At 40.5% G+C, this 72,089-nt stretch overlaps 1 protein-coding gene across 3 annotated transcripts; it reads right to left on the bottom strand.

Moving 5' to 3' along the window:
* Positions 1-12,294: 12,294 nt before the first annotated feature.
* LOC100663034 (mitochondrial adenyl nucleotide antiporter SLC25A24) lies at positions 12,295-71,409 on the bottom strand. 3 transcript variants are annotated; one of them, XM_003409532.4, is made up of 10 exons: positions 71,075-71,409; positions 47,930-48,056; positions 43,729-43,816; positions 33,625-33,736; positions 30,461-30,619; positions 27,760-27,912; positions 21,649-21,756; positions 19,952-20,119; positions 16,818-16,968; positions 12,295-14,441 (listed from the first exon to the last, which is right to left on the bottom strand). In XM_003409532.4, exons 1-10 carry the CDS (start codon positions 71,255-71,257, stop codon positions 14,257-14,259), a joined length of 1,434 nt encoding a protein of 477 aa, XP_003409580.1. In that variant the 5' UTR covers positions 71,258-71,409; the 3' UTR covers positions 12,295-14,256. The 3 variants fall into 3 exon arrangements, with proteins under 3 accessions (XP_003409580.1, XP_064138543.1, XP_064138544.1); XM_064282473.1 differs by lacking the exon at positions 71,075-71,409 and adding an exon at positions 69,596-71,024; XM_064282474.1 differs by lacking the exon at positions 71,075-71,409 and adding an exon at positions 55,946-56,086.
* Between the last annotated feature and the right edge of the window lie 680 nt (positions 71,410-72,089).

Here is a 72,089-nt window from a genome sequence, read left to right as displayed (position 1 = left end):
CTTTCCCTCCTGGTCTCCTTTCTCTAGGAAGGGGCTGGAAAACACTGCCCTTTATTTAAAAACCCACAAAAACAGTCCTTTAATTCCAACCATTGGGAACCCTGGTGGCACAGTGGTTAAGAGCTTGGGTGGTAACCAAAAGATCAGCAGTTTGAATCCACCGGATGCTCCTTGGAAACCCTGTGGGGACAGTTCTAGTCTGTCCTATAGAGTTGCTATGAGTCCAAATTGACTTGACAGCAATGTGTTTTGTTTTGTTTTTTGACCCCAACCATTAACAATTATCAAAAATGAGGTGGTCAGAACAAAACTAGTTTGCAGTGGTCTTCAACCTCGGTTGCACACTGGAATCCCTTGTGGCGTTTTAAAGAATACAGATGCCTTTGTCCCTCTCCCCCAAATCCTGATTTAATTGCTATGCATTTTACAAAACACTCCTCTCCCAGGTAGTGCTAACATGTAGCCAAATTTGTGAACAACTTTATTAGAGATGAAGCCCTGGTGGTGCAGTGGTTAACAGCTCAGCTGCTAACCAAAAGGTCAGCAGTTCAAATCCACCAGCCGCTCCTTGGAAACCCTATGGGGCAGTTCTACTCTGTCCTATAGGATCCCTATGAGTTGGAATCGGCTCGACAGCAACGGGCTTGGTCTTTTGTTTTTGGTTTTTGGTATTAAACAACAAAAAAAGACCTGGTGAAAATCATTAGTTTTAATCAGCGTTTAAATGCCAAGTAGATTTCAGTATATCCAAACAATTAAAATAAACAATAATAATTAAAACTGGGAAGCTATGTAAATACACTTTATTCTCTTTGAATAAGCTTTATCATTTCAATCCTTACTTTCATAATTTTTTTTTATCTCTCTGTCCTTTACAAAAATCTCTTCTCCTTGTTAGCATTAAATATTGGCCATTTGGCAGAACGTCCTATCACCTATCACTGGCTAAACACTGACCAGACTATCACTAGATCTCAGCCCTAGGTTCTCACCATGGTTTCTTTTCAGGCACAGTGATTTTTTTCCTGTACATTTTGAAGGAACTGAACTGAAACACTCATCTCAATTTTTGGCAGGGTTGAAGGTGTTTAGCAATCTAATGAGGCCAGTTTCATCACCTTGATTTTCTTTTTCAATTTTCTAACATTTTTCCTCCAAAGGCATTCGGGCTGTTGTATTTCATGGGTTGAACAGTTTACAGGGTTTTTTGATGATAAACTAACAAGAGGAAAGAGTCAATTGGGAAGATAGCGAAAAACAGCACCGGGGAGGTGAGGGGAAAGGAGGGAAGGAGGGCAGAGGTGAATGTCTGAGGACTCAGTTCCCGCCACTGGGAGTGAGTTAGTAAAACAGACAAAAAAAAACAGATGAGCGGCTGGCGAATCATGTGTGTAGATCGCCCACACGATCACCACACCAAAAACTACGATTTCTTTTCTGTTTCTCTCTGATCAGAATGTTGAAATATTTCTACCTAGTTACTGGAATTAAAGGATATTCCAAAAAAACAAAAAAATCCCCTTTGCCTTCGAGTCGATTCTGACTCATAGTGACCCTAAAGGACAGAGTAGAACTGCCCCATAGGGCTTCCAAGGCTGTAAATCTTTACAGAAGCAGACTGCCTCATCGTTCTTCCACGGAGCAGCTACTTGGTTCAAACCGCCGGCCTTTTGGTTAGCAGCCCACTGCGCCACCAGGGGCCCTAAGGATATTCCAGAGTAGCCCAAAATTCCAGATTGAGTTGCTGGTTTTCCTATTAAAGTCTTCATCTGATGCTTATTGTTCCAGGAATATACCAAAGCAAGCTTGTGTTAATTTGAAACCCAAAGTTTATTTTAAAACGAGTCAACCGGAGCACCACCCAAATCAATAAAAAAATAACTCATTTTAAAAACCCTGAAAGAGAATGGAATAAACTAAATTTTGTGGTGCGTTTTGCTTGTTTGTTTCTTACTTTATTTTAGCTCTTATTTTACTACTACCCTTGCACTTCGAAGCTTGAATTATGACTACACCTCTGAAAATATTTTAAGCAAAATTGATCATCACACTATGAAAACAAATATCCCAAAATACCTCCTATGGTCACAGTTTTCATAAACTGAATATTTACTTATTACTCTGTATATGGCCAGCAATATTTGTTTTTTCAATCATTTTTAATTTGACTTGTAAACCATGGAATTTTTCTATTTAAAAAAAGAAAAAATTGTCTACAAAAATAAGAACAAGCCCTTCTCTTCAGTACTACACAAAAGACCTTCTTTGTCACCTTCTGTCCTGGAATGGTAACAAGCCAACCCCAGCTTCGCTCCTCTAAACAACGTAATGATGGTTTGTGCAGGAAATCTAAATCTGGTCCCAAGAAGCCCAGTGATTTTTGAGGTCAAAGCAAAGGAAGAAAGCAGAGCTGAGCAGCTTTGTATTGCTCTCCGCGGTACCTGCAGGTCACAGAGCTGGGAGAAGACTGCCACCTAGTGGAAAATTGAGGCATTGACGGTTATTTGTAATGGCAACTTGGTACCAGGGTGCCTCATCGGGCATGAAGAACTGTTCCTACAAACTGAGAGTTTCTGGTCACTGACTATAGCTTCCTTTTGAGACACTGTGGACTATCAGGGGAATACACACACATGCGCATGCACACACACACACACACAAACGAGCATCCAAACCCAAGACACAAAATGCTTCCTGTCTATAAATGAAAACCACACAGTAGTAGTCTATATTCAGTGTCTCTTTATAAAGTAGTGCCATCCAAAATGTTAAGTATTTCACTTAAAAAATTCCACCTCATTTGTAAAGTCCTTATCAATGTATTCTGTGTGCCTTTTCCTATGTAATGGCAGAAACACAAAGTGCAAAGTATACTGATCCCTTGCCACAATTAATAAAGTTGTATTTTTTAAAAAATAGACTGTTACAGAGCAGTTTCTGGTTTACAGAAAAATTGTGTGGAAAGTACAGGGAGTTTGCATATACCCTCTCTCCCTCCTAGACACCAAAACCAAAACCAAACCTGTTGCCATCAAGTCAATTCCGACTTATGATGATCCCCCATGTTAACAGTGGAAGTGAGCCCCATAGAATTTTCTTGGCTATAAACTTTACAGAAGCAGATTGCCAAGTCTTTCTTCCACAGTGCTACTGGGTGGGTTCGAACCACCAACCTTTTGATTAGTAGCCAAGCACAGTTTGCACAACCCAGGATGGTTCCCCTGCATAGTTTCCCTTATTATTAACATCATGCATTAGTATGATATATTTGTTATAACTGATGAACCCATAAAAAAAAAAAACCCCACTGCATACTGATACACTATTATTACTTTGGAGTCCCTGGGTGGAGTAAATGGTTAAGCACTCAAATACTAGCTGGCATTTTGAACCCACTCAGAGGCACCTCAGAAGACAGCTCTGCTTCTGAAATGTCACATCCTTGAAAACCCTATGGGGCAGTTCTACTCTGTACAAAGGGGGTCGGTATGAGTAGGAATTGACTGTACAGCAACTAAAAACGACAACAAAGCTATCAGGATCCCTGTTGGGAGCACAACCAACAAGGTACAGTGATCTCCAATATGAAGCATCGTTCTACTGCCTGAAGAAAAGTGATGCCCCTCAGAAGAAGTGTATAGCGTTTGGATTTAAATTTACAAAGGTCAGGGGTATAAACTGGAACCCAACAGGCTGAGGTGAACTTGATCTTACCTCAGTTTCTAGATTATCTTGACCTGGATCAATGAAATCCAACACGCTTATCTGGCATTATATGAAAAGATAATACAAGGCCATGGTGTTGAAAATTAAAAACTAGGTAAATATTGTACAAATTAGTAACAGCTTACATTTTTTGGCTGGAGGTCACTGGACTGCTGTGTAAAAGTGCCCAGGACCAGCACCTTCCAGGCCTTGTTGTTCCTGGGCTGGGGTCATTTTACTGGTTCTATGCTATTGCCATGCACAGTAAAATTTTGGCCCTATTTCACTTTGCCTTGAACAATAGCCCAAATATAAGGATCTACCTAAAGAGTTTTATAACTCCTCTATTTCCAATCAGGAAGACAAAGGGTAGAACGTAGCAAGACACTCCTGAAAACTCTTGTACTTATAAGTTGAGGCTCCTGGCTCACTTGCCATGTGTGATGGTTAAGATCGTGTGTCAACTTGGTGGGGCCATGATTCTCAGTGTTTGGCACCCATATAATGTTGTGATCACTTCCCTGTTGAGATTTGATATGTGATCACCCCATGATGGGATCTGCTGTGAGTAGCCAATCAGCTCAAGGGGGGGTTTCCTGGGTGAGTGACCTGCACCAAGTGTGCATGCACGTTCAGGCAGGGCTCAGGGGCTTTTGCTCATTCTGGATCCTGCAGCTGGATCCTGTTCTTCTGACCTCCGGTTCTTGGGACTTGAGCTAGCAGCTTACCTGAGGTCTTGCCTGCTGATCTTGGGATTCATTGATCTTCACAGCCTGTGAGCAACAGCCCTGTTCTCCAGCCTGCTGATCTTTGGTTCGCCAGCCCCTGCGCCTACATGAATCAGGAGAAGCCTCTTTTCTGACCCACAGACTTGGGACGTTATAGCCTCTACAACTGCGTGAGCCATTTCCTTGATATAAAGCTATTTCCTTGATGCATATTTATATACTTTACTGGTTTTGCTTCTCTAGAGAGCCCAGCCTAACATACCATATGACCATGCATCCACCCAGGAAGGGATGAGCTTGTCTGTCACTCATACTCCAGGACCTGTGCTGTTCATTTCCAAAGAGATAATTTATCCAAGTTCAACAAGGAAAGGCATGCAACAGGCTACAAATTCATAAACTGATCCCTCCTCCCCTTGCCCTCCACTGAGAAACTGTGCATGCCTGCTACTTTGAATTCTGTATTAGTGAACTGTTGTTATTAGCTGCCCACCACTCATGGCAACCCCATGCACAACTGAAGATCACCTGTCCTTTCTTCCCACTTGGTCTTAGTCTGGAAGCTCCCCTGACACCTGCTCAGAGTCACAGCAACTCGCAAGCTTCCACTGACAGAAGGTAGTGGCTGTACATGAGGTGCATTAGCCGAGAATAGAAAAAGAAGACCAAATTTATGGTCCTTGGTGCCCCAAATGAGAAAAGCTGTAATTGGACGACATCATGTGCAATTACCATCGTTACAGATGAGGGTGTCCGTTCATCTCTCACCTTAAAGGCATGTCTGCAGAGCTAAACCCCCTCTCTTGGTCTTCGGCCCACCCCTCCTGAGTAAGGGAAATGCCACTGTTGGGGAACTCTGAAAAGGAGAAAAAACGCCTCACCAGCAAGGGGCTAAAAAATCACTGGGTACCATCTTATCCTTAGTTAACAGTACTGTAAAGAAAGCCAGAAAAGACTTCGCTGAATTACCTTCTTGGGTCAATTTGTTTCTTGATGTTCTGATTTTTTTTTTTTTTTTCTTTTCCTTACTGCCTTATAAAAAGAAGAATTATTAGATCTTGGCAAAGAAAAGACAGTCTCCCATAATCTCAGGTCAGAATTCCCTAGAACAATAGTCATACATTTTTGTTTCTCAAAGAAAAATGTAAGAGAGCAAAAACTCCAAACTATAGCAAACATTCCTTGAGTGTCTACTCACTTTTTTCCTCCCCTCAATATAGCTTTATTATCTTATGGAAGGTTTTACCATCTCTCATGAGGGTAAATCTTAACAAAGAATAAAGCAGGAAGGGAACAAAACCAGAGAAAGAACAAAGATCACAAATGAATAGACTTTAAAACTTCTTCCTCTTCCTCACCTTTGATTTTCTTCCAGAGTCATCTACTGTAAGAGTCTCACGCACCCTACCCATTAATTTCTATGTTTCTATACCGTATGAGATTCAAAACCAAAGCGAGATTTAGAATGTCTACACTCTGAGCTATCTTATTCTTTTCACATTGCAACTGATTCTATCCTATCCTCTACTTCCCCATCTCATCCCCAAACCCTGAAAAAATTGTCAACTTCCAATTATATTGTGGAATCTTTACGCTGGATAGACAGTGGCTATTTTTTTTATTAAGTTGTCCTGTGATACTCCCTTCAGAGGAGTTAGAGCTGGCCCCAAACCATATTTTTACACAGATAGCACATATCTTCTGTGTTTGCCGGGCTCGTCCTTCCCCTGCCCCCACCCCAGCAAGGTATTTTTGTAAGATCTGTTATGCAAAAAAAAAACCATAGTGGCACTTATGAAAATACCTCGAGGGAGGAGGACTCGGCTGGCAACAAATGTAGAAGGCATGCATTATTTGCATAAAAACCCAGTAAAAACATACCTGGGGATTTGGAGACTCAGTAGGGTGGAACAATCTGTTGTTTATGTTAAAACACACAAGCAAAGAACCTTCTACATGTGCAGAGCCCACTGCGCTGTGGCACAGTAAGACTTACTCCTAGGATACAGAGTAACAGGAGATGGTTTGAGAGCTTATGGCCAGATAATTTAGTGAAATAATAATCTGCATTTATTCTGCCTATAGTTTTCCTTTCATTTCAGGCAAGGATCCAGGCCATTGGCATTTCCTTCCTTCAGCGATTTTTAAAAGTGGAAAACAGAAGTCACTTTGAATCAAAAGCTCTTCCGCCTTTTGCAAACATCTAAGTTACCGGCAGTGAGGATGCCAGGGGTCCCAGAGGGAGAAGGAGAGGAGTACCTTTAGGAGCAAAGAGAAAAAGGGCTGAGCCTGGAGGCTGGGAAGGAGACAAAGGTTATTGGGTCCAAGAGGTTCACTTTACATTCCTTGTCAGCACCATTTCAGAGTGGAAAGCCCTGACCTTAGGCACAGATGCTCCGTGGCTTTCCAACTATTCCCATTCCTACACAGAGCACAGCCGCTGGAACCAAGGGGTCATGCAGGCTGGAAGGGCCCTTTAGCAGTAACTGGTGTGGACCAGTGATTACACTGTCAAACAGTGCCCAAAGGGGCCCAGGCTCCCAGATCAAACCACAACAGTGAGTGGCATCAGAGCTTCCAGCTGGATTTAAGTTGACTTTGTACATCCTAGCTGGTGCACTAAGGTTCATGTGGGGACCTGCCATGGGAGCTGGCAGACTGGCAGAGTGATGGATATCTGCAACGGACGCTGACTATACGTGATGGAATTTAAGCTAATTCATCCAAACCCGTGGTCGTAATTCTGTTGGAGAACAGGTCTAAAAGAGACAAATGTAAACTCTTGGAAGACATGTGTTATGGATTAAATTGTGCCCCCCTCCAAGATATGTGTTGGAATCCTAACCCCTATACCTGCAGATGTGATCCTGTTTAGAAATAGTTTTCTCTGTAATGTTAGATCATAGCCTGATAGGGTGGGTTCTAAATCTATTCACTTCTGAGTTATAAGCAGAGCAGATTAGACATAGGGACACACCCACAGGGGAAGATGGACACCATGTGAGGAACGCCAAGGAATCAAGGAATGTTTGGAGCTAATGATAAGGAAGGAATCAACATGGCTGAAACCCTGGTTTGGACTTTCAGCCTCCAGAACTGTTAGAAAATAAACTTCTGTTCTTTAAAGCCACTCACTTGTCATATTTCTGTCACTGCAGCACTAGGAAATTAAAACATGGTTGATAAGTTTGGATTTGAAAAAGTACGTTAGAAAGCTTTAAAATTCTCAGGTAGTCACAAGGGGTCAGAGAAGAATGTAAGGAGAAATGTAGCCTTGTTAGTTTGCTAAGGTTAATTTCTCTGTAATTCTTAGGAAAACATCTAGAAAGAAAAAGAAATGAGTGATTTTTAAGGACTCCGAGTCCTTTTTTTATATACATTTATTTTCTGGAGCACTTTCAGATTTACAGAAAAATCACACAGCATCTGTTTCAAACATTAAAATTGTTCCTACAGAGAGGATGATATAGAGTAGCCAATATACATGCTACTGGGGAACGGGCTAACATGGTGAGACAGCCAGTAGGGAAAATGATTCCACCTGTGATGGAAATGACAGTCACCAGAAACGGTGGTGTTTTCCAATCATGAAACTTCTACCCCCACCCCCACCCCCTGCCCCAGAAAAGAGACATTTGAATCTTGGTTATGGAGCATCACCAGGATACGACTGCTATTGCAGAACCAGGGCCTGAGAAACGCATGGCTGACGTGACTGGCCTCCCTGGTGTCCTCCCAGCTTCATCCCTCACTGCTCTTCAATTGCTCACTCGGCTTCGGCCATGCTGGCTTCCTTGATGTTCCTCCACCTGCAGCCTTTGCACCTGTATTCCTTCTGCCTCGAAGTTTCTTCTCCAGGCACCGTAGGGCCAGTTCCTTCACCTTCTCCAGGTCTCTATTCAAAATGCACGTCCTCAGTGAGACCTGCTCTGACTACCTGCTGCTGTCAAGTTGGTCCTAACTCATAGTGACCCTGTAAGACAAGCTGAACCGCCCCCATAGGGTTTCCAAGGAGTGGCTGGTGGATTTGAATTGCCAACCTTTTGGTTAGCAGCTGAGCTCTTAACCACTGCACCACTAGAGCTCCCTGCTCTACTCCTCTTTTTAAATTGCACACCCCCACCCCATCCCAGCACTGCCTTCTTCACTTAACATCATCTGACATACTGCACATTTTACTTAGCTCGTTTATGATAATTCCACTAGATCATCCCCATGAATAAAGGTATTGAGTCCTTCATTCAGTGCTGTGTTATCAGCCTCTAAAACTGTCTGGCACACAGCCAGTGCTCACTACTCACTGCAAGAACTAGCGAGTCAGTCGATGCCGAAGGAATGAATGCCCAAGTGGTCTGGCCTTGGAGGTACCTCCCCTTCAGAGCAAAGACAGCTGTAGTGGCTGCGGCCGAGTATCTGAGAACAAGGCCGACTGAGAACCAGAGAACACGCACATCTGATGAGCCTCCTCAACACCCACAGAGGCTGTGAACAGGTGTCTTCGTTTACACTGTGGTCAATGAGGAGCAGCAGCCCAACACCCTCGACTTCAGCACAGCTCCAGCCTGCATGGAAGAGCGCAGGTGGATGTGGGGTGTGTGCTCCCCAAGACCAGCCTGACTTTGCACCCCTCCACACTTCTCCCAACCAGGGAAGGTGGCAAAAAGGAGCAAGGAGGGATTGCTGGTTGCTCCCCTCCACCAATATCGTCACTCCTTCAGCACTTTTTCCAAATTAAATAGTTCATGAGAAAAAAGAAAAACAAAAACAACAAGCCCACTGCCACTGAGTCGATTCCAATTCATGACAACCCCACGGGTTAAGGGTCGAACTGTGCTTCGCAACATTTTCTTGGTTGTAATCTTTATGGAAGCAGATCACCAGGCCTTTCTTCCGTGGCACCACTGGGTGGGTTCAAAAAGCCAACCTTTAGGTTAGATGAGCACTAACTATTTGTGCCACCCAGGAACCTATGAGAACAAAAGGGCTGGCAAAATTCCCGTTTAGGGATGAGGAAACCACACCATGACGCTCGACGAACAAAATCGTGTAAAACACGCATGAGGCTTATTATCTTGCTGGGGTGATAAGACTAACAGACAAGAAATAAATCTGGCAGCACTGTTCTAACAAAGGGCCCTGGGAGCAGGAAGGCTGGTGCATTACTACTGGAGTCTGGGTGATACTTGTGTTGCAGCGCAGAATTTCTTTGCAGTCTTATGTTTTATTTTATTTAAATAAAATCAAGTTTTCCGGTTACTCTGTAATCTGCGTTTATTATAAACTTCAAAAATTACTTACCAGTAAACTTACTTAGCTTTTGTTTCCCACATCTTCAAGATAAACTGAGTCTCCATCAAGATGTGCCAACTTTATCCTGTGGCTTTGGATTCTCCTTGGCACTTTGAAGCCAGGAGTGTGACCCTATTTGGTGAGTGTGAAACTTGGATATCCCATAAACATCATCTTAGGCCAAAATGTGTGATACCAACAACAACCAGTGTGGCTGCCTAATTAGGAAGGACCAAAATATTTGGAAAGGCTACATGGAGCCAGCTGTGAAAAGCATTATTCAAACTGCTGCCAACGATATAAGCTGTATGACATAGCTATATTACAACATTTTTTTAAAAAAAGCAAGAAACAAGAACAAAGTGGGAGGCCTTACTTTACCTGATTTTAGAACCTATTATACCACTACAGTAGTCAAAACAGCCTGGTACTGGTACAACAACAGATACACGGACCAGTGGAACAGAATTGAGAATCCAGACATAAATCCATCCACGTATGAGCAGTTGCTATTTGACAAAGGTCCCAAAACAGTTAAATGGGGAAAAGACAGTCTTTTTAACAAATGGTGCTGGCATAACTGGATATCCATCTGCAAAAAAATGAAACAAGACCCATACCTCACACCATTCACAAAAACGAGCTCAAAATGGATCAAAGACCTAAATATAAAATCTAAAATGATAAAGATCATGGAAGAAGAAACAGGGACAATGTTAAGAGCCCTCATAGATGGCATAAGCAGTATACAAAACATTATAAAGAATGTAGAAGAAAAACTGGATAACTGGGAGCTCCTAAAAATCAAACACCTATGCTCATCCAAAGACTTCGCCAAAAGAGTAAAAAGACTACCCACAGACTGGGAAAAGGTTTTTAGCTATGACATTTCTGATCGGCGCCTGATCTCTTAAAATCTACATGATACTGCAAAAACTCAACTGCAAAAAGACAAATAACCCAATTAAAAAATGGGCAAAGGATAGACACTTCACTAAAGAAGACATTCAGGTACCTAACAGATACATGAGGAAATGTTCACGATCATTAGCCACTATAGAAATGCAGATCAAAACGACAATGAGATTTCATCTCACTCCAACAAGGCTGGCATTAATCCAAAAAATACAAAATAATAAATGTTGGGGAGGCTGTGGAGAGATTGGAACACTTTTACACTGCTGGTGGGAATGTAAAATGGTACAACCACTTTGGAAATCAATTTGGCGCTTCCTTAAACAGCTACCATACGATCCAGCAATCCCACTCCTTGGAATTTAGCCTAGAGAAATAAGAGCCTTTACACGAACAGATATATGCACACCCATGTTTACTGCAGCACTGTTTACAATAGCAAAAAGATGGAAGCAACCAAGGTGCCCATCAACGGATGAATGGATAAATTATGGTATATTCACACAATGGAATACTATGCATCGATAAAGAACAGTGAGGAATCTGTGACATTTCATAACATGGAGGAACCTGGAAGGCATAATGCTCACTGAAATTAGTTGCAAAAGGACAAATATTGTATAAGACCACTATTATAAGAACTTGAGAAATAGTTTAAACTGAGGAAAAAACATTCTTTTGTGGTTACGAGAGGGGGGAGGGGGGAGGGTGAGAGAGGGGCATTCACTAATTAGATAGTAGATAAGAACTACTTTAGGTGAAGGGAAAGACAGCACACAATACAGGGGAGGTCAGCACAATTGGACTAAACCAAAAGCAAAGAAGTTTCTTTAATAAACTGAATGCTTCAAAGGCCAGCGTAGCAGGGGCAGGGGCCTGGGGACCATGGTTTCAGGGGACATCTAAGTCAATTGGCATAATAAAATCCATTAAGAAAACATTCTGCATCCCACTTTGAAGAGTGTGTCTGGGGTCTTAAACTTAGCAAGTAGCCATCTAAGATGCATCAATTGATCTCAACCCACCTGGATCAAAGGAGAATGAACACAAGGACACAAGGCAATTACAAGGCCAAGAGACAGAAAGGGCCACATGAACCAGAGACTACATCATCCTGAGACCAGAAGAACTAGATGGTCCCTGGCTACAACCGATGAGTGTCCTGACAGGGAACACAACAGAGAACCCCTGAGGGTGCAGGAGAGCAGTGGGACGCAGACCCCAAATTCTGTAAGACCAGACTTAATGGTCTGACTGAGACTGGAAGGACTCCGGTGGTCATGGCCCCCAGACCTTCTGTTGGCCCAGGACAGGAACCATTTCCAAAGCCAACTCTTCAGACATGGATTAGACTGGACAATGGGTTCGAGAGGGATGCTGGTGAGGAGTGAGCTTCCTGGATCAGGTGGACACTTGAGACTATGGTGGTATCTCCTGCCTGGAGGGGAGATGAGAGAGTGGAGGGGGTTAGAAGCTGGTGAAATGGACACGAAGAGAGAGAGTGGAGGGAGAGAGCAGGCTGTCTCATTAGGGGGAGAGTAACTGGGAGTGTGTAGCAAGGTGTATATGGGTTTTTGTGTGAGAGACTGACTTGATTTGTAAACTTACACTTAAAGCACAATAAAAATTATATTAAAAAAACACAAGAAACAAGATGTTTAAAAACAAATGTTGTTGTTGTTTTAATACAAATGAAGCATAAATATGGAGGAGTAACACCAGAAACTATCTTCAACTTGGGGCTTTTTTTCAAAAGACACAAGATCATTTTTTTCCCAAAAATACAAGATGCACAGATAAATCACAGGTACACCTTACAAATTTTAAATAGCAAACAATATAATTCATAATGAACAAGGAAGAGTTTCGCATGTTTCAGCAGCTTGAAATTTCAAAAACGTTAGCAGAATTATTCATTTCCATCATTTTTATGAGTAAAAAAAGAAACACCTAATCACGTATCTTCTATTGACATACATGTATTACTCACAAGGACAAAGCAACCCTGAAGACAGTAAAGTCCCACGCTTATTTTATGTATTATATAAAAATACTCAGACATTTATCAGGAAAAACTAACACAGATGAAAACTATTTCAGAATATGCTTCACAAACACAAGTCCAACATTTCTCTTTGGTTCAGAAAATATAAGAGGTAGGTTCAAATAAAGTAAATGCCTGTGTGTCTCTGGATTTTCAATAAAATGTGGATAATGTATAACAGAAATAATTAGAAACCAAACTTGTCTGAGTTTTAGGGACTAAATTAAAAAGTGATAGGAATACCTTCAACTAACAAATATTTTTCTAAGTCTTAATCACACAAACTTCAGAAAAGGTAGCTGACTACAAAAATTGCTTTAGTAAAATAAAAAATGCTATCACTATTATAAATGAAGTTTTCTCTATCATAGCATGTTCCTAAGACTTGGGGCAAGAGGAAATATGGGCATGTTTATCAATTGGGCCCTTCATTTAAATATAGGTATCTTTTTAAGGTATAAGATCAATACACATGCCTGTTAATATGTTCTGTTCTCTCAAGTTTATGCCCAAATTGAGAATGGTAGGATCAAAGAAATCCAACAGGGAGAGGAAAATAAGGATGTCACTTGCCCATGATCAAACCACTTCATGTCATTAAGACAGAGAAATTTCAGATTGGCAAGAATGGTCCCAACAAGCCTTCCTGGTTAAGATGGAATCTGAGGCAAGAAGTAGAAGACAAAGGGCAGAGAAAAGAGAGACGCTCCTCAGAAGCTGATACAAGCAAAAGGGTTTTTGGTTCCTGCTGCTTTTCAAAGCAATCACAGAATAAACAGAATCTTTCAAATAAGTTATTTTGTGCTGATAATGCAGCGTTAACATACTGACATTTAATCAGCGTGTGATTCCAGGAACCATATAACTGTGCAAGTAAAATGCACAAGTGCCCACTGAAATAAATGTCACCTCATCACTCCTCCTTACCGAAAAATGATATGAATGGACTAGGTAGTCAAGGGCCTTGAAATTCTGCCCGCTATGTTCATTCCTATTCTGCTTAAAGGTAAATAATGATATAAACTCTGTACTGATTTGGCAGCTATAAAAGCTGTTTCAATGCAATGATTTTCTATGTATGGTTCTATGAGGAAATTTGTTAAAGTCTATAAGCATATTAAAAAATAATTTAAGTCTCAGGGTTTTCTGATTGTTCTGTTCTTAAGGAAAAAGACAAGTATAAAGAACTGGCATAAATTTGGACCAACCAAAATAAAGATTAATGATCTATAATTCTACCACACCAAACCAATTTAGTTCAAGGAAGTAGTACATTTTTCAGGTTTAGGATTCAGGGCAGATATCTGCAGGAAGGAGTAATAAGAAAGATAAATACAATTTGGGGGCTTTTAAAAAATTATATGAACTTATCAAAACTATGATTTTAAACAATTCTGTGTATATAAAATTAAGCCAAAATATCTGAAGTGATCATTGATACGCTCTCCCCTTTTATGAAAAAATAGAGTTTTGTTTTGTTTTTTGCCATGGACTTGTTGAAATTCCAGGAGAAAAAGTAACTCCAGAAATAGTTGAGAATTTCAGTAATCACGCTAAAGCAAAAAATTCAACATGTCATTTCTGAGCTACTCCTAAAGTTTGCTTCATATTTTCATAAACCACATAACTGATGCCGACAGCAGGGAGCACCTTCATAAAGTTCGGGGTGATGCCTCTGTAAAGTCCTCTTACTCCTTCTTTGGAAATTATTCGTCGGAAGAGGCCAACCATGTTCAGCTGTGGGGATCCTTCTAACATGGCTAGAAAATAAAAAAGAAACCACCAAGCTAATTTAATATTCAAGCATGTTTCATTTCGTTAGTGATTATTACAATAAATGAGTATGATTCAGGATGATATTCTAGAATACAATGAAAGGATAAAGCCCAAAAAAGTACCCCTTTATGTAATTCTCTTTGTATGGCACCTAATAGTGAGTGCCCTGGCTACAATAATTATGGTAATAACAGTTATTTCTTGAGGGCTTACTATGTGGTAGATACTGTGTCAACTACTTTACACACCAACCCTGCAAGGTGAATATTATTATACCCATTTTGCAAAGATGGTATAAAGATGGAGTAACTTGTCCTAAACCATGTAGCTAGCAAGCAGTAGAGCCAAGATTTGATGGGGTTTTTTTGACTCCAAAGCCCAGGCGCTTTCTACTACACCATGCTGCCACTTTCTCCTCCTCCCCATCAGCCAAGCCCTGAAGACAGAACAGTTCAATTGTGGAGAGCAGGGGAGTATGGGAAAGGCTTTGGGGATCTTGAGAAAAACATAGGGCCCTGGGCCTTGAAAATGATCTCAACAGGCATGAAAGTCAGGGAAAGGAAAGCCCATGTTGCTGGCACAACAAAGACAAGGGCAGGAAAGTGCATATGCTGAGGGAAACAGCTGCTCATTGCACACAGTTATTAGAGAGGCAGAACAGAGAGGCTGGAGGTGGGCAAGGTAGGGATGGGGAAAGGAATATGAGGGTAAAACATAAAGTGGGCCTGGTAGATAAAGGCTTTGAAATTCCCACTGAGAAGTTTGGATTTTACTCTAAAGACACTGAAGAATCATAAAGATTTGCAAACAGGTAGAAAAAGATCAGACCTTTAGTTTAGAAATGGCAAGTCTCTCAGCAATGCAAGGGTCTGAAATGGAACTGGCAGACTGAACAGGGTTGACTTGTTAAGACATGGGTTTGGTACAGTGCAATGGCCATGAGTGAGGGCTCTTGAATCACACTGCCTGGGTTTGAATTCTAGCTCCACCAGTTTACTAAATGTATAACCTTGTGGAGTTACTACAACTCCCTATGCCTCAGTTACTCATCTGCAAAATGGGGATATGATTAGTATCACCCCCAAAAGATGGTTATGATGGTTAAATGAGAGCATAGTTTAGTTTATTACTGCCCATTTTTCTCCCCATATGGTCTTTCTTGCTCCTCAAATATGCCCTGCTGACACAGTGGTTAAAAGTTGAGCTGCTAACCAAAAGGTCGACAGTTCAAACCCATCAACCCCTCCTTTGAAGCCCTGTGGAGCCCTGGTGGTGAAGTGTTTAAAGCATTCAGCTCCTAACCAAAGGATCAGCAGTTTGAATTCACCAGCCACTCCTTGGAAACCCTATGGGGCAGTTCTACTCTGTTCTACAGGCTCTCTATGAGTCGGAATCGAGTCAGCTGCAACGGGTTTGGGTTTTGTTTTTTTGTTGTTGTTTCTTTGGTCTCCTGCCTCGGTGCCTTCACACATGCTTTCCCCCAGGCTAGAATAATGCTCTTTGTTTTTCCACCCCACCTGCCTTGGCCCAGCCAACTCACACTGGTCCTTCAGGTCCCAGCTTAACCAGTGGCCTTCGCCAGCTCCCAGGTAGGTTAGCACCCCTTACCCTATGTTCCCATAGCAAAAGGGAGGGGCCTCAACAAGGCTACTTACTTGTTGAAGGTGTTATCTTCTCCACTCCACAATGGCAGGGATAATAATAATAATAATAAACAATTCCAGCCACCATTTACTAAGAATTTAACAAATGCCAGCCGCTTCACATATATTATTGCTAACTCTTACTACGGAAACCCTGGTGGCGTAGTGGTCAAGTGCTATGGCTGCTAACCAAAAGGTTGGCGGTTTGAATCCACCAGGCGCTCCTTGGAAACCCCATGGGGCAGTTCTACCCTGTCCTATAGGGTCGCTATGAGTTGGAATCGACTCGACGGCAATGAGTTTGGAGTTTTGGTTAATTCTTACTACACTGCAGCTTTCATTCCCACTTACAGATGAGAAAAGGAAAACTCAAAGAGGTTTAAGGCCAGGATCTGAACCCAAATCCATCTAGATACCAAAGCTTATATTCTTAAAACACACATTCTCAACACAGATGGAAAAAGAAAAAAAAAAAGTCTTACGCTTTTTATGTATAAAGCTCAGTACATATAAAGTTCACGAAAGAGGATGATTAGAAAAAGACTGTCTAAAAGGCTCCTTAAGGAAGTGATAATAACCATAATAACAAAGGTTGAGAAACACCATCTTATAGCTACACTCTGTTTCAGTAGAACTTGATACTAAAACTGAGAAGATCCAAACACATACCACTGATGCCCTCCTTCTATCCGCACCATTCTCTAATCAGGAACTCACCTTGTGCCTGCATGCGAGTTCTCACCAAAGCCAGGGGGTAGCTGGCCAGCTGACCACAGGTGCTGGATAAGGCTCCACAGCCCAGCAACACCATGACTCCAGGGTTTACGGTGTCCTTCGCAAAATTATCTAGCCAGTGGGACTTCAAGAGCTGCCAGAGAAACCAAGGATGAAAGACTAACTTTACAACCGCTTTCACTTGCACTCACTGTGAACGTTTTTACGATTCTCCATCTTAGGAGAGACAGGCCACGTTTCTGCAAGATCAGGAGGTACATTCCCGGCCAATACAGGAAGGGGCAGCTCTGCAGAGAGGTGGAGAAGCCACCAGGGACTCAGAGCACGCGAGGTTGCACTGGCTGCTCACTTTCTGCTAAGTAAACCTGAACATCAATAGCGTACCAGACACTGTAGGATCTAAAGAACATTTCTGGCAGTATTAATATGTTAATATACTACTACTGCTACTACAGTTGATTTTTATTATTCTTGGTCATTGTGTTCTATAAAGTCACCACTAAGACTGATAGCAGGGACCAAGTGAGCCCTGGCCTGGGAGGTTTGAGCCAAGATTTGTATTCTCTTGTCTCTCCAGCACAAGAAATGAATGCGTGCTACCCACACCAGTCTCTTGACTTCATCAGTGTCAGCTGCGACCATATACATCGTACAACTTGGTGTTCACTCACATGAGCATATTGTGAATGCCTGCAAAAGCACCGAGAGTATTGATTTGGGGGTACAAATAAATTTTAGCAAGTAGGTGAATTTGCAGAAAGGAATCCACAAATAATGAGGACTGGCTGTAATTGTATCTCATTTTACACTTTACGCACACATCGTTTCATTTCGTCTTTTCAAAAACTCTGACATGGATCTATCGTTCTGATTTCAGAAAGGAGGAAAATTTGTCCCAGGAAGGTTTTTTAATGAGGGCTCAGATTCAGGTCTACTGACCCCCGACCATGCTTGTCACCCCATTATCGTTCAGCCCCTATATTTCCCTTAGGAGGCAATCGTTGGAAGAAATTGTATAAAATGTGTGCTAATACACTTTTTAAATATAAAATATTTTAAGTACATGCAAATATATAAAAAAGAGTTACATAGCTAGTTTAAATGTTTTAATAAAAATTTTAACTGCATACTTGGATCTTGAAGTTAAAAACCTAGATTCAAGTGTCTTATTTAATGTCCATTTAGTACTATAATATGACAACAAACAAAGCCATGAAGGCTAAGAATAACCATGTCTGAGCTACAGAAATAAAGGAATAGAGGTAATTCACTAGAAACTGATAAGCTATTTGCACTAGTAAGGCCAGGAAAGGGGAAAAAAAAAAAAAAAAAAAGGTGGGGTAGGGCTGGGGGGGTGGGGATGCACTCTTTAAAGCATTCAATAATCATTTTAAAATTCCATAAAATATAAATGATCTCTTAAGAACTCCCTCTGTGTCCCATCGTCTATTTTATTCTACCTCCTAGCGACCCATGCTATTATCATTCCTTGCCCCTCAGGTCTCCCTGTCTTTTTTACAGATTAATTAAATTAGTTTGTTCATTCTTTTATTCATTCAGTCATTCAGCTCTTCATTTGACATTTATTCCTCATTGCACTCTGATTTCCAAAACCACTCCTACTGACGCTACTCTCATGACAGCCAACAATAACTTACCATGCCCGTTAAATCCAATTCAGTCCCAATCTTACCTGAACTGTCTGAATCCCCAACCACTCCCTCCTTGACTCTCTCTCCTACATCGGCTTCCAGGTATCACCTTCTCTCCTGGTCATTCTTTCCTAGTCATCTTGCATGGCCTGCTTCCCAAGCTCAACTCTAAAATTTTGAGTGATGATGTTACCAAAACCCAATGTTTTTTACTGCCGCTTGCACTCTAATACCCTCAAATCTTCTTCCCCAGCCTGGAACATTTCTGCCAAGCTACAGACTTATATGTCCACCTACGTCCTGGGTATCTCCACGTAGATGTTAACCAATACTTCAAGTCTCCACGCAGATGTTCACAAATACTTCAAGTGTGATATGTAACCCATCAAATTCATACTCCCCACCCCAACCAAATCTGTTCCTCTTCCAGAGTTCCCTATAATCAATACCAAAGCCAGCAGAATAGCTTTTGAAAATGTAAATCTAATAAATCCCTCACTTAGTTTGTCCTTCAATAGCTCTGTGTTTCACCTTCAGGATAGAAGCCATTCTCCTCAGGCCGAGCAACACAGCATTTCAGGATCTGAACCTATCCCACTTCTCCAGCCTCAGCAACAAACACTGCCAAATCCTACTATATCTCACAATTAACTTTCAATTTTCCGAATCCTCATGCTCTCTAAACTTCCAGGTCTTTGTCTGCCAATAATCTCCCCCAAATCCCAATCCCATTTTGCCCCTAACTGTTCGTCGTCCTTCACAACTCAGCTCAAGAAGTAAAGTCCTCTAAGACAGTTTTCATTACACACTCCTCCTCCCCTCAGCTGTTGGCTGGGTTTCCTCCTCACACGCGCCCTGGGTTACCTCTCTCACAGCGCACTGCCCACCAGACCTTAGGTTTCTTAGAGACAGACACCCGAATCTTTCTTTCAATCTGTAAATCCTCAGTGTCTCATCCAGGACTTGCACAAAGTGTGTACTCAAGAAATGTTTGTCAGTCATAAATTATTAAATGATTTAAGTGTCAGGTGTGAGCCAAGACTGGTATTCTCTTGTCTCTCCAGCATAAGAAATGAATGTGTGCTACCCACACCAGTCTCTTGATCTTATTAATGTCAGATTTTAACAAATCAAAGAAAATGTGCCATTTTTGCTTATTTCCTCTCCCCTACAAAAAATCCCTGGCACCATCTTCTAAGCTGAACAACTATACTTGAATGTGAGCCCACTCTCTTCAATAACAATAACCCTCAAGGAAACAATACAAAACTGACCCCATGCATATGGCAGTTCATATTCAAGACAGTTGTTAAGGAAGATCAAATAACATACCACTGAATCTACTTTTGGTTACAATTACAAACTGTTTTCTGGTGTATATGTACTTCTTCATATAATGTCAAATTCTAATGAGAAGAACTACTGAACCGTATTTTCAGACTCAAAAGATTGTTATAAACTCACCTCATACACAGCAAGATCTATGCCCGCATAAGGTATGATGCCTAATAAGTTGGGAATATAACCTTTGTAAAAAGCTCCCAAGCCTTCATGTTTCATAATCTTCTTGGCACAATCAAATATTCCAGAGTATTGTCCAGTTTTGCCTACAGCCAGCCTCGTTTTTAAAACCTGGATATGAAAGAATATAACAAAATACTTTGTTTATATTAACGCTATCATCATGGAATTCAAAAGAAGCAATTTCACAGAGAAGAAATACGTAAGCATATACTGTTGCTCAAATGACTGTCCAATTTGTTGACGTGTCCTCCCTCACGTATTATCTCTACTGAGGGGCTGAGACCAGAGCCAGGGAGACCTGTTTATTGCAAATGAAAGGACCTGAATGAGGGCAGTGGCAGAGAAAATGGAGAGAAGATACATTTATTGATGTCTTAACAGAACTGAAATGGTGACCGATTAGACATGGTACGTGAAGAAAATGGTAGGATAAAGGATGACTCCGATGTTTCTAGTTTGGAACATAAGATGGGGTGGGGAGGTGGGAAGGTGATGGCAGTCACTGAGATGCAGGACACAAGAAGAAGAAAAGGTGTTGAGTTAGGGTATTTTTTTGAGGGGTGTGTGGAGTAATATGAAAGTAGCGCAACCATTAAGTTTAAGATGGTTACAAAGAAAGCTATATTAATTTACATACCACAAAGCAGTGAAATTTAGGGGTGTATCTTGCTTCGGTCTTATGAGTTACTGAAAAACCCTTTGTGATTATCAGTGAAGATATCCATGTCTACAATATTATTTTTGCTCTTCAGGAGTCACTTAACATTTTCTGTAAAAAGCCAGATAGTAAATATTTTAGGCTTTGCAGGCCTAAAATATCAGGTCGCTGCTGTATGTTCTTTTTCTTTTTAAGCAACCTTTTAAAAATGTTTTAAAAGGTAAAAGCCATTCTTAGCTCTAAGGCTGTACAAAATAGGCCACGGGACAGTAGTCTGCCAACCTGCGCTCTAACGGAAGGATGTCTAATTAGGATTAACATCACCTACTCGAATCCTGAGGTTCCATTATTAAATTTATGGTACAGAAACTCTTTAGAGAGGAATGCGAGTTCTAATTCTCACCAACACTGTGGCAGCCAGCCTCCAAGATGGCCTCCAGCAATCCCTGCCTACTGCTGTTCACACCCTTGTGTAGTCCCCTCCCATACTCTAGCAGAGTTGGTCTGGGTGACCAACAGAACATGGCAGAAGTGACAAAAGACTGCAGCTTCTGTCTTGAGCACTCGCTCACTCTCACTCTCTATCTCTCAGGTCACTGACTCGGGGAAGCCAACTGCTATGTTATGAGGATACTCGGGCAGCCTATGGAAACACCTACATGGTAAAGAATCAATGTCTTCGACCAGTAGCCAGTGAGGACCTGAGGCTTGCAAACAGCCACATGAGTAAGCCTGGAGGCAGGTGTGCGTTCAGTTGAGCACTGAGGAGCTTAAAGCCCCAGGTGACACCTTGACTGCAGGCTGAAAGACCCTGAGCCAGAGGCACCCAGGTAAGCTGTTCCCAGATTCCCAACCCAGAGACACTGTGAAATAACAAATGCTTGGTATTTTAAGTTGTTAGTTTTGGGATAATTTGTTTCATAGCAATAAATTACTAATACAAACATCATCAGACTTCAGACTTCACAATGGTTCTTACCTCCATGGGATAAATAAAAGTCTGTGCAGTCGCTCCAGCCATGGAACCCGAAATAAATCTCTCGAAGGTCCCTATCTTTTGTCCCTCCTCAGTAAGCAACTTCTTGTACTGTATGAATGAGTTTTTAAAAGTACATCAATACCAAATACAAATCAGTTCCTACAAATCAATTAACTGACAACGTGTCTCAAAATGCATACGCTGTGTTAACAATACCTAGCAGAAAGGCAAGGCTAAAACGTGAATACACTGAGTTTACTGGACAGTGGTTTTCCAGTTAGGTACCCACAGATGGGGCCAAGGTGCTCCTTTGCTGAAACAAAACAGCAGCATTCTTTCCCAGATGCACAGGAAATAAGGGATTGTTTTAGGGTATTTTCCCCCCAAATTTTTCTAAGATAAGTTTATTCTTATCAGCATAAATAAAACTAGCGAATAAGTCACACACAAAATTAAAAAAACAGAAAAAGTCTGTGTAGGTAACCTGTATAATTACACTAACATGTGAACCCCAGGGTCTGCCTAGCCCGCTAAAGCGACCTGACATGGTTGGTTGGACCAAGGGTGGGAAACTGACCTAAGTGCAGCCAAAATAGCAGCTGGGCAGGATGTCAACATCAAGGGCTCCAGAGTGAGGCAGACCTGGGCTACAATCCCAGAGCCCTGTGGCCCCACTCATGCTCACAAACATGTCCGACTTGCAGTTTCCTCATCTGTGATGACAATGCCTACACTTCATGGGATTGGTCAAAGGAGTGAGTGAGATAATACATGCTACATAGTACAGTGCTAGGCACACGCAAGTGTTCAGTAAATATCTTTTTTTTTTTTACTAATATATTATCTTTAAACACTTGGGAGAGAAAAGCTCTGCCCAAATATAGACTGAGGTCAGTAGCCAAGCAAACCAGACCGCTTCTCTCAGAAACGTGAGGAGGGTCTACAAAGGTAATCAGCTGCTGACACTAGAGAGAGACATGGATACATCAACAGAGAGAAGCTGATATACAGAAGGTAAGGGTCAGTGATGTTCTACATGCTGGACTTCTCTGAGGATTCATTCCTTATGGCCACACCCATCCTTACAGCGATCTCCATTCTCAGCTAGCCAGAGTTTTTGCTCCTTAAGACCTAAAAAAGTCCCCAGGTGGTGCCTAAAAAGCCCAATGCAATACACGACACACCCATACTTTCTCTTAGTAAAACTGTTTCTTTGCTCATGATAAAGATTAAATCTATTGTTTCATGAAGTTCCCCAGATAGCAGCTACTCCCCCCAGAAGAGATCAGTGCTTCTAGGTGCTCTGTGTCCTGACTGTACCAGAATCTTAAGTAAAACTTTTCTACATGGGCCCTGTTAATTTTCCAGCACATTAGATTATCACCATCATTAAATGTAATTCGTTAAAAACCTTCCTGCACTTTAACAGAAACCATGTAGGGGGTACATCTTGTACCCCCCATGGCACAAAGGTACTCAGTGAATATTTCATGATTAATGAGGAATAAGTATTTAAAGGGCAGGAGCTTGGGGCAGCTCCTGTGCCCCCAAACATATAATACATGGAGGGAAGAATTGAGGACATAGAGGCTATAAAGTGCTGGGCACTGTGCCAGGCACTTAACCCTGTGCTACCAAGCCTAATTCCCATCTTTGAGATGAGGCAACAGTCAGACAGACTTTAAGTGGTGTGCCCAAGGCCGAAGAATTCAATTTTTCCAATCGTTCTGTCTGTCTCAGTTCCCTCTTCCATTTGTTAGAATACCTATTTCAATCTTCTCCATTTTCCTCCAACTTTCAACGCCACTTCTTCCCTTACTCTCAGGACAGATCCTCTCTTAGAAATTCAAGGGAGAACAGAGAGACCATCAGACAGGAATATCTTGGTATTCCTGTCACCCCTCACCTAATTGTCCACTTCCATGAGTATCTTCCTTCTTTCCAAGCTGGTATAAGGGAAGTCCTGTAGTCAGAGGCTATTCCTTCTAATACTCTCTGGATCATAACTATTTCTCCTCCAGTCCCTTCCCATCCCACCCCATCCTACACACACACACACAACTTCCTCTGCATTCATCAATCTGCTACATTCATCAATTTCCCTCACCTTATTTTTAACTTCCCTCTTTGTATCGGCATGCTTCTTTCAGTATAGAAACATTAAAATAAGTCAAAACCCTCTCTCCACCTTACATTCTTGTTACCTATCATTCTCTTTTCTCCTTCCCTTCACAGTCAAGCTCCCTGAAAAAGTTGGCTACACTGTCCAATTTTCTTCACCTTCTATTTAGCTTAGCTCATTTCAGTATGGCTTCTCACCTCATCACTGCACTGAAAGACTTATACCAAGTTTACATATCTCTGGGTTGATAAATTCTAAAAGATAGTCTTTGGCTCATTTCACCACCCTGCAGTATTAACCTTTCAGGAAACCCTTCTCTTCTACTGACTTCCCTGCATTTCCTCCTGTCTCTCTGACCATTCCTGCTCAGTCTTCTTTCCAAGTTTCTCCTTCCACTTCTCCCTTTGGGCTTTACTTCTTTGAAATTCCTTTGGACTATATTCTCAGAATTTCATTTTATAAGCTCTTCTTGAGTGATCTTACTCATTCCAATGGTTTCAACTCAATAAAAACCTCCCTATCAAAGATCTCTCTCTGAATTTCTAGATGACAGATCCACTTACCTACTGGACAGATCCACACACCTGTCTCATAGTGTATGGATTGAACTGTGTCCCTCAAAAAGATATGTTGGAGTCCTAGCCCTCTATACCTGTGACCATGACCTTGTTTGGAAATGGATTCTTTGAAGATGTTATCAGTTAACAGGCAGTCATACTGGAATAAGGAGGACCTTAATCCTATATGAATGGTGATTTTGTAAAAGAAAAGAGACATAGGGAGACACAGAAAGACCACCATGTGACAATGCATCTACATGCCAGTGAACGTCTGGGGCTACCAGAAGCTAAGTGAGACAAGAAAGGATCTTCTCCTAGAGCCTTTGGAGAGAACACGGCCCTGCCAACACCCTGAATTTAGACTACTAGTCTCCACAACTGTGAGACAATAAATTTCTGAGGTTTAAAGCCCCTCATTTTTTTGGATTTTGTCATGGCAGCCCTAGGAAACCAATACACAGAGGCATCTCAAACTCAGCATGATGAAACCTGACATTTTCCTCCAAAATCTATTCCTCTTATTGTATTCTCTATGCTTCCAGTTGCTGAAGTCAGGAATCCGAGTGTCATCCTTGATTTCTCTTCCCGCCCCCCCATCTCCAATCAGCCACTGAGCTCTGATTTCATTTCCAAAACATTTTTCTGTTATTTCACTTTTTCTCCAATCTCAGCTACCACCTTATACTAGTGCTCATGGTTTCTTACCTGAATTACTGAAATATTTCCTTAAATAGTCTCCCTGCCTCCAGTCCAGCCTCACTCTCCTCCAATACATCCTCTACTCTTCTACCAGGTTGAGCTTTCTTAAATGTAATTGTACTCACATCACATCCCTACATAAGATGCTTCAATAGGTCTCCACCATCTTCACAGTAGAAATCCAAACTCCCTTCACACTGCTTCCTGTCTACCTGCCGGCCTTCTTGCATTGTTACCTTTCCAAGCACACAATTCGCTACACTTGAGCCATAGTGAACCACCTTCAACTGAATGAATGATACACTCTCGTGCCTAAGCTTCTGTCTCCATGTTGCTCCTTCTGCTTGCAATATCCATCTTTCTCCTCATCTTAACTGGCCTGAGACTCAGGCTGGTTTGGTTTGGGCTCCAATTCCAGTTCTGGTGGTTTTGTCTTTCCACTCATTCAGTAAGGATTTATTTGCATTGAACAAAGTGCTGGTAATACAAACACGAAAACAAATAGCTATTGCCTAAGGAAACGCAGTCTCATTCAGGAGAGACACAAGTACTGAGGTAATCAGAATTCAGTGTGCAAGTTCTGAAATGGAGGAAATCAAAGGGAACTAGAAGAGTGCAGAATAAAGACATTAATCCAGATTGGGCAGCACGGTTGTTGGCGGAGGTTTCCAGGAGGAAATAACTCCTGAGTAAAGTCGTGAAGGACTTCACCACCATATGACATGGAAAGAGAAATGGTATGTGTTTGTATGTGCTGGTGGGGCAGAGGTCCCCCAGGGATATGCAAGCAAAGATGAAGAGACAGGCAGTATCCAGGTAGACAACAGGCATAGAGATGGAGAAGGGTGACAGGTCTGAGGGCAGTTAATCTATAGAAGCCAGCTAAAACCAGGAGAACCCTACACCACACTGCCACACTGCAACCCTGTCATTGATACAATTACACCATTGTGGTAATGACAGCCCAAACAGACCACAGCTTAACCTGAAACTGATAATGTGTTTGAAAAAGCTACTTATCAGGCTGAAAATATCCTTTTCTTAATTTTCTAAACCACTAGTTAGTTATTCAATGAACAGGACCTATCTGAACCCAGAAGTAAGCTAGCTAGGTACTTCAGGAAATCTGAGAATACTATTTACCCTTCAGTAATTTACAACCCCCTAGAAATACAATGGGATTTCCATCATCCAACGGAAAATCAGATATTCTCCAATTCAGTGCTCTAAGGAGACTGGGCAAGGGAGGTATTGGTTTTGGTTGGGATGCTTAGGAAACACTTCTACGAGGCGGCTGGCCTTAAGAGGTTCCTGAAGGATGAACAGACCTTGAAAAGGAGAGGAGAAAACAGAAGGACATAATAGGCCCCAAGACCACAAGAATACTACACCACTTAGGGAGCTTTCTCTTCATCTGTAAGAAAAGTTAGTGGTAATAGTGGTATTAGTAAGAAGAGTTAGCACGCAGAAATTAGAGTACTGTAAATAGGGCCCAGAAAGGAGTCTTGTTAAATGGAAGCAAAGGATACCTATTAGTAATGTCCAAGGTAAGAATCAGACAAGTGGCATAATATGTGATACACACATTTGTTTGTAATACGAGGGACCTTCAAAAATACCAAACTCCTTGCATATTGAGATAATGGTTTTATTCTTGAATATTTACTTATTTTAGGCTCTGGCTTTCTGGTCATAAAATCCAAGTATGTGGTAACAATAACATAAGAGTATCTAAAACCTTAGCACTTACTAGCTGTGATTTGAATTCTCAAACACTAACAGAAAAAAGAAAAAAATAAATAGGAATAAAAATCCTTCCCAAAGATAGGTTCTAAGCAAAATCTGTGAGGCTAGTTTTCTTTCAACATTTTTCTCCGCTTCTCTATTTCCTAAGCCAAGAAAAGGAAACCACTGAACTTTGTAATCTTAATAATGTTTTGATTCTTCAAGAACAAAACACTCTCCAAAATGATTTAAAATCTATTTAAAATAATACAAAAAAATATCAGGTAGAATTAAATTTCAAGGCCCTTATAGTCTATGATAAACAGTGATGGAAGAAATAATGAAAAAATTCTTGTGGATTCTCTACTAGGCAGCCCTGGTAATGACCATTAAGAGAAGTCAAACTCACTACTGAATTTCTTAACATCAAGTTAGGCTGAAGCAATTATCTTAAACAAGGGAAGTCAACAAAAATCAACACATAAATTGGATTTAGAGGTAAAATCATTTATTCATTCAACAAACACTTACTTATACCAGGCTTTGTTTAGGTCCTGGAGTACATGGAGAAGCCCTTGCCTTCATGGCCCTTTCAATTGAAATTCAACTCAATTTTATAGCAATGTCAGATTACACAAAGAACTTCAACTTAGAAGTTCTCCTTCCAGATATTAGACTGGAATACTGTCATTGAACTTATTAATGTACAGCTTCTACTCTGAATTCAAAATGAAAAAGCTAAAATTCTACCTTTCCTTTAAAACCTACTTAGAAAAGAACACAAAAGCCTTTCTTTATGAACGATATGAAATTCAGAATCACAGAATTTCATCTAGAGGAATCTCTGCGTTCATCTAGTCTAATTTCTCATAAGAGAAATTCCTCGTGGAATACATATGAAAAATGGAGTACAACAATAATCCCAACAGCACTGTATGCTAATCTTTATTAAATCAGTTTACTAACTCCTCTTTGTTAATAAATTCCACAGGCAGTAACAATTACCTGTTCATATGCCCAGAATTTAACAGCAGTCTCAGGAGCAATTTTAATGACATTTGTACCATTTCCTCTCCAAAGGGAACGGACACCTCCTTCTTTCACCATCTGTCGAAAGCCACCAACTAAGTTCATTTTGTCTGATTTTGAGCCATGAACCTAAAAATTAAAGCAAAATGATGTAAAATATACGTGGCATGTATTGTTAACTATTTCAAGAGTAACGGTATGAACTACTCTCTTTTTAATATCATTTATAAATATAAGATGTATTTGAAAATATAGAAGATTGAGAGAATACATAATGCTGGGAGGAATGATTACCATCATTTTAGAGACCTGTACCTGAACCTAAAAATAATCAGTTTTCTTCAGCCAGGGAAAGTAGACAGAGGATGTGATCAAAATCAAAATTATTATGAACCACACCTGGAAGATAACGTGAACCAAACTATGCAATATTAGGCTATGGAGCACCTTTGGGAACTTGAACAAGTTAAGTTTAATACAAAATATGTGCACTGCAGGTAAAATAGTAACCCCTCCCCACAAGCAGCACCAGAGACATGGAATATAAACGGGTCTGAAAATGATTTGGACACGTGTGAATATCAGAAGCACAGACGCTGGAATGCACACAGTCTGATGCCAACAATAAAAACTGCACCTTCTATGGCGTATCTCAAGGCCTCTAGGCCATCAACTCAAGACAACATGGGCCAGCTGCCTAGTCCGGTGAGTACTGATGAATTCTTTGGCTTCTACGACAGATGTAGTAGTAACTACTACATACTAAGATGTACTAGACCTTACTGTTGCCTATATGTAAAAACTGATTAAATCTAATAAACGAAAAATAACCAAAGAAATGAGCTATTCTTTTGATTGTTTCAGCTTACACAAAATGAGTGGGATACCACCAAAAAAAAAAAAAAAAACCAAAAAGCTAAATCTATTACTATACATCTTAAAATAAGAACACTTTGGAAGCTATAAGTTACTAATAAATGTTCCATTTATATAATTCATCGGACAAATGAATAAAATCATCACAGATACAGAGTCTTACTCTGCAATTTCTCTAATACATATCCCTGTCCTGATGCATGAGGAAACTCACATAGTGCTTGAGGGACATCAGCAATCTTCAGCCAACAAATTTTGTTCCCTTTCATTGCCTTCCATTTCAGACGATATAGGTCATTTCCTACAGCAGTCTATTTCTTATCTGTGCAAATAGGACTCTAATAGTCACTGAAAAACGGGCTAATAAATTTGCTTTTCTAAATTCCAAGTAAGCCTATACTGCTCCCAGAATATAAGCTTTTTGAGTGAAAAATAGCTAAATTACTCTTTGCCTCAGTTTTCCTTCACAGCATTTAATACAATTACACATACAGTAGGTGCTCAATAGTTACTTTTGAAATTGTTACATTTTAAGTACTAGAAAAATGTCACGCTGGAATCAGACCTGTAATTTTGTTTACAATGATGTCACATTAGACTACATTGGTGAGTTCTATGTTCTCATTTTACAAGTAAGGAAACTGAAGTCCAAAAAAAAAAAATCCATTTTATTTTAAACTTCACAATAAATTTTATGACAAAAGAGAAGATGAATGCTTATCTGAGTTCTCTCAAAGTTAACTATTATTCCTGAAGAAAAAAAACACACACACACACACACACACAAAAACCCTCCCCCCTTTTTATTTAAAGCATTATCTTTGCCCCTAAATATATTTTGGTATTTGGACACATTCTGAATGGATTTTAGTTTAAAATATTGCCATAAATCTTTTCATATAAAAATCTAGGGACAAATATTAAAAGTGGTGACCACAGGTATAACAAACACATTTAAAAAATAACTTTTAAGTAACTACTATGTTCTAATAGTGTATTCCAGTATATCACACATTTTCACATACTTTATATCACTAAATTCTTACAACCGCCCTTGTTAGGTATTTTTATTCTTATTCTAGAATGAAGGAAAACAAGACCTCAGGGGTTTCATGCAGTGGGAAAACCACAGGCTTTAGAGCCAAAGATACCCCATTCCTCCCCTAATTTGTTGTGAAGAAAAAATTACTTTAATTCTCTGAGTGTCAGATTCCTCAAGGGTAAAATGAGGCTAAAGTATCTATCTCAATGGGCTGCAGTGACGCTTCAATGGGTTACCATAATGAGCACCAAATAAATATTCATTCCTTTCCTTTCCCTCTTTCTTTCCTCTTAGATCAGGCCAAGGCTACACTGCCAATAAATAGCAGTCAGTATATGAATCCAGGTCTTTTTCTCCTAAACTCAGCTTAAAAAGAATTTTAAAAATTACACCCTTGTTTCAAGATTCTAGAACTCAGAAATATACCACTTCTGAAAAAGTACATAAAATAGAAGTAAAACACAAATAATTTAAGGAGAATCCTACAAAAACAGCTGAAGTTTTTTTTAATTAAATATTTGAATCGTCATAGAATGCCAAAGGTTAAAACTTCATTACATACATGTACCAACATGTCAAAATTTGATAGAATATAAAAATATGTCCATGAACTGAATTTAGAGTTAACAGCAACAAAATAGAGATTCTTTAAACCTATGAAAGACTATTACTGAGAAATTTTAAAATTTCTTCTTAAAAGCATCATTTTTTTTTGTTTTGCATTGTTTTCAAACTTAGAGACATGATGGTAAAACTCACCTGCATCATGACTTTCAGACGGTCCAAAGGGGCAGTGCTCGTTCGAGAGACGGCACCAGCAACACCTCCTGCCAAAAGCTGTCTCCACCACTGTCCAGATATTTTTTCATCTTCTGTGAATTCATCTGGTATAGTTAAACTATCCCCTATGTCAATTCCCTGTTAAAATGGAAAGAAGAACCCCATGTTGCTTCTATTAAAAATAGATTACTGCAGAAGCGTTTTGTCCTAGGGAACAATCAAATGTTATTTCATACTTAAGGTCAACTTTATTTCTTAGAAAGTACACTGAACCAATCTGAGCATGCAGATTATTGTAACCACCTCTCTTAGTCACCAAGTGCTGCTATAACAGAAATACCACCAAGTGGATGGCTTTAACAAAGAGAAGTCTATTTTCTCACAGTAAAGTAGGCTAAAAGTCCAAATTCAGGGCGTCAACTCCAGGGGAAGGCTTTCTCTATCTGTGGGCTCTGGAAGACAGTCTTTCTCAGTAATCTTCCCCTAGACTAGGAGCTTCTCTGCAGAGGAACCCCAGCTTGTAAAGGATGCGCTCTGCTCCCGGTGCTGCTTTCTTGGTGGTGTAAGGTCTCCAACTCTCTCCTTGCTTTCCTTTCCTTTAATCTCTTGAGAGATAAAAGGTGGTACAGGCCACACCCCAGGGAAACTCCCTTTACCTAGGATCAGGGAGGTGACCTGAGTTTAAGAATGGTGTTACAATTCCACCCAAACCCTCTCAACATAAAATTACAATCATAAAATGGAGGACAACCACATAATACTGGGAACCATGGCCTAACCAAGTTGATACGCACATTTTTGGGGGGGACATAATTTAATCCATACCACCCTATTCATACTAAATTAACTGTAGTATAAGTTCGCAAGAAATGAAAATTACCATAATTACAAAAACCAAGAATTACCACTTTCTTTCTTCATTGATTCAGAGTATCTTTTCCTGACCTAAGCCAGAACGAATGTACAACATTCTACCAGGTGTCGTGAACGCTTTTTAGCTACAGCCACATTTCATAATGCTAGAAAATTGTTCTAACGGGCAATGATATTGTCTAAAAAATTAGTTTGCAAATTCTTCAAAGATACTTCCTTTTCCTCAAAATTATATCTACATTATACTTTCACAATATGCTTAAAGCATATATATTAAAATTAAATAAAAAACTTGCATATGAAGACTCTTAAGCTCATTTTTATGCAGACTGTCTATAAATATTTTTTTTAATTTGACTTATAATTTAAAAAATACTATAGGGTTATAAAATTTTGCTAATAGGGAGGTATTATTTTAAATGACCCCCAATCTATTCTAAATATTATTATAGATTACACACATAGTTTGAGAGCAGTTTTTTTTCATTGTATTTTAAGTGAAAGCTTACAGTTCAAGTCAGTTTCTCATACAAAAACTTATACACACATTGTTATGTGACCCCAGCTGCTCTCCCTACAATGTGACAGCACACTCTTTCTCTCCACTGTGTATTTTCCACGTCCATTCAACCAGCTCTTGTCTCCCTCTGCCTTCTCATCTCGCCTCCAGACAGGAGCTGCCCACATAGTCTCATGTGTCTGCTTGAGCTAAGATGCACACTCCTCACCAGTATCATTTTATGTCTTATAGTCCAGGCTAATCTTTCTGTGAAGAGTTGGCTTCAGGAATGGTTTTAGTTTTGGGCTAATAGAGAGCCTGGGGATCGTGACCTCTTGGGGTCCCTACAGTCTCAGTCAGACCATAGGTCTGGTCTTTTTACTAGAATTTGAGGTCTGGATCCCACTCTTCTCCTGCTCCATCATGGATTCTCTATTGTGTTCCCTGTTAGGGCAGTCATTGGTAGCAACTGGGAGAGAGCAAAGTTTTATAATAATATTTTTATAATTTTATTATAGAAATGATTTCAGTGTAAAAAAAAATTATAAGTGAGAACGTAAGGTTAAGGAGCTATGTGCTATGGTAGTAATCCACTCTGCCTTCATTTTGCTATCAATAAAAGGTTATGTGATTTTTAAACTCAAATGTTACCAACTATTCCCAAATATATCATTAGAATATGATCATGTAAATACACCCTCACATAAGTACAAAATTTATCTAGGCAACTGAACTACTAATATAGTATTGTCTTATACTCACAGTTGAAAAGCCATTAATCACTAATAATTTTACAATGTTCTGTGTAAGTCTAAACAGTTACTAGAGGCAATGTGAATTCTTGGCTTCACTTAGTGTGATGAAATTCTTTTAATGTCTTTGTATATATCAAATTTACTGAAATCCATGAAAGAGTATAGAAGACAAGCCCATCAGGGGAAAAAAAAAAAAATCCTCCAGAGAGCTCCCATTGATTTCAGGAGCAGACTGCACAATAAATAAAACTTCATATTGGCCATCATCAATGGCCAAGGAGACAGATTCAGTCATGAAGCACTGGGATTATTTAGGCAGTACTGTATCTGTAAAAGGTAAAGGCCTATTACTCTCATACTCCTAAGGCTAATAGGAAACCCTGGTGGCACAGTGGTTACGTGCTATGACTGCTAACCAGAAGGTCGGCAGTTAAGTGCATCAGGCACTCCTTGGAGACTCAATGGGACAGTTCTATTCTGTCCTATAGGGTCGCTATGAGTTGGGATCAACTCAACGGCAGTGGGTGGGAAGGCAGAATAAACAAACAAACAAACAAAAACCCTAACCCATTGCTGTGGAGTCAATTCCAGCTCATAGCAACAATGTAGGACAGAGTACAGCCACCCCATACGGTTTTCAAGGCTGTAATCTTTATGGAAACAAGACTGCCACAAATTTCTCCCATGAAGCTGGTGGTGGATTTGAACCACCAAACTTTCAGTTAGCAGCCAAGTGCTTACTTAATATAAATACAAAATGGACAGCTTATCATCGTCAAAGGAGTGCCTCTTCCAAATTCTGTGAGTCTGGCAAAAAGAGATACTACGTCTTCAGGGTTTATGCAGTCTTGAGGATTTTTTAAAGATACTCTAAACATATGCCCAACAGAATGAACAGTTAAGGAGCTACTGAGACTTGTACCTCCTGGCTGCAGTACAGGATGCTCTTGGGTGATAGCTGTATCTACGTCTTATAGCTCTAAGTAAGTACAAACTAACACATAACACACACTTACAGTAGAATGTTTCCAGAAACGGATAATTTCCTCAATGTCTGTAGCAGGATTAAATAAGAAATAGTCCCTCCATTCATTCCAGTCCACGGTCATCGTCCCATCAGCATCAATGCTGAAAATAAAAAGACTCTGATTAAAGAATGAAACAAAATTGATAAATAAAACTAACGATACTGGTTATCTGACAAAGTAACAGTTTCTTTTCCAACTGAATACAGTCATGCTTTGCTTAACATACATGATATGTTCTGTGAAACAGGACATTATATGATTTGCACATTGTGTGAACACAAGATCGGATGCTGCTGCCTACGAGTCAAAGCATACACTGTTATATGGTAAACTTTTTATTTTTAAGTAGAGAAAGTCCACATTAAAATAACGATAGACAGTAGAGTACATACATAAGCCAGTAACATAGGCATTTATTATAACTATCAAGACAGACGTATTATAGGTTACGTATGTACTGTACCATTACACGCCTGGCAGCGCAATTACTTTGTATAAAATAGACATGAGATACATATGTTGTGTGGGGGAAGCTACTGCATTCACTACACCTGGTTACGTCCACCACGTTCTATTCTCTGACTGGAATTTCTGAACTCTATTAAAACCTCATGGGACTACTGACACATGTGCCATCGGACATTGCCCGAACAGACATTATGCAGAGCGTGACTGTATTTTTCTTAAATTAAAAATCTCAATTCACATGCATAGGTTGTTGGAAATGGCAGCAAGCATTTAATGTTCCTGTCAGATAGTTTTAATTATCTAGATAAAAATGGAATCCAAAATTAGAGAGAGCTCTCAGTAAAGACTACCATATTTCTACACAAATAACACATGCCTTCTATGTTTGACAAACGCTTCCTCCCCTGTGAGGTATGTTCGTAAGCATACTATGCTAATTTTTTTTACAGCAACATGTAAGAAAATTGTGCTTATGAAAATGCCCTGTGGGGATGAAGGAGTGCTTGGCAAACAAACATAGAAGACATGCGTTATTTGCGTAAAAATAAGAGTACTTTCATTATTCTGTTAAACACTAAGTCAATTAGCTATCAAACTCAAAAGCAGAAAGGTTTGGGGAAGTAGTAATGAGTAGATTCATACTCCATTTTTTCTTGCATCAGCTCAGGAAGTATTTCTTAATGTTCTAACATTTGCACGTAACTTTAAAATATACTCAAAATACACTATCAGTTTCCAAGTTAAGAAAATTAACAAGTGATTGTAGAAAATCAAACTCTTTTATGATTGGGCCTTTCAGTCTTAAGAAATCCTGTATCTCATCTTCAATATTTAAAATTAATACATTTTAACCTTAAAAATTTATTATTAACTTTTTGCTCCTTTTACAAGCTTCATGGCAATAATGCCATTGGTATTTGTTTTTCCTAAGCACAAATCTGAATTAACTATGCCAGGATTTATGACTGTTTTGTTCACTACTATTTTTTTTTATATACCCAGCACCTAAAGTGTCTGGCACAAAGAAGATGCCCATTTGTTTGTTGAATGAATTCATGTCTCTAAAAAAAAAAGAAAAAAGCTTTGATGTCTCCTCCAAATTTCACATTTCTTCTGTAATTTGTGTGAAAATGATTCACAAAAATGAAGTCCAATAAAATCCAGATATTTATTATTGTGCTTTCTACTACCACTTTCTATTTTGATCTGCACATGTGAAATTACACTTAAAATTTCACTTGTTCCAGTACACAGGTATTAAGATTCTATATTTCCATGACAGTCCTGGTCACTATTCATGCTTATCACATTACTCTAAGTTATAATACTGATGGCTTTATTGTTATCATTATTTTATATTTTAATATAATTTTTGAGCCACTTGTTTTAATTGGGGATGTAACATGACACAACTGTAACAAATCAGGTAAATTTAAAAATGTAAATAACTTATAATTAACATGAAAATGCTTTAGCCAAGATGAACCAACCTGTAAACTGAATCATAGTCAAAATGAACTGAACAGTGAACAAACAACCTCTCTTTTCTCATATTCTACTCCCCCCACAGCCATTCTACCCATACTGGCCTCCTTGCTGTTCTTCAAAGGTGTCAAGCACATTTCTACTTAGGACCCTCTGCTGGTGGGAAAATTCTTTCCCCAGTTATCCAGGTGGCATACCCACTCATCTTCTTCAAGTTTGGTTCAAATGTTATCTCCTTCACAAGGCTTACCCTAACTATCTTCTTAATACTGCATGCAATCAATCTGCTATCACCACCCACAGCCCTCCCCACCACCTCCACATTCCCAATTCCCTTTACTTGCTCGTTTTTCCCCATAGCACTTATCTTCTAATATAATGAGTAATTTACTTATTATGATTATTTGTTGTCTGACCCCATTCCCAAACTCCCCCACATGCATACATAAGCATATTCCACAAAGACAAGGATTTTTGCTGATTCTGTTAACTGATATAACCTTGCACAGAGTAGGTACTCAATAAATATTTATTGAATGAATAAATCAATGCCAAATTCTACAGCTTAAAGCCACGGGACACTCAATACTGACAAAATTCTTAAATGGTAAAATACTACCTTGCTGTGTCTTTAAATTACTAACAAGGTTGAGCATCTATTGCCATGTTTATTGGTTATTCATGTTTCCTCCTGTGTGAAATTTCCATTCCTGTCTTTTGCTCATTTTTTGAATGAGTTGTTTATCTTCTTCTGATTTATTTATTGTTCTTTATATAACTGATTCTAGTCCTTCAAGTTATAAATTAGCAAATATCTCCTCCTAGTGAGCACCTTTTCTTTTCACTTTGTTTACAATGCCCATGAATAAATGTTCTTCATTTTAATGTTGATGAATTTATCAATCTTTTCATTTACAGGTATTGTCTTTTGTGTATTTTTTAAAAATACATTCTTTCCTACCCAGAGAAATACATTTCCTTTTTTTCCTCTTAACAGTGTTACAGTTTTACCTTCCACATTTAGCTTGATTTTTGTGTGTGGTGTGCGGCAGGTACCCAATTTCACTTTTGTCTGCATGAATAATCCGGTGCTCCAACACCATTTACTGCATGGCCTCCTCTTCCCAGTGATTTGCAAAGCTACTTCATGAGACAATTTCCAAATACGGATGGGTCTATTTCTGGGCTCTCATTATGTTCCACTGGTCAACTTGTCTATTTCTGTAGCAATACCACTGCCTTAATTATAGCTTAACAACAACTCTTGATATCCGATAGGGCAAGCTTCCCTCCCTTTTTGTTTTTTAAGAATGTCTTCGTTATATGTCTTGTACCTATATACTTATATATGCTTTGTTACGTTATATATAAGGTCACCATGAGTCAGAGCCGACTGTACAGCAGCTAACAACAATAATATACACACACGGATATTTTAAAGTTCTATAAATGCTCATTAAATAAGCTTGTTTATTTAAATCTTTTATGTCTTAACTAAATTTTTTCTGTTTGACCTATCAAATATGGAAAGGTGTGTGTTAAAATCTCCCGTTAACATGATGAATTTGTTAATTTATTCCTAGAGTTGCATCAACCAGCTTAAAATTTTTATATCTTTGTGAATTTAAAATTGTAGTGACACTCCATTCTCATTAATGCTGTCTCTATCTGTCTTAGTTATCTAGTGCTGCTATAACAGAAATACCATACATAGAAGGCTTTAACAAAGAGAAATTTATTCTCTCATAGTCTAGGAGGCTGGAAGTCCAAATTCAGGGTGCCAGCTCCAGGGGAAGGCTTTCTCTCTCTGTTGGCTCTGAGGGACGGTCCTTGTCATCAATCTTCCCCTGGACTAGGCGCTTCTCAGCACAGGAACTCTGGATCCAAAGGATGAACTCTGTTCCCAGCACTGCTTTCTTGGTGCCATGAGGTTCCTATGTCTCTCTGCTCGCTTCACTCTTTTATATCTCAAAAGAGATTCACTTAAGATACAACCTAATCTTGTAGATTGAGTCCTGCCTCATTAACATAACTGCCTCTAATCCTGCCTCATTAACATCGTAGAGGTAGATTTACAACAAATAGGAAAATCACATCGGGTGACAAAATGGTAGACAATTACATAATACTGGGGATCTTGGCCTAGCTAAGTTGACATACATTTTGGGGGGACACAACTCAGCCCATAACACTATCTTAAAGTCTACACTGGCCAATATTAACAGTTACCCCAGCTTTCGTTTGGTCAGTGGGATTTTGTTTTGTTTTTCTTTCATCTGATAATCTCTGTCTTCTGACAGACAAAATTTTTGTTAATTTTATATTGATGTATTTTTCAACTTCCACTATAATGTAAGTGGGGTCTGAAAATTTTAATTATGCAAGACATGCTTTCACATCACTGCGAGGTTAATGAAGAACAATATTGTTCAATCAGTATTTGCTGTCACAAAAGTACAGGTATAAAAATATTGAAATTCACATACATCCACCAGACTGGACACTAAACTGAGATAGTCCTGACTGATTAGAAGCAGTTAACTTCTCGTCTTATTCTTCTCTCTAAGCCAAAACCAAACCCATTGCCAATGATTCTGACTCTAAGCAGCCCGAAAGGACAGAGAAGAACTGCTCCATGGGGTTTCTAAGGCTGTCATCTTTAAGGAAGCAGACTGCCACATTTTTTTCCCACAGAGCGGCTAGTGGGTTTGAATCACCAACATTTAGGTTAGCAGCTGAGTGTTTAACAACTGGGTCACCAGGGCTCTCCCCACAGACCTTTATTTAGCCTGCCCTCATTTGAGAATGGAGGCAAAGGGAAAACAGGATCCAACATTACTGTAGAGCATACTTATTGTATTTGAACATATTTCTCCCTTTACTTTTTGCTTTCCATTTGTGTTGGTCTCTCTTTTAAGTTTTTTTCCTCCTTTCTCCTTTTTGTTAGATTGTCTGACTTTTCTATTTCTTCATGTATTTATTTTCTTATTCATTGTTTTCCCTCCCTGGTTTGGAAGTTATATACTCAGTTCCCATAAAACCAAACCCCACTGCCATTGAGTTAATTCCAACTCATACCGACCCTACAGGGCAGAATAGAACTGCCCCCTTGGATTTCTAAGGCTGTAAATCTTTACAGAAGCAGGCTGCCAGATCTTTCTCCTGTAGAGTGGCTGGAGGATTTGAACCACTGACCTTTCACCTAGCAGCCAAGCACTTTGACCACTGCACCTTGAAATTTTACCATGTACACATAACAAAGCCTAAAGTTAATATTTTGACCCGCACCCTAAATCAGACAAAACTCTTAGAACAGTTTAAAACAATTATCCTCTCCTTTAAAAAAAAAAATTTTTTTTTAACTTGTGTGGTATTATTATTGTCTAGTATTTCAGTTTTCCTTTTTCTTAAACCCCACAGATTGGTCATTATTATTTGTTCATGGTTGTTTCCAATGGACTGCTCAAACAGCCCAAAGCTAAGAAATAGACACCAGTTTAGTACAGAAAGCACCCCCAAAACCACTGTTCAACCCCATTCCCCAAATATGGTCTGTTCACATGCCCTTTCCTTTACTAGAATGTCCTTCCACCCACCCTTTTACAGTAGGGTAACTTCCACTCATTTCCCAACACAGTCTTCAATATTTTCCGAGGACCCACTATTGATGAGTGCTGGGCACAGAGTAGTTAATTAACAAGGTAGATATGGTCTGTGCCCTTATGAAATCTTACAATGTAGTATGAAAAACAGGCACTAAACAATAGCAAATAGCAGCTAACATTCACTGAATTCATTGAGTATTTGCTAGGCATTGTTCTAAGCACTTCACATGTTATTCATTCATTTAACCTTATAATAAGCCTATGTATTTACTACTGTCTCCGTTTTACAGGCAAAGAGAGATTAAGTGTTTTGTCCACAGTCACAAAGCTAATAAATGGAGTGAAACTAAGTATCTGAACCCAGGCGTTCTGGCTCCAGAAACTGTACTTCCAATCACTAAGCTACACAAAATACAAAATGCACAAGCCAATGGTTGCTACCGATGAGAGCCAGGAACAGAGAAACAACCGGTCAAGAGTGGGAGAGGGGCTAATGTAGGTAAGGTGATAGATCTCTTTGAGGTGAGAACTAAAGGCTAATAAGGGATGTGAGGAAGGTGTTAGCCATTTAGGTAGTGGGAACAGCAAGTACAAAGGCCCCAAGTTGGAAAAGACTTTAGAGAATTCAAAGAAATAAAAAACAAACTTGGTTGGAGTATAGTCACAGATTTCTCACATTACTAGCTTAATTACCTCTTCGAAGGAACAGAGAATGGTCAGTCTAAGAGAGTGAGAGACAGTTTTAAAAAATAGTAAATTTGTGCAAGAGTCACTGTGGGGAATGGAAGAAGAAGGTGAGCAGGAACATGGATATCCAAAGCTTCAGCACTGAGGTCCAGTTGAGAACCAAGACCATACATTTTAGCAGTGCTAATCTATAGTGTTTCTAGAAATGTTTAAAAGCCCTAACGTCGAGGCAAGTAAGGCAACTGGTGGGACTGCTTCAAGACTAGGGGAAAGCAAATGGGTGTGTGGAAGGAACTAGATCAAGGGGCGACTGATGAGCTGGTGGAAACGAAGGGACAAGAAGTCTGTAGGTCATATAGCAAGTACAGTGTGAGTAAGACTGTAAAATCTGGAAGAAGAGGGGTCAGAGAGTAAGATACAGGTGTTGAAAACTACAGAGGAGGTCTTAGTCACCTAGTGATGCTATAACAGAAATACTACAAGTAGGTGGCTTTAACAAACAGAAATTTATTTTCTCATAGTTTAGGAGGCTTGAAGTCTGAATTCAGGGTACCAGCTCTAGGGGAAAGCTTTCTCTCTCTGCCGGTTCCGGGGGAAGGTCCTTGTCCCTTGGTTCCCGAGTGATCTTCATGTGCTGTGGCATCTATCTTCCACCATCTCTGCTTACTCGCTTGTTTAATCTCTTCTATATCTCAAAAGAGATCGACTCAAAATACACCCTACACTAATAATGTCTCATTAACATAAAGAAAACCCATTTTCAAATGGGATTATAACGACACAGGTATAGGGGTTAGGATCTACAACACATGTTTTAGGGGGTACAATTCAATCCATAACTGAGGAAGAGTAGTTTCAAGTTATGACACACTCATAACTTATGGGTTATGGAAGTGGGTTACTGAAGCAGAATGGAAATGAAAGTCTTAGGGGCTAAGGAAGGCAAAGAACACTGAAGCTAGATGAAAAATGAGTGATCTAGTTGAATACTAAAGTCTCCTAGGATTCAGGTGTTGAGGTCTCAATAAATGTAGGGAAAGACCTAGAGATAAGAAAATAGGAGGGAAGAGAGAGGGAGATGAAAGCCTAAAAGAAAATGTCTTTTTTTTTTTTTTTATATGAAAGCAGAAGATAAAGATAAACATGATACAAGTGATTCCTATTTCAGCTACTCCCCACACATAGCTTCTACTGAAAAGATGCAATTAGGAAGCTATATTTCAACTACACAAGTAACCTCTCTCTTAGATACTGATTACCTAGTCAATTCCAACTCACAGTGACCCCACAGGACAGAGTAGAACTGTCCCCTTCAAGTTTCCAAGGCTATAAATCTTTACAGAAGCAGACGGCCACATCTTTCTCCCACAGAGCGGCTGATAGGTTCATACCTCTGACCTTTTGGTTAGCAGCCGAGAACTTAATCACTATGCCACCAGGACTTCTCACACCCATTAAGATGGTTAAAATCAGAAAAATGGACAATAACAAGTGTTGTGAAAATGTGGAGAAATTGGAACCTTCATACATAGCTGGTAGGATTGTAAAATGGCGAAGCCACTTTGAAAAACAGTTCAGCAATTCTTCAAAACGTTAAACATAGTTGTTATTAGGTGCTGCCAAGTCAGCTCTGACTCCCAGTGACCCTATGGACAACTGAATAAAACAATGCCTGGAGTTACCATATAACCCAGAAATCGTACTCCTAAGTACATACCCAAGAGAAATGAAAACATACATTCATAGAAAATCCTGTGCATGAATGTTCACAGACGCATTATTCATCATGGTCAAAAAAGTAGAAACAATCCAAATGTCTATCAACTGATGAGTGATAAATAAAATGTGATATATACACACACACATATATATATCAGAATATTAATCAGCTAAAAAGAAAAAGGAATTGAGTAGTGATACATGCTACAACATGGTTGAACCCTGAAAACATCACGCTAAGTGAAAAAAGAAACAAAAGGCCACATATTACATGATTCTATATATATATATTTTTATATATACTAAGCATCCAGAGTAGGACCTGAGTAGATTAGTAATTGCCATAGAATGGGGGGAGGAGGAGTGAGGAGTGACTGCTAATGGGTGTGGGGTTACTTTTTGAGTGATGAAAACATTCTGAAATTAGGTGGTGGTGGTGATTTCACAATTCTTTGAATATACTGACTGAATTGTACATTTTAAAGACTGACTTTTACATTATGGGATTGTATCTCAACACAAATGTGTCATAAAACGTATCTGTGTAGGTACGTGTTTGTGTGTGTAGCTCCTTTTAAACATCTATCCCTCTGTGTTGCCTTTGGTATAGTATGAAGCTCCAGCTTGGAAACTGTGTTATCTCTAAAACTATCAAAGGGTATAAACAGGAATATGATTTCTGGCCTTAGAGTTAGACAAACACCTTCACTTTACAGGAAGAATCTGTCTTTACACGCAGAATATTACACACCCCTTATCCCACTGTCAAAATTCTGTTTATCTCCTTTTCATCTTTTTGCTTTTCATTTCCTCAGAGCTAAAAAGAGTAACTCCATGCTCCGCCCTGAGACTTAACGCCCTCCTATTGAACATCTGGAAACCCTGGTGGCGTAGTGGTTAAGTGCTACAGCTGCTAACCAAAGTTCGAATCCATGAGGCGCTCCTTGGAAACTCTATGGGGCAGTTCTACTCTGTCCTATAGGGTCGCTATGAGTCGGAATCGACTCGACAGAACTGGGTTTGGTTTTTTTTTTGGTTTATTGAACATCTGCTTATAAAAGAAATTCTAAACAGTTAGAAAAGAGAAAAATGCTACTGGAACAGATATCAAAGGAGATAAATCAGACAATAAAGCCAGTTAGAAAAGAACTGTTACATAGTGTTGAAAACTACGAACATCCACAAGAATATTACTATAATGTAACTGTCTTTGCCTATTTTCTGTTATAAAAAATTGGTTCCTGCCGTGTTTGTAACAAAGGAGTTTAATATATCCTATGAAATAAAATCTTAAATCTGTCAAAGTCCAACTGACTAAATAGATGAATTGATTGCCCCAGGCAATAATGTTCAAATTCTTTCTCTGCTAGCCAGGAGAGCTTTGGAATTCCCCTCTCACCTGGTCATGCATAGGTTAAATAATACGATGAACCTGCTAGACTCCTCAAACAATGTGTTCTACTGTCACATTAGAGACCAAATGAAGGGGAAAGGGCAACAGCAAAGTTCTTAGCTCTTCATCTACGGATTTAACAACTTATTGCCATTCCACTGTGCCTTGTGACCTTGCAAGAAAGAATCCAGTCTGGGGGTATATTTCCCATTCCTACACTTTAGATAAGGAGCCCTGGTGGCGCAATGGTTAAGCGATCAGGTGCTAATCAAAAGGTTGGCAGCATGAATCCACCAACTGCTCCTCTGAAACCCTATGAGGCAGCCTACTCTGGCCTATAGGGTCGCCTTGGTGGCGCAGTGGTTAAGCGCTCAGCAGCTAACAAAAGGCTGGCAGTTCGAACCCACTCAGCAGCTCTGAAGGAGAAAAGACCTGGCGATCTGCTCCGGTAAAGATAACAGCTGAGGAAACCATATGAGGAAGCTTTACTCTATCATATAGGGTCACTATGCATCAAAACTGACTCGACAGCACACACTAACAACAATACACTTTAGAGATACCTGTACATTCAAAATGAAAAGGAACGAAAACAGAAAGATGTTGGATGTGCATAAATGAGGAACGGTGAGGTGTAGGGAGTTGTTTAAAAGCCACACTTACAAACATAAACCTCTAATGCAGGATATTAAAACCAAAGCCAAAAGACAACTGTCAATAAGATGAAGAGCTTACCTCTGAAGGATCAACTCTGCTTGTTTTTCAGAAATAGTTAGACCCAGTGTCTGGAGAGACTGGACAATCTCTGAGGCCTCAATTTTCCCTTTAAAAAGGTGAAAAGATCATTAACTCAGAACTGATAAGGACCTTAAAACCATGAATTTTAAATCTCTCATTTTATAAAAGAAAGCCCTGAACTGATGAAGGCAAAATTATGTAATTAAGTGAGCTATGGATTTACATATTGCAAAATCAGTATTCAGCATTTAACAAATACATCAAACAAGGATGCATGCATTATTCATTCAACAATTACAACCACCTTATAGGTAAATAATAATATTCCTTTTGAGAGAAAAAGAGACAGATTTTACATGGCCTTGCCAAGTAGCACAATCAAGAACTAGCAGAGCTGAGAGATTCGAATTGAGATATTTTGACTCTGTGGTAAATTCAATTAAACTAAATCCAGGATCTATTAATTTTAAAAGTATGCATTTTTTTAAGACACTTATTATGTATAAAGTCATATTGTACCGGGTTATGGAGGAAGCAGAAAATGAGGAAAGGGAACCAAAGAATATGGACAATCATCTTGAGAAATCTGGCATCAAAAATAAAGAGAGCTGGGAAAGAAGGACAATGGAAGAGGAAAAAATTATTAGGATTAAGGAAATTGGAGCCATGTTTGCAGACACAAGGAGAAGAATCAGAGGATAAGAAAAATGAAAATATAAGCAAAAAAAAAAAAAGAAGTAATAATGTATTTCCCTTCAACAGTTCGTAAATGTATGGAGATTCTAAGACTAATATTCATGAAATGAAACAAAGTAAAGGAGGGTCTGCAGCCAAACCAGTCCTAATGGCAAAGCTTTCCAGAAGAAGAAAATCACTGTTAGTTATTAGTGAAAGGAAGAAAGACTTCATTTAAGAGAAGGACCTTGAAGAAATGGCAGGATTTGGAGAGACTCTTCCTGGGGGAGAGGAAAGGAGCAGCAATGAGAACGTGGACACCTCAAGGAGCGTCAGAGGCAGCCATCTGTTAGCAATGAGATTCCTGAAATACCACTCTGAACGTTCTCCTCTAGAACTGCACTCCTAAAGAGACACATGCTTTGCCTTAAGGAAGGCTGATCAATAAAAATAGGAACCTGCAATCGGAAATCGTTTTAAAATATACAAACAAGATAACTAAGAAGAAATTGTTTGCACTTACTACAAATTTATCACTAAAATTTCATCTTTAGTGATTTCCTCCAGTTCATTTAGAATTTTCTGTGACGGAACACTTATGTGCACACAACGTTAAGTACTGGGACGGCTGACCTCTAATTATCTGGCAGACGACCCTGGGATGCCCCATCCCCCTGCTACTGTCCGCCCTAACTGTATAGAGACATCTCTGAAACTGAACTGTAGAGCCCAGGGTAGGATGAAAGCTCGTGCAGAAGTAGGAAAATTGATTGCAGGAATTGGATTCTGCAAGGAGACTGAAGCCAAGGCTAGTGCTGCGGACATGTAATACAAGGTTTATGCAGCCCTGATGGCGCAAGGGTTAAGAGTGCTCAGCTGTTTACCAAAAGGTTGGTGGTTAGAACCACCAACAGCTTGGCAGGAGAAAGACCTGACGATCTGCTCTCATACAGATGACAGCCTAGAAAACCTGATGGCGCAGTTCTACTCTGTAACACATGGGGTCATTATGAGTTGAAATTGATTTGACGGCACCTAACAACAACAACAACAACAATATAAGACTTATGAGAGACAGCAAATGTCCAATAGTACTTCCTTCCACCACAAACTCAGCTCTCCCTGGCTGAGAATCACAGATTTTTTTTTTGTACTTTAGATGATGGTCTACAGAACAAACTAGTTTCTCATCGAACAGTTAGTATACACACTGTTCTATGACATTGGTTAACAACCCCATGACATGTCAACACTCTCCCTTCACAACCCTGGGTTCCCTATTACCAGCTTTCCTGTTCCCTTCTGCATTCCAGTCCCCGCCCCAGAGCTGGTGTGCCCTTTTAGTCTCGTTTTGTTCCATGGAAGGGTGAACCTCAGGAGTGACTTCATTACTGAGCTGAAAAGGTACCTGGGGGCCATACTCTCAGGGTTTCTCCAGTCTCTGTCAGGTCAGCAAGTCTGGTCTTTCTTTTTGAGTTAGAATTTTGTTCTACATTTTTCTCCAGCTCTGTCCAGGACCCTCTATTGTGATCCCTGTCAGAGCAGTCAGTGGTGGTAGCCTGGCACCGTCTTGTTTTTCTGGACTCAGTCTGGTGGAGGCTGTGGTAGATGTGGTCCATTAGTCCTTTGGACTAATCTTTCCTTTATATCTTCAGTTTTCTTCATTCTTCCTTGCTCCTGAAGGGATGAGACCAGTGGAGTATCCTAGATAGCCACTTATAGACTTCTAAGACCCCAGACACTACTCACCAAAGTAGAATGTAGAACATTTTCTTTATAAACTATGTTATGCCAATTGAGCTAGATGTTTCCTAAGACCATGGTCCCCAATGCCCCCAGCCGAGCAATTCAGTCCCTCAGGGGGTTTGGATGTGTCTATGGAGCTACCACGACCTTGCCTCATACAGGTTGTGCTGACTTCCCCACTATTGTGTACTGTCTTATCCTTCACCAAAGTTTCCACTTAACTATTGTTTATTAAGTGTTTTTCCATCCCCACCTCTTCCCTCCCTCTTAACCATCAAAGATTGTTTCTTTTTGTATGTAAACCTTTTCATGAGTTTTTACAGTAGTGATCTCATACAGTATTTGTCCTTTTCTGATTGACTTATTTCACTCAGTGTAATGCCCTCCAAATTCCTCCATGTTATGAGATGCTTCACAGGTTCATCATTGGAGAATTAAACTTTAAAACTCATCAAAACCTTTCAAAGGGTTTAGTTATATGTTTGAAGAAACTTGCTTTGAATCCAACTGAAGTTAATATTCAGTATAAACCAGACACCAGCAAATACAATCCTTTGAGCCAAACCAGGCCCACTTCTTGTTTTTGTAAATAAAGTTTCATTGGAACACAGACATGCCCATTCATTTACATATTGTTGATGGCTGATTTTAAGCTACAACCAGAGAGATGAGTATTACAACAGGGAATGCATGGCGCACAAAGCTAAAATATTTACTATCTGGCCCTTTATAGAAAAAGTTTACCAATTCCTGATATAAACCAAATTTTTGCTCACTTTGTTTCTTGAATAAGAACTCTGAATAGAACAATGGGTTGGAGAGAGATGCTGATGAGAAGCGAGCTACTTGCATCAGGTGGACAACTAAGACTATGTTGGCATCTCCTGCCTGGAGGGGAGATGAGAGGGTAGAGGGGGTTAGAAGCTGGCAAAATGGTCACAAAAACAGGGACTGGAAGGAGGGAGCGGGCTGTCTCATTGGGGGAGAGTAATTGGGAGTATTTTTTTTTTTTTAGTAAGGTGTATATAAGTTTATATGTGAGACTGACTTGATTTGAAAACTTTCACTTAAAGCACAATAAAAATTATTGAAAAAAAAAAAGTCTGTGAATAGAATGGCTATGACTATTCTTAAGTAGGGTGGGGTTAGAGGCTACATTTATTTAAATAAATTCCCTCTTCCTATAAAAGGCTCTCTCTGGTGGCGAAGGTTTCATGACTTCTCCCTTTTTCCCGCTGTGGTCCTTGCTATTGCTCTATACAACTGGGCCTTTGACTCCCAGCTATTAAGCTAAATAGAGAAACCAACCAGACATCTATATTTAATTTTCTCCTCTAATTTTCAGGATCAGAGAGTATCTTCTTAAAACTAATTCCTTCAAAAAGACTATTAAATGTAAGATAATCTGAAAGGTTTCTTTATAATTTTAGAATATATAATATTCATGTCTATATATAAATAAACCTCTCTTGCCCAAAAAGCAAGGAAACATAATTATTTTAACACAAATTTTGAAGCCAAATCAGTGAAATGTTCAATAGTTAATATTTTACAAAAATTCCTACCTGCAGTTTTTAATTCTGTGGACAAAACCATCTACAAGTTTTCTTCATTAAAAAAAAAAAAACGCTCTATATAAAAATCACATTACTACGAAAAACAAGTATTAGCACAAAACTCTCATCTAAAAATATACATCATTTTACAATTTGAAGGCATGCAAAGTGCTTCTTCACAGCTGGTGATAAATAGGAAAAAAAAAAAACAGAAGACACACCATCATTGTTTTTGTCCAAACTCTTAAAGGCCAGTTTCATTTTTTTCTCATGGTCTTTAAGGTACTTCATAAATTCTTCAAAATCCAGCTTCCCATCTTTGTTGATATCTCCAGTAGTAAAAATTTTCTAAAAGAAAAAGAAATTAGAGACATTTTTATTGCCAATGTGGATTAAAGTACTAAATCATTTGTATACATACTTCGAGTAGATTGGCTGTTTTCCAATAAGACTAAAGTACCAATTATAGGCCAAATATCTCATTATCCAATATGGTAAAGATCTGTAATAAAAGTCGCCATATGACTGCAAAATGATTCTGGATCTTGCGTCAAATTTTCTATTAGAATAATAAGGCATTAATTTCTATAAAACTTGACATTTTTAATGCTAAGTAATCACACCCTAAATTTTTTTCATGTTTATTTTATAAATACCAAGATACAATACAAATATTTGACCTGACATGGGATTTATTTAAATGTCTAAGGTAATGCTTCCCTTTGACTTCCAGAACCAAAGAATCTCTTCCTAAAGGTGATCCTTATAAGAAGCTGTCATATTAAATTCTCCGTTTTTCCTCAGAGATACCAATATTCCTTTAATTACTCTAAAATTATTTTTAAATGCCCTATTCTTCTAACAGGAGACCCTGGTGGCATACTGATTAAGCACTATGGCCGCTAACCAAAAGGTCGGCAGTTTGAATCCACCAGGTACTCCTTGGAAACTCTATGGGGTAGTTCTATTCTGTCCTACAGGGTCGCTATGAGTCAGAACTGACTTGACAGCAACCGGTTTTTCCGTTTTTATTCTTCTAACAATCATCTTATCCTCGTCATAAATCACTGCTTCTGAGAACAAAATAAAACATATGAAATTTGATATTACATGTAACCCCTCTCCCACCTCTACCCAAATATAAACTTTTTGTCATAATCACCCACCTAAAGGTTACGGATTCTACTGGTCTGATGGTCATGCTCTTCTCACCGAAAAATGCCACACTGTATCAGGACGGTACAGCGGACAGATCTCAGAGACAGAAAAGTCTGAAACCCATGTGATGCTCAGGAAATGCTATGCTTAGAAGGAAATGTACAGTTTTAAATCCACATACTCAAAAGAGAAAGGCTGGAAGTCAGTGATCTAAGCCTCAACCTCAAGAAATTAAAAAAAGTCTTTTTTTTAATTGAAATAAATAAAGAGCAAAAAGTAACGGAAAAGTAAACAAACATAAAATTGAAGGGATCAACAAAGTTAAGATCATTCTTTCAGAAGACAAAAAACTGGTAAATCCCTGAAATTGGCAAGTAACCAATGTCAGAAGTTAAATGATGAAAATCTCTAGACACTACAGACAATAAAATATTATGAACCACTTTATATCAATAAATATGAAAATCGAGATAAAACGGACAAATGTTTAGAAAAAGAGAACTTATCAAAAACCGGCAGAAGCTAAACTAGAAAATCTGAGTAGTTCTACAAGTATTAAAGAAATCGAATCCATAATTTTAAAATGTTCCCATTAAGAAAAATCCAGGCCCAGATGGCTTTAATGGTAACATCTATCAAACCTCTGCGAAAGAAAGAACACCAAATTTCTACAGAATAGAGAAGACAGGAACGCCTCCCAGCCCATTTTATGGGTGGGCAGTCCCTTGGTACCAAAGCCTAACAGGGACATCACAAAATAAAACAACAAGCAATGTCCCTTGTGAATACAGATGCAAAAATCCTAATAACGTTAGAAAATCAAATACAACAATATATAAAATGGATAATACATTATAAGCAAGATAAGTGTATTCTAGTAATGCCAGATTGGGTTAACATTTCTTTTTTAATCCTGTAATCTACCACATTAACAGAATAAATGAGGAAGGGCACATGATCAACTTAAGAAATGCAGAAAAACGCCTGCTGAAATTCAACACCATTCATGATTAAAAACTCTAAGCCAACTAGGAATAAAGAATCCTTCCTTAGTCTGACAAAGGGTATCTTATAAAGAATTCCTGGAGTCCCTGGGTGGTGCAAACAGTTAATATGCTCAGCTGCTAATTGAAAGGCTAGAGGTTCAAGTCCATCCAGAAGGACCTCAGAAGAAAGGCCTGGTGATCTACTTCCAAAAAATCGGCCACTGAAAACCCCACGGAGCACAATCCCACTGACACGCATGGAGTCACCACGAGTTAGAATGACCTTGTTGGGAACTCTTTGTTTTTAATAAAGAATTCTAGCCTATTATATTTAAATTAGTTTGAGTAGGATTATCTTACCTGCAACCTCTAAAACCAAAAAACCAAACACACTGCTTTCGAGTTGATTCCCACTCACGGCGACCCTACAGGACAGAGAACTGTCCCATAGGGTTTCCAAGGAGCAGTGGATGGATTCCAACTGACGACCTTTTGCTTAGCAACCAAGTTCTTAACCACTGTGCCACCAGGGCTCCATGGTATCACTGAAAAATAATTATTGCTACTTAATTGCTTTTACAAATTAGATTGAGGATGATTTTCATCTGCAAATTATGTCCTGATCATTTAAAACATATTTGCATAACATACTAGTATAACCCAAAAGAAAAGATCGCAGCATTCTGGGGCTCCATTTGTCTAATGAAGTACACCTAAAAAGTTTATATTTTGGTCAGCAGAAATATCAGTGAACAGGTACCATTTTGGAAATTACCAAAGGACATCCCTAACCCTATCTCTGACCAGCTCAACTTTTTTACCCATATTTCTACACCCTTTCTTAAGGTAAATCTAGACTCCCAAAGTTACAATTGTCTAATGACTCCAATTCACAATAATGTGAAAGACTAGGGTTTCCCTTTTGAATTTTACTGTGTATTCCTTTCACAAGAAAAAACAAAACAATATAAAATATTATTCAAATGCCAACTAGACAGTTATCAAAATAAAAATTATTATCTCTTCTATTTTAACACTACATAATACAAGTACCATTTGTATTTGTTTTTGTTTTTTAATTCATTGAATGCTCAGTCTACATGAATGAACTCTCTAGTAGGAAAGCTGGAGACATGTAGAAAAAGACCTTGCGTCAGAATTTCCTAAGGACGTCTCTGTCGCCTGAGGAAAAGTCACAACACTGTGCCCCTGAAATAGAATGTTCAGCGTGGTTGGTGCAGAGCCTTCTGGGGGTACCCTCCTAGGTTTTGAAAAGGTTTTGAGCTCCTATGAGTCACCACTATGTACACAAAGTCTGTATATGGCTCACATCATCTCTCACCAAAAACGAGACAGAGATTTGAACCAAATTTGACAAAGAAGACATGTGTTTCAAAGGACTGAATTTGTTTATGTCATAAACCATAACTTCTCATGAAAGGCTTAGTGTATCAAACAAATACAAATCACACCTGTAAATCTAAATACTGAGTGGCTTTAAACAAATATGAAGGAGGTTTTGATCTTAAAAGGGAATACACTTCAGCTATTTTTAGGAACTAAAAAACACAAGTGAACTGAAGAGTCATAATATTTTGTACTGGACTGGCCCATAGGCAGCATCCAGTCCTAAACCCAACCCACTGCCACTGAGTCAATTCTGACTCATAGCGACCCTACAGGACAGAGCAGAACTGCCCCATAAAGTTTCCAAGGAACGCCTGGCGGATTCAAACCGCCGACCTCTTGGTTAGCAGCTGTAGCACCTAACCACTATGCCACCAGGGTTTCCGCATCCAGTCTAGCTCTCTGGTATTACAGATGAGGAAACCAGGACGCAGTGCCTGGCTTACAGAATGTACTCAAAATAAAACTGGTCAATGACTGAATGGATGTTTAAAAATAAAAAAAAAAAAAGACTCCCAAAGTTCACACGGCTAGTTAGTAGCATAGTATTACCGAATGATTCTTCTCCTATGTCAAGAAATATAGGAAGAGTTTTACTAAATTTTAACATGGCAGAACTCAGCCAGCAATTTTTTGCATATGCATGTACCAATTATCTGAAATGAACTAGACAGTTCTTTCTGTGATGGGTTTTCCAGTCTAAAGGGTCAAACACCCAAGAAGAGAATGTATTTGGAAAACAATAATTATACACAATAACAATTTCCAAATAGAAAATACCTTGAAAATGCTGGAAAAGAAATATGCCTGAGGCATTACATACTGAGGAAGGAGCCCATAATGTAGCCTACTGAGAGCTGAGCGCTTGCTGCCCAAGCTTGGTCTTTAAAAACCTCATAATTAAGCCAAGCTATAATGAAACCCCCCCCACGTGTTTGTCAGTTTGTCGTACTGTGCGGGCCTGTGTGTTGCTGTGATGTTGGAAGCTATGCCACTGGTATTCAGATACCAGCAAGGTCACCCATGGTGGACAGGTTTCAGCTAAGCTTCCAGACTAAGACAGACTAAGAAGAAGGACCCAGCAGTCTACTTCTGAAAAGAATAATATTGCCAGTGAAAACCTTATGAATAGCAGCAGAACATTGTTGATATAGTGCTGGAAGATGAGCCCCCCAGGTTGGAAGGCACTCAAAAGACAACTGGGGAAGAGCTGCCTCCTCAAAGTAGAGTCAACCTTAATGACGGGGATGGAGTAAAGCTTTCGGGACCTTCGTTTGCTGAGGTGGTGACTCAAAATGAGAAGAAATACCTGCAAACATCCATTAATAATTGGAACCCAGAATGTAAGAAGCATGAATCTAGAAAAATTGGAAATCGTCAAAAATGAAATGGAACTCATAAACATCGATATCCTAGGCATTAGTGTGAGCTGAACTGGACTGGTATTGGCCATTTTGAATCGGACAATCATATAGTCTACTATGCTGGGAATGACAACTAGAAGAGGAATGGTGTTGCATTCATCGTCGAAAAGAACGTTTCAAGATCTATCCTGAAGTACAACGCTGTAAGTGATAGGACAATATCCATACGCCTACAAGGAAGACCAGTTAATACGACTATTATTCAAATATATGCACCAACCACTAGGGCCAAAGATGAAGAAATAGAAGATTTTTATCAGCTGCTGCAGTCTGAAATTGATCAAACACGCAATCAAGATGCATTGATAATTACTGGTGATTTTAATGTGAAAGTTGGAAACGAAGAAAGATCAGTAGTTGGAAAATATGTCCTTGGTGATTGATAGAAACAATGCTGGAGATGAAATGATAGAATTTTGCAAGACCAATGACTTCTTCATCACAAATACCTTCTTTCACCAACATAAACGGCAACTATACACATGGACCTCGCCAGATGGAACACACAGAAATCAAATTGACTACATCAGTGGAAAGAGACGATGGAAAAGCTCAATATCATCAGTCAGAACAAGGCCAGGGGCCGACTGTGGAACAGACCATCAATTGCTCAATACAAGTTCAAGCTGAAACTGAAGAAAATTAGAGCAAGTCCACAAGAGCCAAAATGTGACCTTGAGTATATCCCACCTGAATTTAGAGACCATCTCAAGAATAGATTTGACGCACTGAACGCTAGTGACAGAAGACGAGACGAGTTGTGGAATGACATCAAGGACATCATCCATGAAGAAAGGAAGAGGTAACTGGAAAGACAGGAAAGAAAGAAAAGACCAAGATGGATGTCAAAGGAGACTCTGAAACTTGCTCTTGAGTGTCGAGCAGCTAAAGCAAAAGAAAGAATTGATGAAGTAAAGGAACTGAACAGAAGATTTCAAAGAGCATCTTGAGAATACAAAGTAAAGTATTACAATGATATGTGCAAGGAGCTGGAGATGGAACACCAAAAGGGAAGAACACACTCGGCATCTCTCAAGCTGAAAGAACTGAGGAAAAAATTCAAGCCTCGAGTTGCAATAGTGAAGGATTCCATGGGGAAAATATCAAACGACGCAGGAAGCATCAAAAGAAGTTGGAAGAAATACAGTCATTATACCAAAAAGAATTAGTCGATGTTTAACCATTTCAAGAGGTGGCATATGATCAGGAACCGATGGTACTGAAGGAAGAAGTCCAAGTTGTTCTGAAGGCATTGGTGAAAAACAAGGCTCCAGGAATTGATGGACTATCAATTGAGATGTTTCAACAAATGGATGCGGCGCTGGAGGTGCTCACTCGTCTACGCCAAGAAATATGGAAGACAGCTTCCTGGCCAACTGACTGGAAGAGATCCATATTTATGCCTATTCCCAAGAAAGGTGATCCAACCAAATGTGGAAATTATAGAACAATATCATTAATATCACACGCAAGCAAAATTTTGCTGAAGATCATTCAAAAACGACTGCAGCAGTATATCGACAGGGAACTGCCAGAAATTCAGGCCAGATTCAGAAGAGGACGTGGAACCAGGGATATCATTGCTGATGTCAGATGGATCCTGGCTGCAGGCAGAGAATACCAGAAGGATGTTTACCTGCGTTTTATTGACTGTGCAAAGGCATTCGACTGTGTGGATCATAATAAACTATGGATAACACTGAGAAGAATGGGAATTCCAGAACACTTAATTGAGCTCGTGAGGAACCTTTACATAGATCAAGAGGCAGTTGCTCGGACAGAACAAGGGGACACTGATTGGTTTAAAGTCAGGAAAGCTGTGCGTCGGGGTTGTATTCTTTCACCATACCTATTTAATCTGTATGCTGAACAAATAATACGAGACGCTGGACTATACGAAGAAGAACGGGCCATCAGGATTGGAGGAAAACTCATTAACAACCTGCATTATGCAGACGACACAACCTTGCTTGCTGAAAGTGAAGAGGACTTGAAGCACTTACTAATGAAGATCAAAGACCACAGCCTTCAGTATGGATTACACATCAACATAAAGAAAATAAAAATTCTCACAACTGGAGAACAACATCATGATAAACGGAGAAAAGACTGAAGTTGTCAAGGATTTCATTTTACCTGGATCCACAATCAACAGCCATGGAAGCAGCAGTCAAGAAATCAAAAGATGCATTGAATTGGGCAGATCTGCTGCAAAGGACCTCTTCAAAGTGTTGAAGAGCAAAGATGTCACCCTGAAGACTAAGGTGCGACTGACCCAAGTCATGGTATTTTCGATCACATCATGTGCATGTGAAAGCTGGATAATGAATAAGGAAGACCTAAGAAGAGTTGACGCCTTTGAATTGTGGTGTTGGCAAAGAATATTGGATATACCATAGACTGCCAAAAGAACGAACAAATCTGTCTTGGAAGAAGTGCGGCCAGAATGCTCCTTAGAGGCAAGGATGGTGAGGCTGCGTCCTACATACTTTGGACATGTTGTCAGGAGGGATCATTCCCTGGAGAAGGACATCATGCTTGGCAGAGTTCAGGGTCAGCAGAAAAGAGGAAGACCCTCAATGAGGTGGACTGACACAGTGGCTGCAACAATGAGCTCAAGCATAACAAGGATTGTAAGGATGGCGCAGGACTTGGCAATGTTTCGTTCTGTCGTGTACAGGGTCGCTATGAGTCGGAACCAGCTGGACGGCACCTAACAACAACAACGATGAAACCACTGTTAATACAGTATCACAAGAATTCGAGCCACTGAGAGTGACTGCCCCCACCCCCCTTCCTGGAACAGATACCAAAATATAACATTAGAGGAATTCCCCCTACCATCCCCCTCCCAAACACACATAAAGTGATTATCCCAGTTCCTCAAACTGGGGAGGAAGCATCTTTGGCCCAGATGCCAATCTAGGCTACTAATGACAAGTGGGCACATTCCCAGTGACCCCAAGGAAAAAGGCTGCAGCTCACACCTTGAAAGCAATCAGAAGTAGAAAGTTTTATTATTGGCAGGGAAAAACCTGAGAAAAATGCTTGAGAAAAGTATTGGCTGTGTTGGGTTATTCTTATTAAATAGAGAGGTTAGTAAAACCACCTGAAAACTATACTGGGGCCTAGGCTAAGCTTAAAAAAAAAAAAAAATTTTTTTTCTTTTTTTTTACGTGTAAATATGGCTTCACTCTGCCCAAGGCCTCTGCAGGGCTCCCAACCCCAACATCTCTCTGACCTCAACCCCTTTGAGGCCCACCTTCCCTCTCTCCTGGGTCACAGACCATCCAAGATCCCACAGGCCTTCCTGAAGCTCATGGATGTCCACGGTCCCATTGTTATCGAGGTCCAGGTACCAACAGAGTTCTTCGTAGACACCGTCCATCTTGTCCATCATGGATGTCCCCATCAGCAGGGGTTGTCCCCGCGGCAGCTCCCAGGGGGTGGAAATGAGAGGGACAAAGAGGATCTCCGCCCACCGAACGTCAGTTGAAAGAGACTTAAGAAAGCGGTCTCCTGGGAGACTCCAAAAGCGAAGCGCCTCCACAGGTTAAGGTGCAGGAAGGGGAGGGCGCATGACCCTCTCACAACGGCTCACGCAGAGCGCGCGGCAGGGGCCTGGGCGGGCCGAACCGGAACTGAGCCGCAGTGGGAGCTGACAGAGCCGAATCAGCGTGGAGGCCGCAGCTGAGGAGTGCGGGTCTCGGCGTTAGCCTAGGTCAATAGGTTAGACGCCCTGTTCTTACTCTCACTCCAGGAAGGACTTCCCGAAAGGTCTCAACACAATACTATCTCTAACAGTATTGCTTCTTCTTAGAGAAAAGTGGGTAGGGGCGTGTTGGAACTTGGATTGTGGGATCAAACGACTTGGGGTGGGGGGGCCCCAATATTTTTTAAAGTTGTTTAGTCGCACCTTTCTAAGAATGCCTCTTCTAAAGTTGAGGCAGCACTGGGAAATTATTGTAGCGAAGATTCCCCCCACCCCACCCCACCATGAAAATCTGCCCATGTGGGCCTTTCTTTCTGTGATCAACCTCACACCCACCCCCAAGTTCCTTATTAGTGGCCCCAGGGTGAGGCTGCTATAACCGCTAGGGTCCCAGCTCTATCCTTATAGCTCTTAACAGCACATTTGGGAGGACAAGGAAAATCCAGAAATGGGCAGAAATTAAGTCAGCTGGGGTTCAAAGAGAAGTCGGGAGACACTCATAAACAATGCCTGTGGCATCTCTTAATTCCTACCTTCCAGAAGCCCAGAGGTCCCTGGCTTCCCTGTACAGAGACCTATGGTCACTCATCCTGCTCCACTGGAAATGTGGAGGTGTAGTTTCATAATAAAAACTCTACTGTTTATGTAATTTGTTTTCCTAAATGTGGACTACTTTTTAGAAAGTTAAATATTAAAGTTCATAAAGAAAATTTAATTCAACCATTATCTGTTTAGCTCTTGCTCTATATATCAGGCATCATCTCAAGTACTGGGAAAATAAAGAGAGCCATGGCAGCTCCTTGGAACACTCATGGGTTTCCCTTCAGGAGGAGACTGCATCATGGTTACTCATAAGCACTACTGTAGGCCACTCAATCGACACTTCCTTCTAGAGCTGCTGAGCTGTGCCAAATGTCTAAAGCTGTTTCACAAGGTGTGCTGTGGCCCAATCAAGAGTAAACTGTGTCACAAAAGTAAGAGTTCTTTCCTGTGCACTGCAGAGGGTGCAAATAGTGGCAAAGAGTCCAAAAAAAAAAAAAAAAAGACATCCAGGCAGAGCACGGCCTCAGAGTCTATGCACCAGGTAGCAAAGACAGAAGCCATGGCCAAGGAGACAAAGAAAGCAGAGTAATAGCATTTTACTGAACTGATAGGAGAGAGCTGACCCTAGAGCTGACAGTCTCCTCTACTGAAAGGTACCTGTTTTGAACAGCTCTTTCCACTTTTTGAAATAATTCAGTTCATTTTTGCTTATTATTTACAACCCCCAACCCAGCCACCCAACACAACAGACCTACTATAGGGTACACTTTGAGAATAGTTAGGGATCCTGTCTGTCTTGTTCACCACTATATCCCAAATACATGGAACAGCATCCGGCACTATTCAAAAACATTAATTACATGAACTTAATATGTATGTTGAGCACTATGCTAAGCAAATGGGTAGTTCTTACTATTCCTAGTTTACATTTAAGGCTTCTGGACATTAAAATGGAGCCCTGGTGGCGCAGTGGTTAAGAACTCGGCTGCTAACCAAAAAGTCAGCAGTGCAAATCCACCAGCAATCCTATGGGGCGGTTCTACTCTGTCCTACAGGGTTGCTGTGAGTCATAGACAACTCAACAGCCAAGGGTTTTTTTTTTGCGGGGGGGGGGCAGCATTAACTAACTTGGCCAAGGACACAAGTCTAGTGATGGTGAAACCAATACCTGAACCCTGGTTTAACTAATGCCATACCCCATAATAATAGTCACTATACACACTGCACCAGTTAATATGTAGTAAACCAAATATACAATGGTTTGCATTTAGACTGAGGCTTCAAATTTTCTCAGCAAATTCTTCTGTTGTTTTTATAAATCCTATCAAATTCAGATCTCTTGATGAATTCGTATAGACTTTTTGAGCTCAGAGTAGTCAAAAGGAATTATGCAGCACCCCTATGGAATGTTGTCTTGTGGAAGCTTCTTTATTTCTAAATGTATTCATTGGAACACTGATAAAAGAAATAATCTGACTGGCTAGGGTAAAATGTGAGCTGAGGCCTTAAAGAACAGTTATTATTATGAGGCAGAAGAAGGGGAATAAGAAATCCCAGGCAGAGAGAAGAAAATAAAGGGGGAAATGTGTTTGTGGACCAGTAAGGGAATATAGAGTGCAGGGAAGGTGACTGAAAAGGTCAAAATGCTACAAAGATGGAAAGGTATCTTGTGCCTTGCTAAGTAATTCCTCCTTTCCTTTCATTTCTTCAGAAATGAGGAACATCAAAAAAAGGATCACATCAGATTTTAGAATATAAATCGGAAAAACACAAAAGACACTGGTTTTACATATTTTAGAACATTTGACATGAATGTAGTTGGAATTCCATTGTTTTTCTTTTAGTCTCCCTGTGGTTTTGCCCCCAAATGTACCTCTATGACTCCTATGTCCTGTTTCCTCTGGTAATAAAGTTTCCAACAATTAAAATGGTAATGGAGTGAATCCTTCCTGTTAACAGAGAAATTATCTCATGGAGTAAAGCTTGAAAACTAATCCCATTTAAAGCAATAAACATTTGCTAAGCTGCTGGTTTTGTATGGGACTCTATTCCCTATGTAGTTGTAAATTTAAAGACAAAGAATTAAAAAACCATAGAAAATGAGACTAAGAAGAGCCTTAAGTCAGGTTACCCAGTCCAACTACTCCACTGATGCCATCTGGTCATTCAGCATGAACTTGATAACCATGGGAACCCAGGCTCTTCAAGGAGTTCGTCATCTAGTACATGGGATACCACAGTCTGCAGTTTTTTACATGAACTTTTATATCTAGTCATATTGATCTTGTTAAGAGCTCTGTCTAGGAGGTAGGGAAGATATCTGCAATTAAGAATAAGAAAACAAAAGCTTGAGGGCTTAAATGACTTAGCCAGGGTTACCTGGTCTATTCACGTGAAGTATGGAACTCTTTGAGCATGCCCGTTCTACTCTTGTTCTAGGTAATCCTCTCAGTTTCAAAGGTCCTATCACCCTGGTGGAAACCCTGGTGGCGTAGTGGTTAAATGCTACGGCTGCTAACCAAAGGGTCGGCAGTTCAAAGCCACCAGGCACTCCTTGGAAACTCTATGGGGGCAGTTCTACGGTGTCCTATAGCGTCGCTATGAGTCGATTCTTGACTCGACGGCACTGGGTTTGGTTTTCATTTTGGATCACTCTGGTGGTGTAGTGGTCAAGTGTTAGGGCTGCTAACCAAAAGGTCGGCAGTTTATATCCACCAGGTGCTCCTTGGAAACTCTATGGGGCAGTTCTACTCTGTCCTATAGGGTTGCTATGAGTCAGAATCGACTCGACAATGACAGGGTTTTTTTGGTTTTTTTTTGGTTATAACCCTTATAAGGAGCCCTGGTGGTGCAGTGGTTAAGAGCTGGGCTGCTAACCAAAAGGTCTGCAGTTCAAATCCACCAGCTGCTCCTTGGAAACCCTATGGGACAGTTCAACTCTGTCCTATAGGGTCGCTATGAGTCAAAATTGACTCGGTGACAATGCGTTTGGGGTTCTGGATACCTGTTACGATTCTACATCTCTCCTAAAAAAGTTACGGCAAGAATGTTACCTGTGAAAATACGGCAAAAAAAAAAAGCTTAGTTTTAGAAATTGCCTGTAATTTCCCAGACTAACTGAATATACTCGTTAAATCAGCTAGTAGTGAATACAGGAATATCTTCTTAAATACAGGAATACCTTCATACTCTACAAAACTAGCCCTTTTTTTTTTCCCCCCACATATTGTCAAAAAAGGTGCTACTAAAATGATGCCAGGACTAGAAAAGGAAGAGAAAATATCTGTAACATCCTATTGGGTGAGATCCCTTTTTTTCACTCTATTGTCTTAATTCTAAAGTCAAACAGATTTTATTTTTTGGCTCTACAGCGTTCCGAAGTGTTCTACGTTGAATAAAAGTAAGCACGCTTCCAGCTAACTGCTCACTCTTCACCATCATTTTATTTTCCTCATGATTTCCATTTCAGCAAATTAAAATGTAGATTATTTTCTCCACTCTTTAATGTCCTGAACTGTGATTAATTTTTTTCATCAGAGTACCTCAAATGACACCCAAACAGCATCTCTTCAAATGTCCAAATGTAGCTTTTGATGAAAACAAAGAAAAAGAACAGAATATTCTAAAAAGCAGATAGGATTAGATAGTTATAGAGAAATTAGTAATGGTTAACTACTGTATCTCCTTGTACCACATACTACATTCTACTCTCACATCATATTCTTACATTCTGGGAGTCCTAGGAGAACTTAATCTGAATTTTCTTTCTTCTGAAACACCAATTTCATAATAAGGATATTTGGAAATATATAGAAGAGAGAGCTCATAGGAGAGATCTTGTAGCAATTTCACTTCCAGCTGGTTCTTAATTTTGTTTCAGAATTTAAAGTCTTTTCCCTTTTATGGATAACTTTGGAACAGTCCGTAAGCGTTAGCTATTATATTCCTTATGCCAATTTTCTGCATTCTACTCATAGTCCCTGGTGGCGTACTGGTTAAGCATTTGCCTGCTAACCAGAAAGTCAGCAGTTCGAATCCACCAACCACTCTTTGAAAGCCCTATGGGGCAGTTCTACTCTGTCCTATAGGGTTGCTATGAGTTGGAATTGACTCGACAGCAATAGGTTTGGTTTAGTTTGGTACTCATAATCTATGGTGTTTCCATCAAGGCCTAAAGGAACTTAAACAGAATTTGCTCTCTTTTAAATGCTGAATTTATTACAAAAGCTCTGAAACATGGAGAGATCAAATCAGATGGAGATTTATAGAGATTTTAGTTCAAGCTGAGTATTTATCTACTTTAAATGCAAACTTTTATCTTGAAACCTTCCCTTGAAGAGTCACCTTATAGTTCTCATTTCTGGGTATTTGAGTAAACAATCTTTCTAGTACTTGACATTATGCGAATCTTTATTCTGTGCCTCTTAAATTTGCCCCATAAAGATTGACCCCATAATCCTAATTCCAAGTATTTGATTAGCTACTGTTTCCCAGGCTTGGCTGAATGCCCCCTCTTCCTCCAATCTATTTTCCACAAAGCCACCAGCCTGATCTTCCTAAATCATAAATCTGCCTGTGTCCCTCTCTTAAGTACCTTCAAGGGCTCCTATCTTTCCTAAAATACAACTCTAAACCACCCAGGATGCCATAATGCCTTTTATGATCTGGCCCTAGCCTGCCTCTTCAAGTTTCCTTCCATGCAATTTAAAACCAACCAGAGCATTCAATGCTGGATTTTGCACATACTGGTGCCACTGTTGGAGAGGCACTTCCCCACTAGGGCCTTCAAGACTTATCTTTAAATACTGCCTTCTCTTCATAAAAGTACTAAAAGAAAGCAAGAATAAACTGTTTTATAATCCCAGGGAAAAGAAGGCCTTTTCTAAGCATTAAAATAAAGGCAAAACCCATATTTATAAAAGTAAATACATAAAAATTGCAATAATTACCTCTGAATGACAGAAACACAGTAAATTAGAAAAACAAACTGGTAAATATTTACAAAACACATGAAAAAGGTAAATATCCTTGATATTCCAAAAAAAAAAAAAAGCCGCTCTTACAAAATTTTTTCTTTTTATCGTACTTTAGATGAAGGTTTACAGAACAAACTAGCTTCCCATGAAACAGTTAGTACACATATTGTTTTATAACATTGGTTAATAACCCCATGAGATGTCAATACTCTCCCCTCTCGACCTTGGGTTTCCTATTACCAGCTTTCCTGTCCCTTCCTCCTTCTAGTCCTTGTCCCTGGGCTGGTGTGCCCCTTTAGTCTCATTTTGTTTTATGGGCCTATCTAATTTTTCGCTGAAGGGCGAACCTTAGGAGTGACTTCATTGCTGAGCTAAAAGGGTGTCTGGGGGGGCCATACTCTCAGGTTTCTCCAGTCTCTGTTAGGCCGGTAAGTCTGGTCTTTTTTTGTTTGTTTGTTTGTTAGAATTTTGTTCTACATTTTTCTCCAGCTCTGTCCAGGACACTCTGTTGTGATCCCTGTCAGAGCAGTTAGTGGTGGTAGCCAGGCACCATCTAGTTGTACTGGACTCAGTCTGGTGGAGGCCATGGTAGAGGTGGTCCATTAGTCCTTTGGACTAATCTTTCCTTTGTGTCTTTAATTTTCTTCATTCTCCCTTGCCCCCAAAGGAGTAAGACCAGTGGAGTGTATCAGATGGCCATTCACAGGCTTTTCAGACCCCAGATGCTACTCACTAGAGTAGAATGTAGAACATTTTCTTTATAAACTATGTTATGCCAATTGAGCTAGAGGTACCTCCAAGACCATGGTCCCCACAGCCCTCAGCCCAGTAATTCAGTCCCTCAGGGAGTTTGGAAGTGTCTATGGAGCTATAAAACAAACTTTTAGAAGACAAAAACCCAAACTTAAAAATGAATAAAAGACATATAAGCATTTAATTTAAAAAAAGTATAAAAAGACAAAAAATGTTTAAGATATTCAACCTTACCAGTCACTATTAAAATGTAAATTAATCACGCAAGAGCATATTTCACTTTCAGAATGAGAGCATTTATAAAGATTGATGGTATCCAGTACAGACAGGGACATGGAGAAGCAGGCACTGTCATTCAACAGAGAATGAAAACAACCGCAAAGTTCTCGGAAGGCACTTCATATACAATTTTAAAACGTGTGTACCCTCAGACTGAGTAATTTCTGCTTCTCAGAATTTATCTTATGAAAATAATTGGACCAAAATGAGAAAAAGATGAATACAATGTCATTTATAATCATTTTTAAACTATCAATAACCTAAATGATGATCAATAGGGCTAAGTAAAATAAATTAGGATACAAACATACAACAAAATGTCATGCAGCCATTAAAAAAGGATGTAGAGCAGCGGTTCTCAAACTTTTTAGTCTCAGCATCCCTTTACAACTCTTAAAAACTATTGAGGACTACAAAGAGTTTTTGTTTACAGTGAAGACCATGTAGTTGTATCACTCAGATCTTTTTTCACAAGATCGTGCTGTGGGGAGCGTGGCTGACTGCCGCCTCTAGCCGTGGCACCCTCAGATGCACTGCAGTGAGCTCCAAGGCCACGCTTCTGCTGGGCTGCTTCCAACCAATGACTGGGCATGGTGGGGAACTAGAGCTGGGATATTTCTGCACATGCTATCCCTTCATGGATAACACCAGCTCAGGGAGTTCCCCATCAGCTGGGCTGAGATTTTCACAGAACCACACTGTGGCTAAGGCTTTTCCTGTACAATCATTCCTTCCCTATCCCATTGAATGAGGAGGAAAAAGCCAGAGCCTGGTTTACTGATAGGTTGGCTCAGTATGTGGCTGCAATCCAAAAACTGAAAGCAGCTTCATTACAGCAACATCTAGGAGGGACACTGAAGACAGTAGAGAAGGAAAGTCTTGCCGGTAGGCAGTTATCCACTTTGTATGGAAAGAGAAATGGCCCAAGGTAAGAATATGTATGGATTACTGAGCAGTGCCCAAAGTTCTGGCCAGTTGGTCAGGGGTGCAGCTGAAAAGGACTGGAAGATCAGAGAAGAGGAGGTCTAGGGTAGAGGCATATGGATAGATATACGGGAGTGGGCACAATTGGTAAACACTCTGGTATCATACATTAATTCCCACCAGAAAACATTCACCACAGAAGAAGCACTAAACAACCAAATAGATAAAATGGCTTGGCCAGTTGAGGTTGACCAGCATTTATCACAGGCCACTGTAGAACTACGGGGTGGCCGTGACAGCAGGATAGAGGTTACACATGGGCCCAACAGCATGGTTCCTCAATTGTAAAAGTCAGTCTAACTCTGTTGCCTGTGAATGTACAACCTGTCAGCAGAAAAGACCAATGCTGAGCCCCTGACACAGCACAATTCCTCAACGCTACCAACTGGCCACTCGGTGGTAAGTCATTTACAATGTGCCCCTTCTGTGCCAAAGGGCCAATGGCTCATCCTCACCTATCATTTTCCAGGTACAGGCTTCCCTTTCCTGGCTGTAGAGCCACAGCCTGCACCACTATCTGGAGGCCTATGGAATGCTTGATGCCCTGGAGTGAAATCCCATATAATAGAGCATCTAGCCAGGGGATTTGCTTCACAGTAAAATAGGTACAGAGTGGGCCCGTGAACAAGGAATCCACTGGCCATATCACACACTATACCACCCAGAGGCAGCTGGCCTCACAGAATGCTGAAACAACCTACTGAAAGCACAAAGCACCACCTAGGAGACAATATTCAGCAAAGATGAGATGCCACCCTCATGATGCAGCATATGCACTAAGAGACCTCTGTATGGCTCTGTGGCCCCAAAAGGAAGAATATATGGTCCAGGAACCATGAGACAGAAGCAGGAGTGGCCCCACTTACCATTATTCACAATTACTCACTGGGGGACTTTTTGCTTCGTGTTTCCACGACTCTGGGCTGTGTAGGCTCAGAGGTCCTAGTCCCCAAATGGGATGTACTCTTGCCAGAGAATACAGCAAGGGTCTCATTGAACTACAAGCTATGGCTGCCATCTGAGCACTTTGAACTCCTTTTGCCTAGGGACCAACAGGCAAGGAGTCACCATCTTGGGAAGGATAACTGACTCTGATCAGAAAGAGGTAGGGCTGCTTTTAAAAAAAAAAAAAACCAAACCCAGTGCCGTCGGGTCAATTCCAACTCATAGCGACCCTACAGGACAGAGTAGAACTGCCCCACAGAGTTTCCAAGGAGCACCTGGTGGATTCGAACTTAACCACTACACCTCTGGGGTTTCCTGCTTTTATACAATGGGGACAAAAAAGAATATGTGGATGCCTCCTAATACCTCCTTGCCCAACTATAACTATGAATGGGCACATGCAGCAACACCAGCCTGAGAAGCTCAGACTCCTCAGGAATGAAGGTCTGGGTCACACCATCAGGTAAGCCACAAAGGCCCACAGAGATGATAGCTAAGGTTGGGTGATATTTAGCTGAGTACCTGTTGTGACCAACTGAAGTGATGTGGACTGTAGTTTACCCCACTGACTTCCCTCTTCTAAGTCTCCTCCCAAGAAGACAGGCCCATGAGAACTCCCAAATCTGTATGAAGTGGGTCTATGTAGTACAAGGAGTGGTCTACGGTGGCCAGGCAGTTGCACAGCTCAGACTGTCCTTCAGGAGACCCTGCCTCAGGAGCAAAGCTGACTGACGGCCTACCGCTACCACACCTCTGGACCCACTGCAGCACCCACACCAAGTCCACGCTTGCCTGAGGCTGCTCCAACCAATAACTAGGCACAGCAGGCTACCAGTGCCAGGCAGCCAGTGCAGGATCCCCCTAACAGACAATGTTTCCTCAGTGCGTCACCATTAGCTTAGTTCAAATTTTCTCAGAACTGTGCTTTGGTCTTAAGTTCTTCCTAAACCAATCCTTCCTTCTTGTACTCTTTTCACAGGTGAAAAACTTGCATCAAGAGTCCCTGGCTGGCCCAAACTGTTAAGCACTCAACTACTAGCTGAAAGGTTGGCAGTTCAAACCTACCCAGGGATGCCTCAGAAGACAGGCCCAGCGATCTGCTAACGAAAGGTCACGACCATTAAAAACCTACGGAGAACTTTTACCCTGCACATATGGGATCACCATGAATCAGAACCAACTCAAGGCAACTAACAACAAACCTGCATCATGGTCTGAAGACTCTCTCTGCCTACTCCTATTCCCTCTCCCTTACCCTTCACAGGCATTTCCCCCAGCAAATCTTTTGCACACCCAATCCCACCTTGGTGTCTGCTCATCAGAGGACCAAAATGGACACAGATGATACCAGTAGTCATCCAAGAGAAGAAGCACTAGCATGGGATTGGGGACTGGCTCACTCCATGCCCAACAAGCAAAGAGAACTCCACCCTGAGTGCGATGTGGGGCAAGGATAATCCCCTGCCCAAGGTGGACGCCCAACTGCTGAAGATTTCACTAGTGGTGACCTGGGAAAACATCCTGGTTGAGGGCAACACCTTGGCTGGTGTAATGATTCAGGCATTTGAAAAATATGAGGGGAATTATGCTACAAAGGTAGATAAAAAAAAAAAAAAACATAATAATAAAAGGAGCAATTTAGCAGAACAACATTAAACTTGGATACACCTTGCAGCATAGTCTCAAAATAAAAGCAGATAACTGACAGAATTATAAACACAAGTTGACGAATCCACAATCATAGACGGAGATTTTGAAACGCCCATTGTCAGCAGTAGTTGTAGTAGTAGTAACGGCCAATTTAATGGCTAATAGTTTACTGATTGCTTATTTAGTATCAGGAAACCCTGGTGGCTGCAAACCAAAAGGTCGGCAGTTCAGATCCACCATGTGCTCCTTGGAAACTCTATGAGGCAGTTCTACTCTGTTCTACAGGGTCGCTATGAGTCAGAACTGGGGTTTGTTTTTTGGGGTTATTAAGTATCAAGCATTATTCTAAGGATCCTTGGTGGCACAATGGTTAAGAGCTCAGCTGCTAACTGAAAGGTAAGTGGTTCAAATCCGCCAGCTGCTCCATGGAAGAAAGATGTGGCAGTCTGCTTCCATAAAGATTACAGCCTAGGAAACCCTATTGAGCAGTTGTATTCTGTCCTATAGGGTTGCTATGAATCAGAATCAACTCGAAGGTACCAGGTTTTGGTTTCATTATTCTAAGTACTTTGTATATTTTGTTTCTTCTTCACAAAAACCCTATGAGTTTGTCATTGTTAGTTGCCATTAAGGCAGTACCATTTTTTCTCTGTTCTAGATGAGGAAACTGAGGCCAAGAGGTTAAGAAAATTGCCCAGAGTTAACCAGGAAGTGGCAGAACCAAGATAAACCCGAGCCGTCTGACTGGATTTTTCCTACAAGCTTAGCTATGCACATAAAAAGATGTTTACCTATATTTTATCCATCATTTCTAGGTATCTCGAAAAAGGAGAATTTTTGGTTATCCTATCCTATTTTATATACGCTAGAAATAGAAACCCTAACAACTGCTTTACATTTAAATTTTGTCTTTTTAAAATTATTTCAAATGGGCCACTGCCTTGTCTAGAGTATTTAAAAGTAGAGCCTCAAATCTTTCTTTTATTTCTTTGATTAGATGAAAATCACCACACACGCCCCATCCTCAAGATGCTTGGTCTATCAAATAAGGAGGGCCCAGTCAGCAAATAAAAAATGTCATATGAAAATCATAACAGCAGTGTCTTAATACCTTGCGCTGCTATAACAGAAATTCCACAAGTGCTCGGCTTTAATGAACAGAAATTTGTTTTCTCACAGTGTGGGAGACTAGACATTCAAATTCAGGTGCCAGCTCTAGGGGAAGGCTCTCTCTGTCCACTCTGGGGGAAGGGCCTTGTTTTTTTTCAGCTTCTGTTCCTGGGTTCCTTGGTGATCTTCATCTGATCTGGCCTGTCATCTCTGCTTGCTTTCTTCTGTGCCTAATCTCTTGTATTCCTCAAAAGTGACTGGCTTAAAACAGACCCTACACTTATATAGTTTCATTAACATAACAACGAAATCGCAATTCCAAATGAGATTACAGCCAGGGGTGTAAAGATGAGGATTTACAACACAAATTTTTTGAGGAGAGGGGCATAATTCAAACTATAACACCCCCAGGCCAATCTGACTGGTGATCATGTGGAGTGTATCTCCCCCTCCATTTGTGCTTGCTTAATCTGCTCTTTATACCTCAAGAGACTGACTTAAAACACACCCTACACTAATACTGCCTCATTAACATAAACCACAGGTAGAGGAATTAGGATTTACAGTACATATTTTGGAGGGAGACAAAGGGTCTACACACAGCAAGGTGTGATCACTACTTTAGAAGGTAGTCAAGAAAGGCTTCACAGAAACCCATAGTAACTTTTTTTTCCAAAATACATTTATTTTTTCCCTAGTTATAGAAATTGTATGTGTTCATTTTTAAAAACTGAAAATAATATAAAAACTGTGAAGAAAAAAGTAATCTAACTCCTACCACCCAGAAATAATCATTACTAACCTTTTATTGAAGAGTGTACAAGTCAAAAAAGAGTGCTAGGATCGGGTTAATAATGTCTGGTATGGGCACAGGGAGTCATGTGTTTGCGTATATATGTGTGTATGTGTAAAATATATTTTATGTACATGTATACAGAAACAAAAATCCCAAGCCCATTGCCATCGAGTCGATTCCAACTCCTAGTGGCCCTACAGGACAAAAATGAACTGCCCCACAGGATTTCCAAGAAAGCAGCTGGTGGATTTGAACTGCCGACTTTTTGGTTAACAGCCAAGCTCTTAACTACTGTGCAACCAGGGCTCCTATGTTTGTGCATGAGATATACATATGTATAAATATGCCATACTGTTCTACATACAAAATTCTATACAATTTGCATTATAATTTATTTTTATATAAATTTTGGAAAACTGAAGTATTTCTATTCCTGATTTTGAGTTCTCCCCTCTTTTTCTTAACCAATCTTACCAGAGGCTCATCTATTTTACTCATATTTTCAAAGAACGTACCAAAAAACATATATTTGGAAATTTAAAACAGATATTTACATAACTCATCAGTCAATCATATTAGCAAACACTTTGAACTAAATAATAACGAAATAAAAACTTATGGATGCAACTAAAATCAAAAACCAAAAAAAAACAAAGCCATTGCTGTGGAGTCAATACCAACTCATAGTGACCCTAAAGGACTGAGTAGAACTGCCCTATAAGGTTTCCAAGTCTGTAAATCTTGAAAAAGCAGACTACCACATCTCTGTCCCATGGCTAGTAGGTTGGAACAGTCACCCTTTCCATTAGCAGTCAAGCACTTTAACCACTGTGCCACCAGGGCTCTGGTGCAGCTGAAGAGGTGATTAAAGGGATAGAAGTATCATAATAATCTAAAGGAGCCCTGGTGGCGCAGTGGTTAAGAGCTCAGCTGCTAAAAAAGATCAGCAGTTGGAATCTGCTAGCCACTCCTTGGAAACCCTATGGGGCAGTTCTACTCTGTCCTATAGCATCACTATGAGTTAGAATCGCCTCAGTGCCAACAGATTTGGCGGGGCGGGGGGGTTTGTTTTTGTTTATAGCTCAAAATTAATGAGTTAAACATTTGTCTTACTTATCTAACACAACACGTGGGTGGGTTTAACAAACAAATTTATTTTCTCACAGTTAGGAGGCTAGAAGTTCGAATTCAGGGTGCCGGCTCTAAGGAAAGGCCTTCTCTCTGTTGGCTCTGTGGGGAGGTCCTTGTCTCTTCAGCTTCTGTTCCTTGGCTCCTTGATTTTTGTGTGGCATGGCATCAATCTTCCCTTCTCTCTGCTATATTAATCTGCTCCTTTTATATCTCAAAAGAGAGTGACTGTAAACACACCCTACACTAATACCATCTCAACACAACCAAGAAAACTTATTCCCAAATGGGATTATAACCACTGTTATATAGGGGCTAGGATTTACAACACATATTTTGGGGAGACACAATTCAATCCATAACAGCATTCAACTCAAGAAATTAGAAAAAGCGCAAATGAGTAAACCCAAAGAAAGCAGAAATCAATGAAGTAAAATAGAGATGGCCAGCAAAAAGTACCAAAAGCTGATTCTTTCAAAGTATGAACAAAATAGGCAACTCTTTGGCAAGATTGAAGAGGGAAAAAAAACACACACACACACACACAGAGAAAGATATCAGGAACGGAAATATCAGCTGGAACTTACATAAAATCATAAGCAAATATTATAAGCCTTAGACAAAATGAAGTTTCCCCCAAAATTATAACTTATTAAATGTGACTCAAGAAAAACAAAAATCGTAAACTGAATAGGCCTGTAACTATTAATGATATTGAAAAAGTTGTTTTAAATATAACTATAAAACAGTTGTTGGGCCTTACAGTCAGTTATCTAATCACTTTCCCTCTTTGGCAAGGGAATGCCACAGTATTACGATTCAGTGGGACTGGACAGGTTCCAAATATCCCCGCCCTGCTAAGGGGGTTGAACTTCAGGGACACAATTCAAATGACTCATAGGATGTATAAATTGAAATGGCTCAGCACAAGGGGTCACCCTTCCGATCAACTTATGTACTCAGGGCAATACCTTAACAACTTCTGAAAGAATGGAATGTTGCCTCTCCTCAACAGGAAGTTGGGGGAAATATACGATTGGTTTTTCAAAAAGGCTCGTCTTTGAAACTGTAGATAAATGCAGCTGGTGCAACAAAGCAGCTTCAGAAGGGCACAAAGTTTGAGCCCTCCCGCAGACCCTGGGACCCAAGTAAGTCTGGGCGCTAACGATCGATTAACACAAAACGCAGGTAAAGGACCTGGGACGGATTCAGCCCAAAAGTGTTTGTGATACAAGGTATGAAATTTTAACAGTGCCCGTGCGCCAGAGTGTTCATCAATTTTATTTGGAAAACTACCGATTGCCATTCTGATCCCGACCTGCATCCGTGCTGCAAGGGTGACTGGCCGCTCGCCCCATTCCCGAGTGTCTGACCCTGGCTCTCCGTCCGCGGGCTGGGAGCTGCAGTTCCGTCTTCCTCCTAGCAGAGCCTCCGGCCGCCCCCCACGTCCCAGGAGCGTCCCCACGGTCTCCGTACCCCTGCCTACCGCAGGCCCGCGCCCCGGCAGCGACCCACCTCCTCGGCGTCCTGGCCCAGGGGGATGCCCAGGCTCTTGAGGCCCTCCTGCAGCTCGCGGATGTCCACCACTCCGTCCCGGTTGCGGTCCAGCTGCTGAAAGAGGGTCTCGTAGCGCGTGGGCGGCTGCGCTTCCTGGCAGGCCGCCGCGGGCAGCGCGAAGCCCCGCAGCCAGCGCAGCATGGTCGCGGAGGCGCGGGGCGGCCCAGGGGAGGGAAGCTCGGAGGCTGAGCGCGCCGCTGCCCTGGCAGTGAGCGCAAGAGCCGTGGGCGGCCCGGTCACTGCGAGGACCCGCGCGACGGCTCCGGTCTGGCTGGGAAGGGCCGCGACGGAACAGCGTTTGGGGCGCCGCCCGGGGCGAGGCCTCAGCTCCGCGCTCAGCGAAAAGGACCGAGACCCCACCCGAACCTAGCTGGGCGCGCAGGGCGTGGCCGCTCCCGCCGCTGCTCGGGGAGGAGCTCGCCCCGCGGCGGCCTGCGCGAGGGAGACAGAGGGACAGGCGTAGCACCGCCTACCGCGGGCTGGAAGCGAAAGGGCTGCGGAGCGGGGCTCGGGTGTCCGGAGAGCTGGAGGGGCGGTGAGGGGCTGGGGAGCGAGTTCTGCCCCGTCCCGAGTCCAAGTGTCAGGGGTGCGGATACCAGGAGGGAGCGCTCCCCCAGAAGATCGTGGGTTTCAGCGTAACAAAGCAGCTTCAAAGAGCTACAAAGTGTGAGCCCTTGTACAGACCTTGGGACCCATGTAAATCTGAGACCTAACAACTGTTGATTAAATGTTTGCAGAGGCACAAAACGCAGGTAAAGAACCTGGGATGAATTCAGACCGAGTGTTTACATGCTTCAGTGGGGGCAGGGAGAGTTGGAAACGCAGGGTGCCTGAAGGCTTTTGGAGAACTCTCGGAAGAGCCACCCTTCCGACTGGGAGCCTTGGGGAACTGCCCAGAGTGGGTTCTCTAGGCTCAGAAACTGGGCCAGGTCGGGCTTGTCTCACACAGATCTCTGACTTTTTCGTATGACTT

This window comes from Loxodonta africana, chromosome 3 (genome assembly GCF_030014295.1).
Source record: "Loxodonta africana isolate mLoxAfr1 chromosome 3, mLoxAfr1.hap2, whole genome shotgun sequence".
Taxonomy (NCBI): Eukaryota; Metazoa; Chordata; class Mammalia; order Proboscidea; family Elephantidae; genus Loxodonta; species Loxodonta africana.
The sequence above is the reverse complement of the archived record's forward strand: the minus strand, read 5'-3'. Positions and strand labels throughout refer to the sequence as shown.

Coding starts and splice junctions, on each gene's coding strand:
- LOC100663034 (XM_003409532.4), bottom strand. CDS start 71,257: ATGCTGCGCTGGCTGCGGGGCTTCGCGCTGCCCGCGGCGGCCTGCCAG. Junction 48,057..71,074: donor TGGGCCAGGACGCCGAGGAG/GTGGGTCGCTGC, acceptor TTTTTCTTTTAG/AAAATTTTTACTACTGGAGA. Junction 16,969..19,951: donor TAGATCTTGCTGTGTATGAG/GTGAGTTTATAA, acceptor TTTCTCTGGCAG/CTCTTGAAGTCCCACTGGCT.